This window comes from Pseudophryne corroboree, chromosome 1, assembly GCF_028390025.1.
Source record: "Pseudophryne corroboree isolate aPseCor3 chromosome 1, aPseCor3.hap2, whole genome shotgun sequence".
Taxonomy (NCBI): Eukaryota; Metazoa; Chordata; class Amphibia; order Anura; family Myobatrachidae; genus Pseudophryne; species Pseudophryne corroboree.
Genome location: NC_086444.1, coordinates 888,718,609 through 888,790,697, shown reverse-complemented (window position 1 = coordinate 888,790,697; position 72,089 = coordinate 888,718,609). Strand labels below are relative to the sequence as shown.

Here is a 72,089-nt window from a genome sequence, read left to right as displayed (position 1 = left end):
CTTTGTTCTGTTTGGTCTTCACAAACGTGGCTGGTCTTCTATCTAGCAGGCCCTGGCCTGATGGATTAGAATGGTGATTGCACATGCTTCTGTACAGGCTGGCCTTCCAGCTCCTTTTACTATTAAGGCCCATTCTACTCAGTCTGTTGGACCTTCTTGGGCGGCCTGCCGTGGTGTGACCCTTGTCAAATTGTGCAAGGCAGTAAAGTGGTCCTCGGGGAACACGTTTATAAGGTTCTATGCCTTCGATACTGCCGCTTCCCAGGATGTTTCCTTTGGACGCTGGGTTCTTGTGCCCGCTACAGTGCGTCCCCTCCCATAAGGAACTGCTTTAGGACATCCCCTATGTCATTCCTTGTGGAGCCCAGTGTACCCCGCAGCAGAAAATGAGATTTATGGTAAGGACTTACCTTTGTTAAATCTCTTTCTGCGAGGTATACTGGGCTCCACAAGACGCCCACCCTGACACACTCATACCCCTTTTCCACCTACGTACCGTGTCCGATCCGGGATGTTTAACACGGCTACAACCCGTGTCGGCTCCCCCGTTTCCACTACACTTCGACACGGGTTATTCCCGTGTCTGATCTGTTTCCACCTAACCCGGGTAAGCTCTGTAAAAGCCTATTGCTGTCATTACAAATGGACTTTTTACTAGAGATGAGCGCCTGAAATTTTTCGGGTTTTGTGTTTTGGTTTTGGGTTCGGTTCCGCGGCCGTGTTTTGGGTTCGACCGCGTTTTGGCAAAACCTCACCGAATTTTTTTTGTCGGATTCGGGTGTGTTTTGGATTCGGGTGTTTTTTTTCAAAAAACCCTAAAAAACAGCTTAAATCATAGAATTTGGGGGTCATTTTGATCCCAAAGTATTATTAACCTCAAAAACCATAATTTCCACTCATTTTCAGTCTATTCTGAATACCTCACACCTCACAATATTATTTTTAGTCCTAAAATTTGCACCTAGGTCGCTGGATGACTAAGCTAAGCGACCCTAGTGGCCGACACAAACACCGTGCCCATCTAGGAGTGGCACTGCAGTGTCACGCAGGATGGCCCTTCCAAAAAACCCTCCCCAAACAGCACATGACGCAAAGAAAAAAAGAGGCGCAATGAGGTAGCTGTGTGACTAAGATAAGCGACCCTAGTGGCCGACACAAACACCGTGCCCATCTAGGAGTGGCACTGCAGTGTCACGCAGGATGGCCCTTCCAAAAAACCCTCCCCAAACAGCACATGACGCAAAGAAAAAAAGAGGCGCAATGAGGTAGCTGTGTGAGTAAGATAAGCGACCCTAGTGGCCGACACAAACACCGGGCCCATCTAGGAGTGGCACTGCAGTGTCACGCAGGATGTCCCTTCCAAAAAACCCTCCCCAAACAGCACATGACGCAAAGAAAAAAAGAGGCGCAATGAGGTAGCTGACTGTGTGAGTAAGATAAGCGACCCTAGTGGCCGACACAAACACCGGGCCCATCTAGGAGTGGCACTGCAGTGTCACGCAGGATGTCCCTTCCAAAAAACCCTCCCCAAACAGCACATGACGCAAAGAAAAAAAGAGGCGCAATGAGGTAGCTGTGTGAGTAAGATAAGCGACCCTAGTGGCCGACACAAACACCGGGCCCATCTAGGAGTGGCACTGCAGTGTCACGCAGGATGTCCCTTCCAAAAAACCCTCCCCAAACAGCACATGACGCAAAGAAAAAAAGAGGCGCAATGAGGTAGCTGACTGTGTGAGTAAGATAAGCGACCCTAGTGGCCGACACACACACCGGGCCCATCTAGGAGTGGCACTGCAGTGTCACGCAGGATGTCCCTTCCAAAAAACCCTCCCCAAACAGCACATGACGCAAAGAAAAAAAGAGGCGCAATGAGGTAGCTGACTGTGTGAGTAAGATAAGCGACCCTAGTGGCCGACACAAACACCGGGCCCATCTAGGAGTGGCACTGCAGTGTCACGCAGGATGTCCCTTCCAAAAAACCCTCCCCAAACAGCACATGACGCAAAGAAAAAAGAGGCGCAATGAGGTAGCTGACTGTGTGAGTAAGATAAGCGACCCTAGTGGCCGACACAAACACCGGGCCCATCTAGGAGTGGCACTGCAGTGTCACGCAGGATGTCCCTTCCAAAAAACCCTCCCCAAACAGCACATGACGCAAAGAAAAAAAGAGGCGCAATGAGGTAGCTGACTGTGTGAGTAAGATAAGCGACCCTAGTGGCCGACACAAACACCGGGCCCATCTAGGAGTGGCACTGCAGTGTCACGCAGGATGGCCCTTCCAAAAAACCCTCCCCAAACAGCACATGACGCAAAGAAAAAGAAAAGAAAAAAGAGGTGCAAGATGGAATTGTCCTTGGGCCCTCCCACCCACCCTTATGTTGTATAAACAGGACATGCACACTTTAACCAACCCATCATTTCAGTGACAGGGTCTGCCACACGACTGTGACTGATATGACGGGTTGGTTTGGACCCCCCCCAAAAAAGAAGCAATTAATCTCTCCTTGCACAAACTGGCTCTACAGAGGCAAGATGTCCACCTCATCATCATCCTCCGATATATCACCGTGTACATCCCCCTCCTCACAGATTATCAATTCGTCCCCACTGGAATCCACCATCTCAGCACCCTGTGTACTTTGTGGAGGCAATTGCTGCTGGTGAATGTCTCCACGGAGGAATTGATTATAATTCATTTTAATGAACATCATCTTCTCCACATTTTCTGGATGTAACCTCGTACGCCGATTGCTGACAAGGTGAGCGGCGGCACTAAACACTCTTTCGGAGTACACACTTGTGGGAGGGCAACTTAGGTAGAATAAAGCCAGTTTGTGCAAGGGCCTCCAAATTTCCTCTTTTTCCTGCCAGTATAAGTACGGACTGTGTGACGTGCCTACTTGGATGCGGTCACTCATATAATCCTCCACCATTCTTTCAATGGTGAGAGAATCATATGCAGTGACAGTAGACGACATGTCCGTAATCGTTGTCAGGTCCTTCAGTCCGGACCAGATGTCAGCATCAGCAGTCGCTCCAGACTGCCCTGCATCACCGCCAGCGGGTGGGCTCGGAATTCTGAGCCTTTTCCTCGCACCCCCAGTTGCGGGAGAATGTGAAGGAGGAGATGTTGTTGACAGGTCGCGTTCCGCTTGACTTGACAATTTTCTCACCAGCAGGTCTTTCAACCCCAGCAGACTTGTGTCTGCCGGAAAGAGAGATCCAAGGTAGGCTTTAAATCTAGGATCGAGCACGGTGGCCAAAATGTAGTGCTCTGATTTCAACAGATTGACCACCCGTGAATCCTTGTTAAGCGAATTAAGGGCTCCATCCACAAGTCCCACATGCCTAGCGGAATTGCTCCGTGTTAGCTCCTCCTTCAATGTCTCCAGCTTCTTCTGCAAAAGCCTGATGAGGGGAATGACCTGACTCAGGCTGGCAGTGTCTGAACTGACTTCACGTGTGGCAAGTTCAAAGGGCATCAGAACCTTGCACAACGTTGAAATCATTCTCCACTGCGCTTGAGACAGGTGCATTCCACCTCCTATATCGTGCTCAATTGTATAGGCTTGAATGGCCTTTTGCTGCTCCTCCAACCTCTGAAGCATATAGAGGGTTGAATTCCACCTCGTTACCACTTCTTGCTTCAGATGATGGCAGGGCAGGTTCAGTAGTTTTTGGTGGTGCTCCAGTTTTCTGTACGTGGTGCCTGTACGCCGAAAGTGTCCCGCAATTCTTCTGGCCACCGACAGCATCTCTTGCACGCCCCTGTCGTTTTTTAAAAAATTCTGCACCACCAAATTCAAGGTATGTGCAAAACATGGGACGTGCTGGAATTTGCCCAGATTTAATGCACACACAATATTGCTGGCGTTGTCCGATGCCACAAATCCACAGGAGAGTCCAATTGGGGTAAGCCATTCCGCGATGATCTTCCTCAGTTGCCGTAAGAGGTTTTCAGCTGTGTGTGTATTCTGGAAACCGGTGATACAAAGCGTAGCCTGCCTAGGAAAGAGTTGGCGTTTGCGAGATGCTGCTACTGGTGCCGCCGCTGCTGTTCTTGCGGCGGGAGTCCATACATCTACCCAGTGGGCTGTCACAGTCATATAGTCCTGACCCTGCCCTGCTCCACTTGTCCACATGTCCGTGGTTAAGTGGACATTGGGTACAGCTGCATTTTTTAGGACACTGGTGACTCTTTTTCTGAGGTCTGTGTACATTTTCGGTATCGCCTGCCTAGAGAAATGGAACCTAGATGGTATTTGGTACCGGGGACACAGTACCTCCAACAAGTCTCTAGTTGGCTCTGCAGTAATGATGGATACCGGAACCACGTTTCTCACCACCCAGGATGTCAAGGCCTCAGTTATCCGCTTTGCAGTAGGATGACTGCTGTGATATTTCATCTTCCTCGCAAAGGACTGTTGGACAGTCAATTGCTTGGTGGAAGTAGTACAAGTGGTCTTACGACTTCCCCTCTGGGATGACCATCGACTCCTAGCAGCAACAACAGCAGCGCCAGCAGCAGTAGGCGTTACACGCAAGGATGCATCGGAGGAATCCCAGGCAGGAGAGGAATCATCAGAATTGCCAGTGACATGGCCTGCAGGACTATTGGCATTCCTGGGGAAGGAGGAAATTGACACTGAGGGAGTTGGTGGGGTGGTTTGCGTGAGCTTGGTTACAAGAGGAAGGGATTTACTGGTCAGTGGACTGCTTCCGCTGTCGGCCCAAGTTTTTGAACTTGTCACTGACTTATTATGAATGCGCTGCAGGTGACGTATAAGGGAGGATGTTCCGAGGTGGTTAACGTCCTTACCCCTACTTATTACAGCTTGACAAAGGGAACACACGGCTTGACACCTGTTGTCCGCATTTCTGGTGAAATACTTCCACACCGAAGAGCTGATTTTTTTGGTATTTTCACCAGGCATGTCAACGGCCATATTCCTCCCACGGACAACAGGTGTCTCCCCGGGTGCCTGACTTAAACAAACCACCTCACCATCAGAATCCTCCTGGTCAATTTCCTCCCCAGCGCCAGCAACACCCATATCCTCCTCATCCTGGTGTACTTCAACACTGACATCTTCAATCTGACTATCAGGAACTGGACTGCGGGTGCTCCTTCCATCACTTGCAGGGGGCGTGCAAATGGTGGAAGGCGCATGCTCTTCACGTCCAGTGTTGGGAAGGTCAGGCATCGCAACCGACACAATTGGAGTCGGACTCTCCTTGTGGATTTGGGATTTCGAAGAACGCACAGTTCTTTGCGGTGCTACTGCTTTTGCCAGCTTGAGTCTTTTCATTTTTCTAGCGAGAGGCTGAGTGCTTCCATCCTCATGTGAAGCTGAACCACTAGCCATGAACATAGGCCAGGGCCTCAGCCATTCCTTGCCACTCCGTGTGGTAAATGGCATATTGGCAAGTTTACGCTTCTCCTCCGACAATTTTATTTTAGGTTTTGGAGTCCTTTTTTTACTGATATTTGGTGTTTTGGATTTGACATGCTCTGTACTATGACATTGGGCATCGGCCTTGGCAGACGACGTTGCTGGCATTTCATCGTCTCGGCCATGACTAGTGGCAGCAGCTTCAGCACGAGGTGGAAGTGGATCTTGATCTTTCCCTAATTTTGGAACCTCAACATTTTTGTTCTCCATATTTTAATAGGCACAACTAAAAGGCACCTCAGGTAAACAATGGAGATGGATGGATACTAGTATACAATTATGGATGGACTGCCGAGTGCCGACACAGAGGTAGCTACAGCCGTGGACTACTGTACTGTGTCTGCTGCTAATATAGACTGGTTAATAAAGAGATGTAGTATGTATGTATAAAGAAGAAAGAAAAAAAAACCACGGGTAGGTGGTATACAATTATGGACGGACTGCCGAGTGCCGACACAGAGGTAGCTACAGCCGTGGACTACTGTACTGTGTCTGCTGCTAATATAGACTGGTTGATAAAGAGATGTAGTATGTATGTATAAAGAAGAAAGAAAAAAAAACCACGGGTAGGTGGTATACAATTATGGATGGACTGCCGAGTGCCGACACAGAGGTAGCTACAGCCGTGGACTACTGTACTGTGTCTGCTGCTAATATAGACTGGTTGATAAAGAGATGTAGTATGTATGTATAAAGAAGAAAGAAAAAAAAACCACGGGTAGGTGGTATACAATTATGGATGGACTGCCGAGTGCCGACACAGAGGTAGCTACAGCCGTGGACTACTGTACTGTGTCTGCTGCTAATATAGACTGGTTGATAAAGAGATGTAGTATGTATGTATAAAGAAGAAAGAAAAAAAAAACACGGGTAGGTGGTATACAATTATGGACGGACTGCCGAGTGCCGACACAGAGGTAGCTACAGCCGTGGACTACTGTACTGTGTCTGCTGCTAATATAGACTGGTTGATAAAGAGATGTAGTATGTATGTATAAAGAAGAAAGAAAAAAAAACCACGGGTAGGTGGTATACAATTATGGATGGACTGCCGAGTGCCGACACAGAGGTAGCTACAGCCGTGGACTACTGTACTGTGTCTGCTGCTAATATAGACTGGTTGATAAAGAGATGTAGTATGTATGTATAAAGAAGAAAGAAAAAAAAACCACGGGTAGGTGGTATACAATTATGGACGGACTGCTGAGTGCCGACACAGAGGTAGCTACAGCCGTGGACTACCGTACTGTACTGTGTCTGCTGCTAATATAGACTGGTTGATAATGAGATTTAGTATGTATTTATAAAGAAGAAAGAAAAAAAAACCACGGGTAGGTGGTATACAATTATGGACAGACTGCCGAGTGCCGACACAGAGGTAGCTACAGCCGTGGACTACTGTACTGTGTCTGCTGCTAATATAGACTGGTTGATAAAGAGATGTAGTATGTATGTATAAAGAAGAAAAAAAAAAAACCCACGGGTAGGTGGTATACAATTATGGATGGACTGCCGAGTGCCGACACAGAGGTAGCTACAGCCGTGGACAACTGTACTGTGTCTGCTGCTAATATAGACTGGTTGATAAAGAGATGTAGTATGTATGTATAAAGAAGAAAGAAAAAAAAACCACGGGTAGGTGGTATACAATTATGGACGGACTGCCGAGTGCCGACACAGAGGTAGCTACAGCCGTGGACTACCGTACTGTACTGTGTCTGCTGCTAATATAGACTGGTTGATAATGAGATGTAGTATGTATGTATAAAGAAGAAAGAAAAAAAAACCACGGGTAGGTGGTATACAATTATGGATGGACTGCCGAGTGCCGACACAGAGGTAGCTACAGCCGTGGACTACTGTACTGTGTCTGCTGCTAATATAGACTGGTTGATAAAGAGATGTAGTATGTATGTATAAAGAAGAAAGGAAAAAAAACCACGGGTAGGTGGTATACAATTATGGACGGACTGCCGAGTGCCGACACAGAGGTAGCTACAGCCGTGGACTACTGTACTGTGTCTGCTGCTAATATAGACTGGTTGATAATGAGATGTAGTATGTATGTATAAAGAAGAAAGAAAAAAAAACCACGGGTAGGTGGTATACAATTATGGATGGACTGCCGAGTGCCGACACAGAGGTAGCTACAGCCGTGAACTACCGTACTGTGTCTGCTGCGACTGGATGATAAATAATGATATAAAAAATATATATATATCACTACTGCAGCCGGACAGGTATATATTATATAATGACGGACCTGCTGGACACTGTCTGTCAGCAGAATGAGTTTTTTATAGAATAAAAAAAAAAACACCACACAAGTCACACGACGAGTGTTTAACTTTTTCAGGCAATCACAATATAGTATACTACTAACTATACTGGTGGTCAGTGTGGTCAGGTCACTGGTCAGTCACACTGGCAGTGGCACTCCTGCAGCAAAAGTGTGCACTGTTTAATTTTAATAATATGTACTCCTGGCTCCTGCTATAACCTATAACTGGCACTGCTCCCCAGTCTCCCCCACAATTATAAGCTGTGTGAGCACAGTCAGATATATACATAGATGATGCAGCACACTGGGCTGAGCAGTGCACACAGATATGGTATGTGACTGAGTCACTGTGTATCATTTTTTTCAGGCAGAGAACGGATTATATTAAATAAAACTGCACTGTCTGGTGGTCACTGTGGTCAGTCACTACTAAACTCTGCACTCTCTACAGTACTCCTAAGCTCCAGTAAATCAAGTGTCTCTGTTTAAAATCAATCTCACTCTCTCTCTTCTAATCTAAATGGAGAGGACGCCAGCCACGTCCTCTCCCTATGAATCTCAATGCACGTGTGAAAATGGCGGCGACGCGCGGCTCCTTATATAGAATCCGAGTCTCGCGATAGAATCCGAGCCTCGCGAGAATCCGACAGCGTCATGATGACGTTCGGGCGCGCTCGGGTTAACCGAGCAAGGCGGGAAGATCCGAGTCGCTCGGACCCGTGAAAAAAAACATGAAGTTCGGGCGGGTTCGGATTCCGAGGAACCGAACCCGCTCATCTCTACTTTTTACTGTCTCATCAAGATGATGTCATCAAAAGGACCAAAACAGAGGGGTGGGGCCTGCTCACAGCATTGCAGCAATGGACGCCGGTGCAGTAGCTGTGTCTAGCATGGAGTCGCAGACTGTTTGCAGTTTACTGCTGCTTTCTGCTACAGACAGCTTGATGCAGCTTTTCACCTTGTGCTACCTACTGCAGAGCTGGAGAAGGAGAGCTCAATTCTTTGCAGAGAGGGCTACCTATCGACGCAAATATTTGAAAAGGAGGAGAGCGCGTATATCATCCACTGTTGTTATTTCTCTCATAACAATGAACTCTACACCAAGCCGAAGAATGTGGATGAGAGATCGCAGACATGGGGAAGCATTCATGCAGACTATTCTAGCATATCAGGAGGAGCAGTGGATGGCAAACTTCAGGATGTCTCGCGCTACATTCGAGTATGTTTTGGAACTACTGTCCCCCGCAATAACCATGCAGACCACCAGGTTCCGTAAGCCCATTGAGCCAGCCAGGAGATTAGCGATTGCTCTCTGGTGGTATGCTACCCCTGGAGAGTATCGCACAGTTTCCAGTTTATTTGGAGTATGGATTGGCACGGTCTGCAAGATTGTCTACCAGGTCACGCGGGCATTGCTGGATACCATGTACCATCGCTTTATTTCCTTGCCACAAGGACAGCGGCTAGATGAGACTATAAAAGGGTTTAAGAAGCGTGGCTACCCACAGTGTGCTGGTGCCATAGATGGGACCCACATCCCCATCATCGCCCCCCGTGACAACCCAGCAGACTATTATAATCGTAAGGGTTGGCATTCCATTGTTCTGCAAGCGGTAGTGGACCACAAATACTGGTAAGCACTGTTTCACTAATGTGTTTGAAATAGGCTTGGCCTGTTTTATGATAATGCATAAACCTTTATTTTTAGTTTCACAGATGTCTTCATAGGGTGGCCCAGACGGTCACATGATGCAAGGGTTCTCGCCAACTCCGATCTTTACAGTATTGCTGAGGACAAGCTTGGTGGATGGCTTTTCCCTCGAGAGGTAAGATTATTTACTACTTAAACTGAAATGTTTGCCCATAAACCAATAGTCAAGTTTTACCCCTGTAATAATATTAATGTTTTATTAACAGAAATCGGTGATCGTACATGGTGTGGACATCCCGGTCCATCTCATTGGTGATGCAGCATACCCATTACAGCGCTGGCTAATGAAGGGCTACACCCAGCATGTTCACTTATCCCCCGAACAGACATCATATACCCATGCCCTAAGTTCGGCCCGTATGGCAGTGGAGAATGCGTTTGGGCGTTTAAAAGGACGCTGGCGCTGCCTCATGAAGAGGAATGATGTGGACTTGAAAATAATGCCAGATATAGTAGCGGCCTGCTGCATTCTCCGTAACATATGTGAGATTCAAAAGGAAAACTTTCTTCCCGAGTGGAATATACATGATCATGGGGCGGGGGTCGCTGTACATGATGCACCAGGCTTGGTGGGGGGGCATGACGCTGCCAGCGAGTGCATAAGGGCCACCATTGCAGCTAATCTTCAAACAATGTTGCAGTAGAGAAGACAGACAAGTTTTTGTGTGCAAACAATTTTTGTTTATTTCGATTTTCAGTTATAAAAATTTGGTTCAAAAGTTGTTATTATATTTTTTCTTTTAAACAGTTGGCACACATTTTCTGAGGTAACAATATAAAATATTTAAGTGCAAACATGTCACTGTAAAATTCCATATAACGCAAGGGGTCTTCAACATGTGTCCCTCCAGCTGTTGTGGAACAACATGTACCAGCATGTGTTGCTATGTGTTTCCACAACAGCTAGAGGGCCACATGGTGAAGACACCTGCCCTGAGGTAAAAGAGTAAAGTGCAAACAGGGCACTCTGTAAAAAAAAAAACCCTAATGTTTGGTTTGGCAGGTATCGGGTTACCCCCAATATTTGGATCACACTGCCGCACATTTTCTGAGGTAACAATATAAAATATTTAAGTGCAAACATGTCACTGTAAAATTCCACATAACGCAAGGGGTCTTCAACATGTGTCCCTCCAGCTGTTGTGGAACAACATGTACCAGCATGTGTTGCTATGTGTTTCCACAACAGCTAGAGGGCCACATGGTGAAGACACCTGCCCTGAGGTAAAAGAGTAAAGTGCAAACAGGGCACTCTGTAAAAAAAAAAACCTAATGTTTGGTTTGGCAGGTATCGGGTTACCCCCAATATTTGGATCACACTGCCGCACATTTCCTGAGGTAACAATATAAAAAGGTAGCCCCAATATCTGGATCCCACTGCCCATTTTCTGAGGTAACAATATAAAAGTTTAAAGTGCTAACAGGGCACTCTGTAAAATCAAAATAATGTTTGCATTTGTATGTATCAGGGTTGAGGATACAGTGCAAACAGAACCTTAAAACACAAACATTGTTTTATAACCCGCTGCTCTAAGGCAGTTGTCTATATACCCGAAATTCTGAGGATTGCAGGATTTGTGTTGGGGGATTTGAGGAAGGTTCATAGTTGTATGGACCATATGGGTGCTGTGGGTAGGCTGTGTCTTGCTGTTGTGTTTGTGTGGTATTTCCTATGGTACGTGCAAACGTGCGTTCAAAAAATGTCATCTGCCTATCATGCATGGTCATTAACTGACTCATAAAAGTTTGATGCATTTCTTTTTCTGACGCAAGAAATCTCTCAAGCCGTGCATCTTCCTGGGCATTGAGCTCACTATCTGCCTCACGCAGGTGATCCACGATAATGGACTTCATTGCTTTGACCGTTTGTTCTGTTTTGTTCAGTTTCTTTTTCCGCTGTGGAACGTTGAAGACTGTGAAGGAGATGAAACAGAATGTAAGCAACAATATAAAAATAGCAGTGGTAGCATATACGTGTTTGTGGCCTTCTCCCACCTGCACACTAGCTATACTCTGCAACATTACCATGATTCTATAAAAAAATAGCAGTGGTAGCATATACGTGTTTGTGGCCTTCTCCCACCTGCACACTAGCTATACTCTGCAACATTACCATGCCTTTACATATAGGGACTGCTGCAACTGTATTTGTAATGGTAATACTTACTATTTGAGCGCAAAGTCGTGGTCTTGGGGGGTTGCGACGTCTCCGCCTGAGACTGTGGTACGTCCTCAATAGTGGCACTGATGGAATCATCATTGACGGTCGAGTCTTCGAAACTGCTGTCCGATATAAGCAGCGGGGATGATGGGCTGCATTGTGAGCTGGGAAGGCTGTGCTGTGTTTCGTCACAGTCCTCGTCGACTGACATCTGGCGACTGGCAGAGCTGGATGACGATAGTGCCATGGGATTTGTTATCGCAGTTTTGCCGAAGATGTTGAAATATGGACAACAGACTATGGTTTCGTTTATATGCATGTAGTTACCGTACAGGGGCAGCAGATGGCGCTGTATAGTTACAGAGATGTAGTGTTTGTCTGTTGCATATGTTATGTACTTGTTTGTTTTACCTCACATGTGTGTCTTTCTAGAAGAGTCTCTGAGGGAGAAGGAGATAAGCTGATGATACTGAAACCTGTTGTATTGATCCTGCTATTTCAGTACTATATAAAGGAGATATACATCTCAAGTCTCGTTCTGTCTGTATACAAGGTAACTCCTGAGGTAATACTTTATCTAAGGCTCCCCACTGCACACCTATGGTATCGATCCATCGCACTATACCAACAGGTTATGGGCCCAGACTGGAGTCTGTACAAGATAAAGTTTTCAGGAGTGCATCCCAAGCAGCATCCAGATCACTAGTCGCACTGCAAGTCCCAGCAGGCGCAGACAGCAGACTGTGTAACGCACAAGAAACAACCCAGGAGAACCTTGGAAAGAAAACTGTGAGTAAAACAAGTTTAATACCACAGAAGAATAGAGAGATCTATACAAGGAAGGGTTATGGCAAATTACACAGATCTCAGACTAGCTGCAAGCAAGCTTTCTAATGAGAACTATCAAACATGGAAGTTTAAAGTAGAAATGCTATTAACCAGAGATGATTTATGGGATGTTATAAATGCAGACAGACCTGAAGGAGAGGATCAGCAGTGGATTAAGAAGGACAGACAGGCAAGAGCCACTATAAGTTTACTAGTGGAAGATGAACAGCTTATACACATAAGACAAGAGAGTACAGCTAAAGGCATGTGGTGTGCTTTGCAGAGAGTGCATGAAGGAGCAAGTTTGAACAGCAAACTATTCCTATTAAGAAAATTATATCAAATGAGATTTAATAAAGGCAAGACAATGCAAGAACACATCAGTGCACTACTAGAGATAACCATACAGCTCAGGTCAATGGGAGAAGAAATCAAAAGCAACCACATAGTAGCCATCCTCCTTTGCAGTTTACCAGATACATACAGTGCACTAATAAACGCACTAGAAATGAGACCTGAAGCAGAAATCACACCAGACTTTGTGAAGAACAGGCTCATAGAGGAGTATCAACGCAGAAAGGAGCTTACAGAGTGCAATACTGAAAGTGACACAGAGAAAGCACTTAAAATGGCGGACACTAAGCCACACACCAGGGAAACAAGAGCATGTTTCAGATGCAAGAAAGTGGGTCACCTGAAAAGAGATTGCACCATATGGAAGACAGAGCAGCACAAACCACCAGAAAGATTACACAAACAAAGAGCCAAAGCCACACTTACAGATACAGGAGCACACAATTGGAATGGAACATTTAAAGCGACAGTAAACCAATTATCAGAAAAGTGGTATGTAGACTCAGGAGCGACTAGTCACATGACAAATAACAAGGACTTCTTTACTGAACTTGATTTGAACCATAAAGAAACAATCTACCTAGCAGATGGAACAAATATCATTGCAGAAGGGAAAGGGAATGGTCAATTCCTATGTTCCAAGGCTAATGGCAGCTATGCAGAAATACCCGTAACAGATGTGCTATATGTTCCCAAGCTTGAGGGAGCACTGCTATCAGTAAAGAATCTAGTAGAAAAAGGACTTACTGTAAAGTTTCAGAATAATAAGTGTTTTATCCAAAACGGAAGAGAAACACTAGCTACAGCCAGAATAAAAGAACATTTATACTGTCTGGATATCGCAGCACAGCAGGCAAAGCTGAGTACACAGAAACACGCTGACTGTATTCACAAGTGGCATAGAAGATTAGGACACAGACACCCAGATTGCATAAAGGAAATGCAGAAGAGAGACCTAGCCAGGGATCTCAAAGTGTCAGACTGTTCAGAAATGATGAAGTGTCAATGCTGCATAAAAGCGAAAGCGACAAGGATAACAATTCCTAAGAAAAGTGAAAACAGAGCTTCCAGACCACTAGACCTGGTACATAGTGATGTATGCGGACCTATGAAAACGCGAACCGTAGGAGACAAAAGGTATATGCTGACATTCATTGATGACTACTCCAGGTTCACAGTCACTTATCTAATAAAAAGTAAAGATGAAGTCTTAGAAAAGCTGCAAGACTATGTGAACATGACCAGAAACAGATTCAAGAGGAATATGCTAACTCTACGCAGCGACAATGGAGGCGAGTTCACAGGACAGAAAATAGAACGGTACTTAAGAGGACTCGGTATTGAGCATCAGAAGACAGTACCATATACACCAGAGCAAAATGGCGTATCTGAGAGGAAAAACAGATCACTAACAGAAATGATAAGGTGCATGCTTACAGATTCAGGACTACCTGATAAATATTGGGGTGAAGCAGCAGCAACAGCCACCTATCTTCAAAACAGACTACTTTCCAAAGCAGTAAGGAAGACACCATATGAGCTGTGGCACGGTAAGAAACCCAGCTTAAAGCACATTAGAGTTTTTGGATGCAGAGCCTTCGTTTACATTCCTGCTGAAAAACGAAGCAAGTTGCAGAACCGAGCAGAAGAGGGAGTTCTAGTCGGTTATAGTGAACATTCAAAAGGCTACAGAATCTTAAATCCAAGAACTGGAAAAGTAGTTATAAGCAACAGTGTGACATTCATAGAAGAAACACGAGATGATGTCATAACTCCAGTAGACTCTACTGAAGAAGAAGAAAGCACCAAATCCAAAGAAACAGATGATGTAGAGATCACTCAAGAAGTTGAAGTACAACACAAGACAAATACCAGCGACACTCATGAGAGTGCATCCGAGGGGGTGAGACGCTCTTCAAGAGAAAACAAGGGAAAAGCACCTACACGTTTATCTTACAAAGCAAAAGCCATTAACATACAAGAACCTGCATCATGGGAAGAAATTGCAAATTTTTCTGAAAGAGAAGCACAGAAATGGCTAGGAGCCGCAAAAGAAGAAATGGAATCAATGGAAGACAATCAGACATGGACATTGACCAGACTACCATTAGACAAAAAGGCCATAGGATGTAAATGGACTTTTAAGGTCAAGTATGATTCTGAAGGAAAAATAGAAAGATACAAGGCAAGACTGGTTGCTAAAGGATATTCACAGAAATTTGGAGAAGATTATGATGAAACGTTTGCTCCAGTTGTGAAGCACACTACCATTAGAACCTTACTCCTAACAGCAGCCATAAAGGGTATGAAAGTGAAACATTTCGATGTAAAGACGGCTTTCCTACATGGTGAACTAAAGGAAGATATATACATGGAACAACCACCAGGCTTCGTGAATTCTCAGAACCCAGATCACGTATGTAAACTGAACAAGAGTATATATGGTCTTAAACAAGCAGCAAGAGCATGGAATACAAAGATAAATGGAGTTCTGACAGAAAAGGGATTCATCAGAAGCAAAGCAGACCCATGTCTCTATACAAAGTTGATAGAGGAAAGATGGTTCTATGTATTAATTTACGTGGACGATTTGCTAGTTTGTTTCGAACAAGAAGGGGACGAAGTTGAATTGTTACAAGAACTAAACCGTCAGTTTGAAACAAAAGACCTCGGCCACATAACGCATTACTTGGGAATGCAAATCTCAAGAGAAGGTGATGGAACATTCACACTAAGTCAGAAATACAAAATTCAGGAAACCATTGAGGAATTTGGTATGCAAGATGCAAAGACAGCAAGTACTCCTATGGAGACAAGTTATGAAAGGGAACCAAATGATCAGAGCAACCTGTTAGAGGATAACCATCTATACAGAAAAGCTATAGGAAAATTGCTATACATTGCAACCGTCACCAGACCAGATATCTCCACAGCAGTCGGGATTTTAAGCAGAAAAGTCTCTAAACCAACAAAGATGGATTGGAACGCAGTTAAGAGGGTAATTCGTTACTTAAAGGGAACGATTAACAAGAAGCTTAAGCTCTCAGCAAACACAAGTCACAAGTTAACAGGATACGTTGACGCAGATTGGGCTGGAGACACAAGTGACAGAAAATCCACAAGTGGATATCTATTCTCTATTGGAGAAGGATTAATCAGCTGGACAAGCAAGAAGCAGTCTACCGTAGCACTATCTTCTACAGAAGCTGAATATATTGCAGCAGCTCACGCCAGTCAAGAAGTGGTATGGTTAATGCAACTACTATCAGACCTAGGAATGCCTCAAGAAGAACCTATCAAAATATATGAGGATAATCAAGGATGCATTGCATTAGCGCAAACAGAAAGAGTGAACCCAAGAACCAAGCACATTGATGTCAAGCATCACTTCCTGAGGGATCTACAGGAACAAGGTCTTATAGAGTTGAACTATTGCCCAACAGAAGATATGACAGCTGATATCATGACTAAGCCTCTTACCAGAGAGAGACATTGGAGACTTACGTCAAAGATGGGTCTAACTGAAGAAACCCAGTCTGTTGAGAAGGGGTGTTGAAATATGGACAACAGACTATGGTTTCGTTTATATGCATGTAGTTACCGTACAGGGGCAGCAGATGGCGCTGTATAGTTACAGAGATGTAGTGTTTGTCTGTTGCATATGTTATGTACTTGTTTGTTTTACCTCACATGTGTGTCTTTCTAGAAGAGTCTCTGAGGGAGAAGGAGATAAGCTGATGATACTGAAACCTGTTGTATTGATCCTGCTATTTCAGTACTATATAAAGGAGATATACATCTCAAGTCTCGTTCTGTCTGTATACAAGGTAACTCCTGAGGTAATACTTTATCTAAGGCTCCCCACTGCACACCTATGGTATCGATCCATCGCACTATACCAACAGAAGACACTATAGCATAGGTCATAATATGGCCATTCCATACGCCCAGCACCACTTTTCTTGCGGTTATGGTCGTGTACTTTGGTGAATTGTCTGCGTAGTGCCTTCAATTTGTTAACGACTTGTTGCTGGGTTTTTTGGATGCCCCTTTCTGCCAGCATAAGGGATATGTTCTTGTAGACGATAGCATCCTTAACTGTTCCAGTCACCTGCCTTCTTATTTCTTCCTCTCCCCGAATATTAAGCAGCTCTTTGATCTCTGTGTCTGACCAGGTATGGCTAGCCATGTTGCTGTGCTGGAGCTTCTGCTGCTGTATATTGTCTGTTTGTTTGGAAGCTGCTGCAATAAAAATATCTGTATGTACCCAGCGCGACTTCAGAGTGTTTTGTTTGCTGCCTCAATGCCTGCATGTGCCCAGCGTAGTGTTGTTTGCTGCTGCGGTGCCTGCATGTGCCCAGCGTGTCTCCCAGGGATGACATCATCTTCCAGTGCCCCAGAAGCAGCCAATCAGCGTCTCAGAGCGTTACTCGGGTCTGAAAACACGTGTAATGACCGTTTCCACTGCACCGCTATCCGTGTCATTACCGTATTCTACCCAGGTAAATAGCCGGGTTGGATTCCCGGGTCACTCAACCCGTGTTGACCCGTTTCCACCTACTAAAAATCCGTGTCGATGCGCGCCCCCGTGCAAAAACACGGGTAAAAACAGCTAGTGGAAAAGGGGTATTAGCTTCTTTGGGTTGGTGTGGCTATAGCCGCTGACACTTTCTCCTGTCGGGAGAGTGTGGTGTTTGTACTTTGTAGCAACTTGCAGTTGTCGTCTCTTTCACTTGCTACTGCATTGGGCTGGTTAACAAAACTGAGCTCCTGTGCACGGAGGCGGGGTGATATAGGAGGCGGCGCCATGCATCTTGGGAGGAAGGTCAAAGCTTTGAGTCTGTTGGTGCTTCGGATCAAGTGTACCTTGCAGAAAGAGATTTAACAAAGGTAAGTTCTTACCATAAATCTCATTATCTAGGTTTGGTCGCATTGATGCATACAATTCACCATTCATGGGAATATCTGCATGTTTCTTTGTGCACACAACATGGCTATTATTATTGGCCCCTACCAGCATATTAAGTTGTTTTCTCTTACGTCCCAGAGGATGCTGGGGTCCACAATAGTACCATGGGGTATAGACGGGTCCACCAGGAGCCATTGGCACTTTAAGAGTTTGAGAGTGTGGGCTGGCTCCTCCCTTTATGCCCCTCCTACCAGACTCAGTTTAGAAAATGTGCCCGGAGGAGCCGATCAAAGCTAGGGGAGCTCTACTAAGCTTTTCTAATTAAAATTATTTTTAGAGTTTATTTTTTTACAGGAGGCTGTTGGCAACAGCCTGACTGCAATGAGGGACTAAGGGGGGAATCAGTGTCCGCCCTGCGGGGTCTGAGCCACTGTCTCCGCTGTCTGGACACTGGGCTCCAGAGAGGTCGGATCGTTCTCCGCCACAGGGGACCGCTCGCCCCAGCAGCGTGCCGCCAACCCCTGAGTGAGACACCAACCCCCCTAGCAAGTGGGTAGCCGGTGTGAAGATGGCGGCAACGGGGAGGGAGTGCAGTAGTAACTGCGCTCCTGTGAAGGTTCAGAGGCACATGGTGCGGCGCTGTGAGAGGCGACATTCTGGGAGTAGACAACTGGGAAGCAGACTTCTTCAGCAGACACGATCTCCATCCAGGAGAGTGTGGACTCCATCCGGAGGTGTTCAAGGAAATAACAGATCTTTGGGGCTTACCCCAAATAGACATGATGGCCTCTTGTCTCTACAAGAAGCTTCTGCGTTATTGTTCCAGGTCGAGGGACCCACAGGCAGTGGCAGTGGACAGTGGACACCCTGGTGTCTCCGTGGGTGTTCCAGTCAGTGTACGTGTTTCCACCACTCCCACTCATCCTAAGAATCCTAAAGCTCATAAGAAGAACAAGGGTTCAAGCGATCCTCATTGCCCCAGACTGGCCAAGAAGGGCCTGGTACGCGGACCTTCTGAATCTACTGCAAGAAGTGCCGAGGCCTCTTCCTCTTCGGGAGGACCTGCTGCAGCAGGGGCCATTCGCCTATCAAGACTTACTGCGGCTACGTTTGATGGCATGGAAGTTCAGCGCCTGATTCTTGCTCGGAAAGGCATTCTGAAGAAAGTTATTCCTACCCTCATACAGGCTAGGAAAGGTGTAATGTCGAAACATTACCATCGTATTTGAAAGAAATATGTCTCTTGGTGTGAGTCCAAGAAGTTTCCTGCTGTGGAGTTTCAACTGGGACGTTTCCTCCTCTTCCTGCAAGCAGGAGTGGATATGGGCCTGAGGTTGGGATCTGTGAAGGTCCAGATTTCAGCCCTATTCATTTTCTTTCAGAAACAATTGGCTGCCCTCCCTGAGATTCAGACCTTTTTGAAGGGAGTTCTGCACATCCAACCTCCCTTTGTACCGCCTACGGCGCCTTGGGACCTTAACATGGTATTGCAGTTCCTCCAGTCGGATTGGTTTGAACCTCTACAGGAGGTAAAGGTCAAATTTTTTACATGGAAGGCTGTCACTTTGTTGGCCTTAGCTTCTGCTAGATGTGTGTCCGAGCTGGGGGTTTTATCCTGTAAAAGCCCTTACTTGATCTTTCACGAAGATACAGCTGAGCTCCGGACTCGTCAGCAGTTTCTTCCGAAGGTTGTGTCTGCATTTCATATCAACCAAACTATTGTGGTGCCAGTGGCTACTGACTCCTCAATTACTTCAAAGTCCTTGGATGTCGTAAGGGCTCTGAAGATATATGTGAAGAGAACTTCTCGTCACAGAAAGTCGGACTCTCTGTTTGTCCTATATGATCCCAAGAAAATTGGGTGTCCTGCTTCTAAGCAGATGATCTCTCGCTGGATCAGGTTCACTATCCAGCACGCTTATTCTACTGCAGGACTGCCGTGTCCAAAAATCTGTTAAGGCCCACTACTTGTAAGGTGGGGTCTTCCTGGGCGGCTGCCCGGGGTGTCTCGGCAGTGCAACTTTGCCAAGCTGCAACTTGGTCTGGGTCAAACACGTTTGCAAAGTTTTACAAGTTCGATACTTTGGCCTCTGATGATCTGCAATTCAGTCAATCAGTTCTGCAGGAGCCTCAGTGCTCTCCCTCCCGTTCTGGGAGCTTGAGTACATCCCCATGGTACTAATGTGGACCCCAGCATCCTCTAGGACGAAAGAGAAAATAGGATTTTGGTACCTACCGATAAATCCTTTTCTCGTAGTCCGTAGAGCATGCTGGGCGCCCGCCCATCACTTCGTTTTTCTGCAAATGTTATTTGGTTCAGTACAACTTAGTTTTGGTTGAGTACTGCATTGTTACTTGGTAAGTAATGTTTCAGCTGTTGCTGAGTAGTTCAAGCTAGTTGTCTTGACGTGCCTTGTATGTGTGAGCTGGTATGAATCTCACCACTATCTGTGTATAATCCTTCTCTCGAAGTATGTTGTCTCCTCGGTCACAGTTTCTAGACTGAGTCTGGTAGGAGGGGCATAGAGGGAAGAGCCAGCCCACACTCTCAAACTCTTAAAGTGCCAATGGCTCCTGGTGGACCCGTCTATACCCCATGGTACTAATGTGGACCCCAGCATCCTCTACGGACTACGAGAAAAGGATTTACCGGTAGCTACCAAAATCCTATTTTTAGGAATCATTGATATACTGCATTGAGGCATGATTAACACTCACTGTGTTTATCCCACTGTGTACACACAATACTGCATACTTTTCTTATGGGAGGATTTCTAGATTTGATAAATGGCCACTGTTGGCAGGACACCATGCTATTCACCGGCAACACTACGGTTACTGGCCTGAGTCAGAGTCCTAATACTGAGCTGCTCACCTGCAGCATCTTGCGTGCGATAGTGCATTTCAATCTTTGTGCTTCTTTAGACACACCATCAAATGCACCATCAAAACATGCACCAGCCATATGGCACATGCAGTTTCTCCGTCTACCTATGGTTTCCTGTGTGAGCAGCTGAGCGTCTTTGGATGCAGTTGCTTATGGAAACACACCCATTACATCCCCTACGTCCAAATATTTGCTGCACCTCCATGCGGCAACAATTGGGATGCACTCTGCGACTCCAACATAAGCGCAGAAAAAGAAACATCATCTGGTTGCATGAAAAATGGCAACATATCATTATTATGGAAACAGGTACAGATGTAGCAGCCCTCAGCTTTGCCGCAATGCTTATGCATCTCAGTAGGGACTTAGGGGGTAATTCAAACCTGATCCTCGCTAGCGTTTTTTGAAGCGCTGCGATCAGCTCAGAACTGCGCATGCGTAAGCACCGCAATGCGAAGGCACGTCGCATAGGTACAAAGCGGATAACTGCTCAGCTATGGGTTTGTGCGAAAAATCAATTTGCACGGGCGATCGCAAGGAGATTGACAGGAAGAAGCCATTTGTGGGTGGTAACTGACCGTTTTCTGGGAGTGGTTGGAAAAACGCAGGTGTGTCCTGACTTCAATTCCGGTCCCGGACAGGCTGACGTGTTCGCAGCGGCTGAGTAAGTCCTGGGCTACTCAGAGACTGCACAAGATCTGTTCGTACAGCTCTGCTACACATGCGTTCGCACACTTGCAAAGCAAAAATACACTCCCCTATGGGCAGCGACTATCTTTTCGCAGCAGTGCAAAAAAACCCTAGCGAGTGATCAGGTCTGAATTAGGCCCTTAGTGCACCTGGGTGCAAATAGTCGCAACTGCAATCGCACCATTCATCCACTGTTTCGCGAGCACACTCACCCATTTGCGAGCACACTTTTAGTGATCAATTTGCATGCCTGTTCCCAAGATAATGAATCTGTTGCGGTTATGCATGCAACCAGCCAATCTTTCTACCTCTGCACTTTTGTTGGAGCCGCAGCGAGCGCTTCTTTGAATGTAGCTTCTGTATGAAAATATCCAAATGCTACAGAAGGCGTCTTATGTAAATAGACACCTCCTGCCGGCTTCTGTGATCCGCTACTGTGTCCAAGAATGCAGCATCGGATCACTCCGCAAAAACATTGCCTATCTGAATGACCCTCAGGTTACTCTGGACTTTCACTCAGGAAATCTGCGTCAGGAGATCACGGCCTCACCACTGCCAGAAAATTGGGCTAATGCTGCCACCACCTCCCTATCCCGCAATGCCTGTGGCCTGCCAACTGAAACAGGCCCATCGTCAGTAATTCTATAGATTGGGAAGAAACATATGTGTTACATAATGATCTGCAGTCAAGTGTCTAGCTTTCCCCAAACATTTCTACTGTATCTTCACAGAAATATCCCACTGCACAATAGAATGGAAATTCCTCATACTGCAGCGCTAGAGCCCCTGTGGCTTTGAAATGCCTAATTATAATAAACTCCCTAACGGTTGATATCCTCCCACTCCCATTAATATATAACCACTCACAGCAGAAAGAACAGTAGTAAACTGTATTAAGTAGAGATAGACATATAGCTTACATTATTACATTTGGATTAGAATTTTTGCAGTGGTGGCAACAACCAGTACTGCAAGATGCCAGCACCAGCAATAAATCTAAACATTGGACTTGGACATCCAAACACCTTTTCTGGCTTCAAGAGAATCCTGCTGCAAGGGTGATATCATCATGTAATTGGGTGCTTGGTTAATTTCTGTGGAAACTACACCAAGCTTAGCCATCCTGCCATTCCAATGGGCAATCTTGTCCCTGTCCCCTTCTTTAACAAGGTCCCTGTGTCACAGCGCACCAGGTTCCGGGGTTCTCTTTCCAAGTCCGGTAGCACTGACTTCCTGCAGCTGCTGTGGTCTTGCAGCAGTAGTAGTCAGTTGGCGCTGATCTATCAGTGGCCGGTGATTTTTCTCTGCTAGTGTCTCTGTAGTATCAGATGGCCACAGCTTCTATAGGGACGCGTGTGCCAAATGTGTTGTCACGTTTAGTGCAAAATTTTACTCTTCTCTGTATAAAAGGGTGTCTCTGTGCAGAGTATAGGCTCACATATCATACTCCAGCATTATAGCCTTAGTGCTTCCAAGTTCTGTACACATGAGTCCCGCTCCTGGATTCTGCCTTCCCTGTGCCCCGTTCCTGCTTCCTTCCATCCATGTGTCTGCTCCCTGTTCCAGTTCCTGACTCCCTGTCAAACTTTTACCAAGTCTGTCATCTTTGTGCCTATATACCTTGCAGGGAATCTCTACCAAGTACCATCTCCAGTGCATACCAGCCCTTTACTAGGGAACCCTGCATGTCTTGTGCAGTGAAACCCATTCCCTGGTAAGCACCACTGGCATGTTAGATTCTGCACCCTTGTTCTGGGTCTCAGTCAGTCCTGTAGTACTGGTTACCATCCATTTAGTCCATCTGTGAGTTGTGACACCCTGGGGCAGATGTATTAACCTGGAGAAGGCATAAGGAAGTGATAAACCAGTGATATGTGCAAGGTGATAAAGGCACCAGCCAATCAGATCCTAACTATTAATTTACAGCTGATTGGCTGGTGCCTTTATCACCTTGCACATATCACTAGTTTATCACTTCCTTATGCCTTCTCCAGGTTAATACATCTGCCCCCCTGTTCTTTGCAGGCTACAGTATGTCCTTTCTCACGTTTGGTCAAATCACTCTCTCTGGTTGTTGACCACACCCCCTCTGGTGGATGGCCAACACCTTAAGCCTGGTCACCTACCACTGAATTCCCCTGTGGACCTTTCATGCCGCAGTTCGACACTAGTCACCCACAGCTTCAGGCTACAATGCTTTTCTGCCCCAGCTGTGACCAATATACAACAATTACACATTAGCAAGTAAAAAATTGTGTGTGGTTGGGTGGGAATTCTGAAATCCAGTAATAGTTCTCAGCCAGACTTCTAGTTTCCCTTCCCAATAAAATCTACTATTGAAGGTCAGGCTAACCCTGGCCAATCTTTCTGTTGTCCACCCAATTTCATGGAGCCACTCGACAGCCAAATCCTCACCTCTCCTATTAACCTCTTCTTATATCATTGGTTGGGATTATTTGGTCCTCTGTACTTTTAAAATGAAAATATGTATCAGAGTATTCAATAGCAAAGCAAGTAAAAACATGTAACAGAAAAAGTACATGAATAAAAGTACAGAAAGTATGCAAATTTTCTTGTACAAGATTATATATACCCAAAACAATGCAATATATTAGTTTAGTGGTTTGAAAATGTTTATGCAAATATCTGTGCATCAAAAATATCTATGCAACTCAAAAAACAAGTACAGTATGAAACAATAAACACAAAGACATTTGCATTATATATAAATGACGAAGGTGCCGTTTGGGCACCGAAACGGCTGTTGACTGTTCAACTACACGCTGGAGGCATGTTGTATTGGTATGAATTGGCCACTCATTTCTGGCATCTATGTTGTTGTAATTTTTAAATGGCTTTTTGCAATTACGTTTTTTTATGCCTCTGATAATCTTCCTGTATGTCACTTACTAAAAATCTTGTTTTTCTGATGGAGATCTATTCTGGATAAAGAATTATTTTTGCATAAAATGGAGGTGCTGGATCTTTTTTACTGGATTATTATAATTTTGTATGTACCGGGCACTCCTTTCAGTTATTCTACTGTGTTCCATGGGTTTGGACTTTCTAAACACATACCCTCCAACAATTTACTCATAAAAATCTGTATAAATTCGAAAAGGGGGCGTGACCATGGGTAAAGTGGCGTGGGCACGCCCCTTTTCCTATACTTTCAATGGAAGTTTGGAGAGCCAAAAATCAGTACAGACCATAAAAAAGTACTGTACCTGCCAAAAAGGTACAGTTGGAGGGTGTGTAAACATTATACATATTATTTAGTTTAATGTCTTTTTTATAGACAAAAACTATAAAGTGTTCCCAGCGCTGTTAATAGCGGGACAAAAGTAGATGTAAGAATATTAGTAAAGAAATGCAAATGGAGTATGGTTGTCATGCCCGAAGATAACAAATCTCTGGCGAGTGGTCACCTCTTATCACACACTCTCTATCCCCATCCCTAATGATCCCAGTGTTCACGTTAGGCTGTTTTAGCAGGGCGCCGCGCCCTGCCCGATTTTATAAGGGCAAAATCCTGCCCTTTCTGCGGTGCCCTGCTAAAACAGCTGCCCGCTTCCTGCCCTCCCAGCGTATAAAGATGCAGTCCGCATGCGCACGGCATCCATTTACGCTTTGGGAGAGAGCTTGGGTTAAGCCCGCACGCCCCCATCAGTCACGCCGCCGGCCGCCCACGTCCCCTATAATAACGTCTGTGGGATGCACCGCCCACTTAAATGATGTTTAATGACCACGCCCCCTGGTTTGCATGGCCACACACCCTTTTCACACATGTGCCCCCGCTGTCCGGCCCCCTGCCCTCTACATTTTCTAGAGGGAACACTATGATCCTTATTACTTCCTCCTCCCCTTAGGGATCCGCGCACTATTTCGCCACCAAAATAAACTAGTACATCATACTGTTTCCGCTATAGCGGTGGATTGGAAGCAGTCATCTCCCTCACTCTTGCAATCTATTCTATCCAGCATCTGGTACAGTATGTATACAAGATGGAATACATGACTGCTATTATAAACAATGCCTCCAAATCATTTGATAAGGTATGTGGACCTTGGCTGGCCTCTCAAAATGTCCCTTCTCTGTTTGCTCTACAATTGCCCACTACACCTTTATTCCTCTACTGTACATACGTGATTTGAGATCCCACCCCAGTGGTTCTTTTCTATCTTCTTTCCCTTCTTCTTTCTCTCTCCTTTCTTTCCTCTTCTTTTCTACACGCTCCCCGGTATCCTATACTGGCTACGGGAGAAGACTTCTCTTCTTCATTCATAATACTTTTTCATAAAATTGCGATCACCAACGTGCATATATTCTGTTATCTCCAGAACTTAATTTATATGCCACGTTTGTGTTTTTGCAATCAGTTTGTTCTGCTCGCTGTAATTTTAAGCGATCTCTTTAATAAATGATAATAAAATAAAAAAATGCAAATAGAACATTTCAGACATGTGGATAAAGCTTCTGTGACAACAGGTCTAAGCAGTAGACTTTTTGATTCCTTGTCATAGAAATGTGCAGGTCTTGTAGAAGGCAAGTATTCACATGCATATGTGGACTGTGAAGTATACAGCACTGTAGTTTCATTGATTGGAAATCTGAAGGTCTTGGTATATACTGTGGTCACGTTTAATAAGATCCTGAAGTAAGGAAAATTAAAATTGTTATCCTGGCCAAGATCATGTATAGCACTATTGCAAACTGGCAATTAAAATAAGATTTTACTCACCGGTAAATCTATTTCTCGTAGTCTGTAGTGGATGCTGGGACTCCGTAAGGACCATGGGGAATAGCGGCTCCGCAGGAGACTGGGCACAACTAAAAGAAAGCTTTTGGTCTAACTGGTGTGCACTGGCTCCTCCCTCTATGACCCTCCTCTAGACTTCAGTTAGGATACTGTGCCCGGAAGAGCTGACACAATAAGGAAGGATTTTGAATCCCGGGTAAGACTCATACCAGCCACACCAATCACACCGTATAACTCGTGATACAATACCCAGTTAACAGTATGACAATAACTGAGCCTCTCAACAGATGGCTCAACAATAACCCTTTAGTTAAACAATAACTATATACAAGTATTGCAGACAATCCGCATTTGGGATGGGCGCCCAGCATCCACTACGGACTACGAGAAATAGATTTACCGGTGAGTAAAATCTTATTTTCTCTGACGTCCTAGGTGGATGCTGGGACTCCGTAAGGACCATGGGGATTATACCAAAGCTCCCAAACGGGCGGGAGAGTGCGCATGACTCTGCAGCACCGAATGGGCAAACTCTAGGTCCTCCTCAGCCAGGGTGTCAAACTTGTAGAATTTAGCAAATGTGTTTGACCCCGACCAAGTAGCTGCTCGGCAAAGTTGTAGAGCCGAGACCCCTCGGGCAGCCGCCCAAGAAGAGCCCACCTTCCTCGTGGAATGGGCTTTCACTGATTTAGGATGCGGCAGTCCAGCCGCAGAATGTGCAAGCTGAATCGTACTACAGATCCAGCGAGCAATAGTCTGCTTTGAAGCAGGTGCACCCAACTTGTTGGGCGCATGCAGGATAAATAGCGAGTCAGTCTTTCTGACTCCAGCTGTCCTGGAAATTTTCAGGGCCCTGACTACGTCCAACAACTTGGAAGCCTCCAAGTCTTTAGTAGCCGCAGGCACCACGATAGGTTGGTTCAGATGAAAGGCTGATACCACCTTAGGGAGAAACTGGGGACGAGTCCTCAATTCTGCCCTATCCATATGGAAAATCAGATAAGGGCTTTTACATGACAAAGCCGCCAATTCTGATACACGCCTGGCCGAAGCCAAGGCCAACAACATGACCACTTTCCACGTGAGATATTTCAATTCCACAGTTTTAAGTGGCTCAAACCAATGTGACTTTAGGAAATCCAACACCACGTTGAGATCCCAAGGTGCCACTGGAGGCACAAAAGGGGGCTGAATATGCAGCACTCCCTTAACAAAAGTCTGAACTTCAGGTAGTGAAGCCAGTTCTCTCTGGAAGAAAATCGATAGAGCCGAAATCTGGACCTTAATGGAACCTAATTTTAGGCCCATAGTCACCCCTGACTGTAAGAAGTGCAGAAAACGGCCCAGCTGAAATTCCTCCGTTGGGGCCTTTCTGGCCTCACACCACGCAACATATTTTCGCCAAATGCGGTGATAATGGTTTGCGGTCACTTCTTTCCTAGCTTTAATCAGCGTAGGAATGACTTCCTCCGGAATGCCCTTTTCCTTCAGGATCCGGTGTTCAACCGCCATGCCGTCAAACGCAGCCGCGGTAAGTCTTGGAACAGACAGGGCCCCTGCTGCAGCAGGTCCTGTCTGAGCGGCAGAGGCCATGGGTCCTCTGAGATCATTTCTTGAAGTTCCGGGTACCAAGCTCTTCTTGGCCAATCCGGAACAATGAGTATGGTTCTTACTCCTCTTCTCCTTATTATCCTCAGTACCTTTGGTATGAGAGGAAGAGGAGGGAACACATAAACCAAAAGGTACACCCACGGTGTCACTAGAGCGTCCACAGCTATCGCCTGAGGGTCTCTTGACCTGGCGCAATATCTTTCTAGCTTTTTGTTTAGGCGGGACGCCATCATGTCCACCTGTGGCCTTTCCCAATGGTTTACAATCAGTTGGAAGACTTCTGGATGAAGTCCCCACTCTCCCGGGTGGAGGTCGTGCCTGCTGAGGAAGTCTGCTTCCCAGTTGTCCACTCCCGGAATGAACACTGCTGACAGTGCTAACACGTGATTTTCCGCCCATCGGAGAATCCTTGTGGCTTCTGCCATCGCCGTCCTGCTTCTTGTGCCGCCCTGTCGGTTTACATGGGCGACTGCCGTGATGTTCTCTGACTGGATCAGTACCGGCTGGTTTTGAAGCAGGGGTTTTGCCTGACTTAGGGCATTGAAAATGGCCCTCAGTTCCAGAATATTTATGTGTAGGGAAGTCTCCTGACTTGACCATAGTCCTTGGAAGTTTCTTCCCTGTGTGACTGCCCCCCAGCCTCGAAGGCTGGCATCCGTGGTCACCAGGACCCAGTCTTGTATGCCGAATCTGCGGCCCTCTTGAAGATGAGCACTTTGCAGCCACCACAGCAGAGACACCCTGGTCCTTGGAGACAGGGTTATCAGCCGATGCATCTGAAGATGCGATCCGGACCACTTGTCCAACAGGTCCCACTGAAAGGTTCTTGCATGGAACCTGCCGAATGGAATTGCTTCGTAGAAAGCTACCATTTTTCCCAGGATTCGCGTGCAGTGATGCACCGACACCTGTTTTGGTTTTAGGAGGCCTCTGACTAGAGATGACAGCTCCTTGGCCTTCTCCTTCGGGAGACACACTTTTTTCTGTTCTGTGTCCAGAACCATCCCCAGGAACAGTAGACGTGTCGTAGGGACCAGCTGTGACTTTGGAATATTTAGAATCCAGCCGTGCTGTTGTAGCACCTCCCGAGATAGTGCTACCCCGACCAACAACTGCTCCCTGGACCTCGCCTTTATCAGGAGATCGTCCAAGTACGGGACAATTAAAACTCCCTTCTTTCTAAGGAGTATCATCATTTCGGCCATTACATTGGTAAATACCCTCGGAGCCGTGGATAGACCAAACGGCAACGTCTGGAATTGGTAATGACAATCCTGTACCACAAATCTGAGGTACTCCTGGTGAGGATGGTAAATGGGGACATGCAGGTAAGCATCCTTGATGTCCAGTGATACCATGTAATCCCCCTCGTCCAGGCTTGCAATAACCGCCCTTTGTGGAATAGTAACCCCGTCCTTGTTGAAGTAGGGGCACCTTGACTATCACCTGCTGGGAATACAGCTTGTGAATTGCCTCTAGCACTGCCTCCCTGCCTGAGGGAGTTGTTGGCAAGGCAGATTTGAGGAAACGGCGGGGGGGAGACGTCTCGAATTCCAGCTTGTACCCCTGAGATACTACTTGAAGGATCCAGGGATCCACCCGTGAGCGAGCCCACTGATCGCTGAAGTTTTTGAGACGGGCCCCCACCGTACCTGGCTCCGCCTGTGGAGCCCCAGCGTCATGCGGTGGACTTGGAGGAAGCGGGGGAGGACTTTTGCTCCTGGGAACTGGCTGTATGCTGCAGCTTTTTCCCTCTACCTCTGCCTCTGGGCAGAAAGGACGTGCCTTTAACCCGCTTGCCCTTATAGGGCCGAAAGGACTGTACCTGATAATACGGTGCTTTCTTTGGCTGTGAGGGAACATGGGGTAAAAATGCTGACTTCCCAGCTGTCGCTGTGGAAACGAGGTCCGAGAGACCATCCCCGAACAACTCCTCACCCTTATAAGGCAAAACTTCCATGTGCCTTTTAGAATCTGCATCACCTGTCCACTGCCGAGTCCATAACCCTCTCCTGGCAGAAATGGACATTGCACTTATTTTAGATGCCAGCCGGCAAATATCCCTCTGTGCATCTCTCATGTATAAGACTGCGTCTTTAATATGCTCTACGGTTAGCAATATAGTGTCCCTGTCTAGGGTATAAATATTTTCCGACAGGGAATCTGGCCACGCAGCTGCAGCACTGCACATCCATGCTGAAGCAATAGCTGGTCTCAGTATAATACCTGTGTGTGTGTGTATATACAGACTTCAGGATAGCCTCCTGCTTTCTATCAGCAGGCTCCTTTAGGGCGGCCGTATCCGGAGACGGTAGTGCCACCTTCTTTGACAAGCGTGTGAGCGCTTTATCCACCCTAGGGGATGTTTCCCAACGTGATCTATCCTCTGGCGGGAAAGGGTACGTCATTAGTAACCTTTTAGAAATTACCAGTTTCTTATCGGGGGAAGCCCACGCTTCTTCACACACTTCATTTAATTCCTCAGATGGAGGAAAAACTACTGGTAGTTTTTTCTCTCCAAACATAATACCCTTTTTTGTGGTACCTGGAGTAACATCAGAAATGTGCAACACATTTTTCATAGCCTCAATCATGTAACGTGTGGCCCTATTGGAAGTTACATTAGTCTCATCGTCGTCGACACTGGAGTCAGTATCCGTGTCGACATCTGTGTCTGCCATCTGAGGTAGCGGGCGTTTTAGAGCCCCTGATGGCTTTTGAGACGCCTGGGCAGGCACAGGCTGAGAAGCCGGCTGTCCCATATTTGGTATGTCGTCAAACCTTTTATGTAAGGAGTCGACACTGTCACGTAATTCCTTCCACATAACCATCCACTCAGGTGTCGGCCCCGCAGGGGGTGACATCACATTTATCGGCATCTGCTCCGCCTCCACATAAGCCTCCTCATCAAACATGTCGACACAGCCGTACCGACACACCGCACACACACAGGGAATGCTCTGACAGAGGACAGGACCCCACAAAGCCCTTTGGGGAGACAGAGAGAGAGTATGCCAGCACACACCAGAGCGCTATATAACACAGGGATGAACACTATAACTGAGTGATTTTCCCTTATAGCTGCTTAAATATATATATTGCTGCGCCTAAATTTAGTGCCCCCCCTCTCTTTTTTACCCTTTGTAGCTTGAAACTGCAGGGGAGAGCCTGGGAGCGATCCTTCCAGCGGAGCTGTGAGGGAAAAATGGCGCCAGTGTGCTGAGGGAGATAGCCCCGCCCCTTTTTCGGCGGACTTTCTCCCGCTTTTTTATGGATTCTGGCAGGAGTATTTTTCACATATATAGCCTCTGGGACTATATATTGTGATTATTTGCCAGCCAAGGTATTAATATTGCTGCTCAGGGCGCCCCCCCCAGCGCCCTGCACCCATCAGTGACCGGAGTGTGAGGTGTGCATGAGGAGCAATGGCGCACAGCTGCAGTGCTGTGCGCTACCTTGTTGAAGACCGAAGTCTTCTGCCGCCGATTTTCAGGACCATCTTCATGCTTCTGGCTCTGTAAGGGGGACGGCGGCGCGGCTCCGGGACCGGACGATCGAGGTCGGGCCCTGTGTTCGATCCCTCTAGAGCTAATGGTGTCCAGTAGCCTAAGAAGCCCAAGCTAGCTGCAAGCAGGTAGGTTCGCTTCTTCTCCCCTTAGTCCCTCGTAGCAGTGAGTCTGTTGCTAGCAGATCTCACTGAAAATAAAAAACCTAAAATATACTTTCTTTTCTAGGAGCTCAGGAGAGCCCCTAGTGTGCATCCAGCTCAGCCGGGCACAAGATTCTAACTGAAGTCTGGAGGAGGGGCATAGAGGGAGGAGCCAGTGCACACCAGTTAGACCAAAAGCTTTCTTTTAGTTGTGCCCAGTCTCCTGCGGAGCCGCTATTCCCCATGGTCCTTACGGAGTCCCAGCATCCACTTAGGACGTCAGAAAAATTACATTGCATGGACATTTTACTATAGCTTACCCAAATACTATGTCACTGATACATACAGTAGGATAACCAGAGCTGTACGAGATGACTTTCAATATGATTGCCACAGTTAATTTCCCCTGTCCCTAATTACCATCAGCCAGCGTTGGGAGGTAGGGTCTGTGACCACTTCTACTCAGAAGTACATTGTGTTTTTGTGGTCAGTATATCACTATATATTGCATTAATATTGATGTGATTTATAGTAAGGTTTTGTAGCCATTCATGTAAACTTATACCTTCCTCAGGTGAACCCCTATTAAAATCCTGACTATTGGAAGGTATATGGTTGTGAATGCAATGGTGGGGAAGGAGATGCATGTGTGTGCATGGGGTATAGCAATGTGGCGCCCCCTCACCCCTTTACACTAAAATGTATCATATTATAAAATATTTAGAAAAAATAAGAATTTACTCACCGGTAATTCTATTTCTCGTAGTCCGTAGTGGATGCTGGGAACTCCGAAAGGACCATGGGGAATAGCGGCTCCGCAGGAGACTGGGCACAACTAAAAGAAAGCTTTTAGACTACCTGGTGTGCACTGGCTCCTCCCACTATGACCCTCCTCCAAGCCTCAGTTAGGATACTGTGCCCGGAAGAGCTGACACAATAAGGAAGGATTTTGAATCCCGGGTAAGACTCATACCAGCCACACCAATCACACCGTATAACTCGTGATATTAAACCCAGTTAACAGTATGAATAACAACTGAGCCTCTCAGCAGATGGCTCAACAATAACCCTTTGTGAACAACAACTATGTACAAGTATTGCAGACAATCCGCACTTGGGACGGGCGCCCAGCATCCACTACGGACTACGAGAAATAGAATTACCGGTGAGTAAATTCTTATTTTCTCTGACGTCCTAGTGGATGCTGGGAACTCTGAAAGGACCATGGGGATTATACCAAAGCTCCCAAACGGGCGGGAGAGTGCGGATGACTCTGCAGCACCGAATGAGAGAACTCAAGGTCCTCCTCAGCCAGGGTATCAAATTTGTAGAATTTTGCAAACGTGTTTGCCCCTGACCAAGTAGCAGCTCGGCAAAGTTGTAAAGCCGAGACCCCTCGGGCAGCCGCCCAAGATGAGCCCACCTTCCTCGTGGAATGGGCTTTCACTGATTTAGGATGCGGCAGTCCAGCCGCAGAATGCGCCAGCTGAATTGTGCTACAAATTCAGCGAGCAATAGTCTGCTTAGAAGCAGGAGCACCCAGTTTGTTGGGTGCATACAGGATAAATAGCGAGTCAGTTTTCCTGACTCCAGCCGTCCTGGAAACATAAATTTTCAAGGCCCTGACTACGTCCAGTAACTTGGAATCCTCCAAGTCGCTAGTAGCCGCAGGCACTACAATAGGTTGGTTCAAGTGAAAAGCAGATACCACCTTAGGGAGAAACTGGGGACGAGTCCTCAATTCTGCCCTATCCATATGGAAAATCAGATAAGGACTTTTAAATGACAAAGCCGCCAATTCTGATACACGCCTGGCCGAAGCCAAGGCCAATAACATGACCACTTTCCACGTGAGATATTTTAGATCCACGGTCTTTAGTGGCTCAAACCAATGTGATTTTAGGAAATTCAACACCACGTTGAGATCCCAGGGTGCCACTGGAGGCACAAAGGGGGGCTGAATATGCAGCACTCCTTTTACAAATGTCTGAACTTCAGGTAGTGAAGCTAGTTCTTTTTGGAAAAAAATCGACAGAGCCGATATCTGTACCTTAATAGAGCCTAATTTTAGGCCCATAGTCACTCCTGCCTGTAGGAAGTGCAGAAATCGACCCAGCTGAAATTCCTCTGTTGGAGCCTTATTGGCCTCACACCAAGCAACATATTTCCGCCATATGCGGTGATGATGTTTTACCGTTACATCTTTCCTGGCTTTAATCAGCGTAGGAATGACATCCTCCGGAATGCCCTTTTCCTTTAGGATCCGGCGTTCAACCGCCATGCCGTCAAACGCAGCCGCGGTAAGTCTTGGAACAGACAGGGCCCCTGCTGCAACAGGTCCTGTCTGAGCGGCAGAGGCCATGGGTCCTCTGAGATCATCTCTTGAAGTTCCGGGTACCAAGCTCTTCTTGGCCAATCCGGGACCACGAGTATTGTCCATACTCCTCGTTTTCTTATTATTCTCAGTACCTTTGGTATGAGAGGCAGAGGAGGGAACACATAAACTGACTGGTACACCCACGGTGTCACTAGAGCGTCCACCGCTATCGCCTGAGGGTCCCTTGACCTGGCGCAATATCTCTCCAGTTTTTTGTTTAGGCGGGACGCCATCATGTCCACCTGTGGCCGTTCCCAACGATTTACAATCAGTGTGAAGACTTCTGGATGAAGTCCCCACTCTCCCGGGTGGAGGTCGTGCCTGCTGAGGAAGTCTGCTTCCCAGTTGTCCACTCCCGGAATGAACACTGCTGACAGTGCTAGCACGTGATTTTCCGCCCATCGGATAATCCTTGTGGCTTCTGCCATTGCCGTCCTGCTTCTTGTGCCGCCCTGTCGGTTTACATGGGCGACCGCCGTGATGTTGTCTGACTGGATCAGTACCGGCTGGTGTAGAAGCAGGGGTTTTGCCTGACTTAGGGCATTGTTAATGGCCCTTAGTTCTAGAATATTTATGTGCCAGGAAGTCTCCTGACTCGACCATAGTCCTTGGAAGTTTCTTCCCTGTGTGACTGCCCCCCAGCCTCGAAGGCTGGCATCCGTGGTCACCAGGACCCAGTCCTGTATGCCGAATCTGCGGCCCTCTAGGAGATGAACACTCTGCAGCCACCACAGCAGAGACTCCCTGGTTCTTGGAGACAGGGTTATTAGCCGATGCATCTGAAGATGCGATCCGGACCATTGGTCCAACAGGTCCCACTGAAAGATTCTGGCATGGAACCTGCCGAAAGGAATTGCTTCGTAAGAAGCCACCATCTTTCCCAGGACTCGCGTGCAGTGATGCACCGACACCTGTTTTGGTTTCAGGAGGTCTCTGACTAGAGATGACAGCTCCTGGGCTTTCTCCTCCGGGAGAAACACTTTTTTCTGGACTGTGTCCAAAATCATTCCCAGGAACAGTAGACGTGTCGTCGGAACCAGCTGTGACTTTGGAATATTCAGAATCCAACCGTGCTGGTGTAGCACCTCCTGAGATAGTGCTACTCCTACCAACAAATGCTCCCTGGATCTCGCCTTTATTAGGAGATCGTCCAAGTACGGGATAATTAAAACTCCCTTTTTTCGAAGGAGTATCATCATTTCCGCCATTACCTTGGTAAACACCCTCGGTGCCGTGGACAGTCCAAACGGCAGCGTCTGGAATTGGTAATGGCAATTTTGTACTGCAAATCTGAGGTACTCCTGGTGAGGATGATAAATGGGGACATGCAGGTAAGCATCCTTGATGTCCAGGGATACCATGTAATCCCCCTCGTCCAGGCTTGCAATAACCGCCCTGAGCGATTCCATCTTGAACTTGAACTTTTTTATGTATGTGTTCAAGGATTTCAAATTTAAAATGGGTCTCACCGAACCGTCCGGTTTCGGTACCACAAACAGTGTGGAATAGTAACCCCGTCCTTGTTGAAGTAGGGGCACCTTGACTATCACCTGCTGGGAATACAGCTTGTGAATTGCCTCTAGCACAGCCTCCCTGCCTGAGGGAGTCGTTGGCAAGGCAGATTTGAGGAAACGGCGGGGGGGAGACGCCTCGAATTCCAGTTTGTACCCCTGAGATACTACTTGCAAGATCCAGGGATCCACCTGTGAGCGAGCCCACTGATCACTGAAATTTTTGAGGCGGCCCCCCACCATACCTGGCTCCGCCTGTGGAGCCCCACCGTCATGCGGCGGACTTGGAAGAAGCGGGGGAGGACTTTTGCTCCTGGGAACCTGCTGTTTGTTGCAGCCTTTTTCCTCTACCTCTGCCTCTGGACAGAAAGGACCGCCTTTCCTCGCCTGTTTCTCTGGGTCCGAAAGGACTGTACTTGATAAAACGGCGCTTTTTTAGGCTGTGAGGGAACCTGGGGTAAAAATGCTGATTTCCCAGCTGTCGCTGTGGAAACTAGGTCTGAGAGACCATCCCCGAATAACTCCTCACCCTTATAAGGCAAAACTTCCATGTGCCTTTTGGAATCTGCATCCCCTGTCCACTGCCGAGTCCATAAGCCTCTCCTAGCAGAAATGGCCAATGCACTTATTTTAGATGCCAGCCGGCAGATCTCCCTCTGTGCATCTCTCATGTATAAGACTGAGTCTTTTATATGCTCTATGGTTAGGAGAATAGTGTCCCTGTCTAGGGTGTCAATATTTTCTGACAGGGAATCTGACCATGCAGCGGCAGCACTGCACATCCATGCTGACGCAATAGCTGGTCTAAGTATAATGCCTGAGTGTGTATATACAGACTTCAAGATCGCCTCCTGCTTTCTATCCGCAGGCTCCTTTAGGGCGGCCGTATCCGGAGACGGAAGTGCCACCCTTTTAGACAAACGTGTGAGCGCTTTATCCACCCTAGGAGGTGTTTCCCAACGTGCCCTATCCTCTGGCGGGAAAGGGAACGCCATTAGTAATTTTTTAGGGATTACCAATCTTTTATCGGGGAAAGCCCACGCTTCTTCACACACTTCATTTAATTCTTCAGATGGGGGAAAAACTACGGGTAGTTTTTTCTCCCCAAACATAATACCCTTTTTAGTGGTACCTGGGTTTATATCCGAAATGTGTAATACCTCCTTCATTGCCTCAATCATGCAACGAATGGCCCTAGTGGACATTAGATTTGACTCATCGTCGTCGACACTGGTATCAGTATCCGTGTCGACATCTGCGTCTGCCCTCTGAGGTAGCGGGCGTTTTAGAGCCCCTGATGGCCTTTGAGACACCTGGGCAGGCACGAGCTGAGAAGCCGGCTGTCCCGCATTTGGCATGTCGTCAAATTTTTTGTGTAAGGAGTCGACACTTGCACGTAATTCTTTCCATAAAACCATCCACTCAGGTGTCTGCCCCGCAGGGGGTGACATCACTTCTATGGGCATCTGCTCCGCCTCCACATAATTTTCCTCATCAAACATGTCGACACAGCCGTACCGACACACCGCACACACACTGGGAATGTTCTAATAGAGGACAGGACCCCACAGAAGCCCTTTGGGGAGACAGAGAGAGAGTATGCCAGCACACACCAGAGCGCTATATAATGCAGGGACTAACTGAATTATGTCTCTATAGCTGCTATAATATTTACTGCGCCTAAATTTAGTGCCCCCTCTCTCTTTTTTACCCTTTTCTGTAGTGTAGACTGCAGGGGAGAGCCAGGGAGCTTCCTTCCAGCGGAACTGTGAGGGAGAAATGGCGCCAGTGTGCTGAGAGAGATAGCGCCGCCCCTTTTTCGCTGACTTTTCTCCCGCTTTTTTAAGGATTCTGGCAGGGGTAATTATCACATATATAGCCTCTGGGGCTATATATTGTGATTGTTTTGCCAGCCAAGGTGTTTTTATTGCTGCTCAGGGCGCCCCCCCCAGCGCCCTGCACCCTCAGTGACCGGAGTGTGAAGTATGTATGAGGAGCAATGGCGCACAGCTGCAGTGCTGTGCGCTACCTTGGTGAAGACAGAAGTCTTCATGCCGCCGATTTTCCGAACTTCTTCTTGCTTCTGGCTCTGTAAGGGGGACGGTGGCGCGGCTCCGGGACCGAACACCAAGGCCAGTTCCATGCGGTCGATCCCTCTGGAGCTAATGGTGTCCAGTAGCCTAAGAAGCCCAAGCTAGCTGCAAGCAGGTAGGTTCGCTTCTTCTCCCCTTAGTCCCTCGTTGCAGTGAGCCTGTTGCCAGCAGGTCTCACTGTAAAATAAAAAACCTAAATTATACTTTCTTTCTAAGAGCTCAGGAGAGCCCCTAGTGTGCATCCAGCTCGGCCGGGCACAAAAATCTAACTGAGGCTTGGAGGAGGGTCATAGTGGGAGGAGCCAGTACACACCAGGTAGTCTAAAAGCTTTCTTTTAGTTGTGCCCAGACTCCTGCGGAGCCGCTATTCCCCATGGTCCTTTCGGAGTTCCCAGCATCCACTAGGACGTCAGAGAAAGGACAATATTGGACAATATTGTCCCCCCCATGTGCCCCAAGCATTTGTCACATGGCCCCCGAGCAGAATGTTCCCCAATTGCTCCACTGTGTTTCTCCATACATTGCACTACATCACTGCACTACATCAGTACACTACATGCCCCTATATATGCTGCACTACATCACTAAACAACATTCCCCTATACCCTGCACTACATCACTATACTATGTGCCCCTATAGGCTGCACTGCATCACTAAACAACATCCTCCTATATGCTGTGCTACATCACTACACTCAGTGCCAGATTAAGGTCTACATGGGCCTGGAGCTGAGAGTTAGGAAGGGCCTATGGTGGTCATTCCGAGTTGATAGCACGTAGAAGCTTTTTGCTGCTCGTGTGATCAATTAGACGCCGCCTATGGGGGAGGAGTGGATTTCTGCATAGCAAGGCTGCGATCGCTTGTGCAGCCCTGCTATGCTAAAAAAGTTTCCTGCAAAACAAGACCAGGGTCAGACTTACTTACCCTGTGCGACGGATCCAGCGATAAAGGTCCCGGGACTGACGTCAGACATCCGCCCTCCAAACGCCTGAACACGCCCGTGTTCGCCTCACCACACCTGGAAAATGGTCAGTTGACGCCCCGGAATGCCTCCCACCTGTCAGTCTTCTTACGATTGCCGCTGCGATCACTTTTTCTGCTGGCGGCGTCGCTGCCCGGCACGCAACGAAGCGCGTGCGCATTGCGGATGCCGCGCAGACACAGTCCCGACCCGTTTGCACCGCAGCGATGAACCGCTGCATGTGATGGGTTGGAACGACCCCCAATTACTGTATGTGCTGTCGCAGGTAGTGTAATCAGTGCCGTAGAGAAGTTCTCCCAAGTGGGTAGGGGAGCGTGGATACTATATCACTGCACTACCTCCCCACATTACATTACTGTGCTACTTCCCCATACTACATCCCCACACTGCACTACATCCCCACACTATATCACTATGATGGGTTGATATTGGGAGACCGGCATATGGGATTCCGCAGGTCACCATAACGACCCCACCTCCAGAATGCTGGCAGGGGGGGTAAATGCATCAAAGCCCCTTGTGGGCTTGCTGCGCTCGCCACGCAGTGGGCTGGGTGGCTCGCTGCGCTCTCCCCAGGTTCTATTCACACTCTATGGGTGACGTGGACACCCGTGAATAGGAATAGTCCCTGTTAGTCGGCATGCCGACTGTCGGTGCTGTCCGGCGTCAGTATAGTGACTGGCATTCACATAACTACATCCCCACTATGATACTTATTCACACTACATCACTGCACTACATCCCTACAGTTTATCACTACGCTACCTCCCCACACTACTTCTCCACACTATTTCACTGCACTACCTCTCAGACCTACATTCCCGTACTATACCTGCCTCCCCAGATTACTGTGTTACCTTCCCACACCACCGTACTATACTACTTTCCCACACCACCATACTGCACTACTTTCCCAAACCACCGTATTGTGCTATCTTCCCACACTACCGTATTGCGCTACCTCCCCACACCACATTACTGCACTACCTTCCCACACCACCATACTGCGCTACCTCCCCACATCACATTACTGCGCTACCTTCCCACACCACATTACTGCGCTACCTCCCCACACTCCATTACTGCGCTACCTTACCGCACCATCATACTGCGCTACCTCCCCACACCACATTACTGCGCTACCTCCCCACATCACATTACTGCGCTACCTTCCCACACTCCATTACTGCGCTACCTTCCCGAACAACCATACTGCGCTACTTCCCCACATCACATTACTGTGCTACCTTCCCACACCACATTACTGCGCTACCTTCCCACACTCCATTACTGCGCTACCTTCCCACACTCCATTACTGCGCTACCTTCCCACACGTTACTGCACTACCTTCCCACACCACCATACTGCGCTACCTCCCCACACCACATTACTGCGCTACCTTCCCACACCACATTACTGCGCTACCTTCCCGCACCACCATACTGCGCTACCTTCTTGCACCACCATACTGCGCTACATCCCCACACCACATTACTGCACTACGTTCCCGCACCACCATACAGCGCTACCTTCCCGCACCACATTACTGCGCTACCTTCCCACACCACATTACTGCGCTATCTTCCCGCACCACCATACTGCGCTACCTTCCTAGACCACCATACTGCGCTACCTTCCCACGCCACCATACTGCACTACCTTCCCGCACCACATTACCGCGCTACCTTACCACACCACAATACTGCGCTACCTTCCCGCACCACCATACTGCGCTACCTCCTCGCAACACATTACTGCGCTACCTTCCCACACATTACTGCGCTACCTTCCCGCACCCCATTACTGCGCTACCTTCCCGCACCACTATACTGCGCTACCTTCCCAGACCACCATACTGCGCTACCTTCCCACGCCACCATACTATGCTACCTTCCCACACCACATTACTGCGCTACCTCCCCGCAACACATTACTGCGCTACCTTCCCACACATTACTGCGCTACCTTCCCGCACCACATTACTGCGCTACCTTCCCGCACCACCATACTGCGCTACCTCCCCGCACCACATTACTGCGCTACCTTCCCGCACCACATTACTGTGATCCCTTCCCGCACCACTGTACTGCGCAAGTTTGGCGTGCATGGCACGCCCCTACCCATTAAGCCCGGCTCTGGCATCAGACCACATCCACTATGCAGACACTAGTATGCAGCTTCCCTGGGGTCTGCCTGCTCACCCAATATGAAGTCACCTGGCTTCTATTGGCTAGGAGGGGGCTACATCCTGCCTGCTTATGGAAGTCCCTACCCCTACTGGTCCAGTGGCGTCTTTCCATACCCCACAGGCAAGCTCAGATGCTTGTGAGCACTGGGTGGCGGAGTAAATAGTACATTATGAAAACAAATACCCTGCAGAATCCCACTCTGCCATATTTACACTGCTCTGGCCGGCTGTGCCGTACTCCCTCTGCCAAGTCTGTCACGGGCCCAGGATATGAGCCCTGCCCTTGTTATGCCTCTGCCTCTAAAGGCCCGTACACACTGGCCGATATATCGGCCGTTCTCTTGAACGGCCGATATATCGCGGGTCCGTCGCCCAGTGTGTACGGCCGATACGTCTGTGAACTCCGTCGTTCACAGACGTATCGCGTCGGCCCCGCAGCACAGCTGATGGCCAATATATCTACCGATATATTGGCGCGCCGCTGTGTGTGTACCCGTACACATGCTGTGGCGGCCGGCGGTGATTGACAGCTGAACTGGGCGGGCGTGTACATCAGTACCCGACGGATCGGGCAGTGTGTATGCACAACACACTGCCCGATCCGTCCATAGATATATCTGCAAATCAATTGATGAGCAGATATATCTTCCAGTGTGTACCCACCTTAACAGTGCCTCTGTAGTGCCCACTACTAGACATTGTCACTAGGTACCACTCTCTGTAGAGCCACAGCAGCCAATGACAGGCAACAGCTGCAGAACACTTCATAAACTTCACAACACTGGGGTATATTTACTAAGGTCCCGATTTTGACCGAGATGCCGTTTTTTCATCAAAGTGTCATCTCTGTAATTTACTAAGCAAAAATCACGGCAGTGATGAGGGCATTCATAATATTTTGGAAGTCCTAGGAAAAAATCACGAATCAATACACCATCGGTCAAATACGCCTGCAATTTGCTAGAAATCAGGAATTTACTAAAAAGTGCAAAACACAAACACTGCTGACAATAGCCAAACACTGCCGTGATAAAATACAAATCGTGAAATCGCAATTTTTTTTTTACATTTAAACTTTATTTATTTTTTAAACAAAGTGCACAATGAAGCCCAGCACGGATCTCTCAGATCCGGCTCCATTGTAACCAATGGTGGGAACTTTCAGGTCAGTGGTTGACCGAAAGTGACCTCACCGCTGACCTGAAAGTTCCCACCATTGGTTACAATGGAGCGCATAGGCGCTACATTGTAACACTGCCGTGTGCCGCCTGTCATACAGTACAGGAGCACACAGCCGATCAGGAGGGTGCCACAACGTGGCGCTCCCTGATTGGCTGAAGAAACCCACTTAGACATCAGTCAGAGTGGGTTTCTGGCATTCGGGGAAAGGGGGCCCATGTGAAAACATGGGTCCCCTTTCAGTTCGTGGTCGGGTATCCGTTTTTTTCTTTTTTCAAGTACGTGGATTACAAAAGGATTTACAGAGGAGCCGAAAACACTGGATTATGTGAGTATAATTTTTTCAACAGGTACACCATGGATTCTACTGGAGAAGAGGACCGACCTGCGTGGGAACATAAGGTAAGTATGTGTATATGGAGGTGTGGATGGATGTATTAAAGTTATACTTTCAAGGTGTGTGTGTAATGTCTTTAATGGGGTATTTTTTTAGTAGTAGTACTACAGGTACCAGCGGGCCCATTTTTCCGCCGCATGCTGGTACTTGTGGTTCTCCAAGTACCAGCTTGCGGGGGAGGCTTGCTGGGCCTTGTAGTACTGCTACTAAAAACAATATCAATCACTTTTCTCAAAGGCTATCAGCCCCCCATCTGCAGCCCATTGGATGGGGGGGACAGCCTCGGGCTTCACCCCTGGCCCTTGGGTGGCTGGGGGGGGGACCCCTTGATTGAAGGGGTCCCCACTCCCCCAGGGTACCCCGGCCAGGGGTGACTAGTTGGATATTTGATGCCACGGCCGCAAGGCACTGTATAAAAGTGACCCCCGGCTGTGGCATTATCTGTCCAGCTAGTGGAGCCCGGTGCTGGTTTCAAAAATACGGGGGACCCCTACTCTTTTTGTTCCCCGTATTTTTGGAACCAGGACCAGGCGCAGAGCCCGATACTGGTTGCTTAAATATGGGGGAACCCCTGTCCATTTTTTTCCCATATTTCTGCAAACAGGATCGGCTCAAAGAGCCCGAGGCTGGTTTGCCTTAGGAGGGGGGACCCCACGCAATATTTTTTTTACATTTAAACATTTTTTTTTTTTTTTTACAAGCTGCACAATGAAGCCCAGCACGGATCTCTCAGATCCGGCCGAGATTCATTGTATTAAAGTCGGCAGTGTTTTACAAGTCACTCACGTAAAACACTGCCAAAAAAACCGAATGACATCGACATCGGAAAACCCGAAAATGCAGAATACGGCATCTTAGTAAATTAGTCGTAATCAATTCAAAAAGTTGCATATTTACACTTTCGATGTCATTCGTGATTGAACTTTGACCTCAAACGGGAAAATACGAATCTTAGTAAATTTACCCCACTGTTTGGTAGCAATGGAGAAGGAGAGGACCAGGACTGACAGCAGCTGAACGAGCAGGACTTCTGATGACCTTAAGGGGACACGCTGCTATCTTCCAGGGGGCGGAGCTATTCAGGCTTATGGGCGGAGCTTCGGGCTTCCCAGGGGAAGGGAGGGGTGGATCCAGCCTCAGTGTGGAAGGAGTGGAGCAGCTGGGGACTGGGCTTTAGATAGGATGGGGGCGGGGCTTCAGGCAGTGTGAGAAAGCACAGCTGCATACCGTCCAGGGGGCGGGGCTTATCGCCGTTTTGGGCGGAGCTTATGACATCCCGGGGTCTGACTCTGATCTGCCTTGTTCACTCAGGCAAGTTAAGCAACCCAGGTGAGGGGACCCGCTGTGCACGGCTGCGGGGTGCGGGCAGTTCGGAGGTGATAGGGGGAGATTTGGCCGGGAGGGAGGCATTTCCTGTTGCTGAGTGATCAGTGATGACAGGAGAAAAGGAAAAGTAGTTTCTCCTGTCAACACTGGCTGGCTTCACTGCAGAGATCATGTGGGCCTATTTTCAATGGGGGGCCTGGAGCTGCAGCTCCATCCGCCCCATTGTTAATCCGGCCCTGACTACACTACATTTTCCTTATAGTATTTGGGGGAATGGGTGGCATGTATAGGTGGTCTGATGGCATCTGGAGGAGGTTTGATAGCATTTGATGGCATGTTTCAATGTCTGATGGGCATGTAAGGGGCATGTGGGTTGGTCTCATGGACATATAAAGATTATATGGGTTGCTCTGATAGCATGAGAGGGATATGCAGGTTGGCCTGTTGGGTATATTAGGGGTCTGATGGCATGTTTAGGGCATCTAGTACTATGTGGAGGGTGTCTGGTGGTATGTTTGGAGGGTTTTAATGGTATGTGTGGGTGGTCTGATTCGCATGTAAGGGATACGTGGTAAGGCGTGATTGCATGTTAGAAGGCTGATGGAATGTGGGGTGGGATAATGTTATGGGAAGGCTGATGGCATGTGAATAGATGTGAGGGCTTGGAAGTTGCATATTGGGAGGTTTTACATCAGTTGTGGTAGTAGTGTGAGCAAACATGGAAGGTCTGTTGAGGACTTTTTGTACTCAAAACACAACTGTGAAGTAAGAGCTGTGCTGATGATATTTGGTGAGGTCTGATGGCATGTAAAGAGGGATGGGGCATATGGAAAGGTCTTTGCCATGGATGAAAGAAAGTCCAGCTCCACCACTGTGAGCTAGAACAGTGCGTGTGTGTGTGTGTGTGTGTGTGTGTGTGTGGTAGGGGTGCGACAGAGAGAGCGAGACCAAAGGAGAGAAGAGGGAGAGAACGGGAGGAGGGGTGGGGAGGGACGGCTTGAGAGAAAGTCTGGGTAGAAGAAAGGTAGAGGAAATAAACCAAGGACAGCAGCTAATAAGTGTAGGATACATAGGTGTGCGCAGGGGGGGTGCACCCCCTAATGTCTGGCACCCCGATCTCACATGCCTGATGCAGCGATCGCCGAGCAGGCCGATTACTGTCCACTCTGTGCTGCACCCTGTCAGGACTGCATTACTGACCGGACGCCTGGGTTAATCAAGAATGCCACCACCCACCCGTCACACCCGCCACATGCCCACATCTCTCCTTCGATGCTATGCCAACGCCAGACACTGATGAGGATCAGCATGCAGCCAGTGTTCCTCTTAGGAAGACAAATTCAATACTGGCAGGCGGCCGGCAGCAGCATTGACACGTCACTCATTTTTCCAGCAGCAGCAGTACTAGTCTGCGACTGTCAGTGAGTGACTGACTTGTAAGTAAGCTGCTGCAGCTTGTGGGGGAAAGAGAGGAGCAGCCAGACCAGGCTGAGGAGGAGCACTGTAATTGCAGTGAGTGCCATCAGGGGTGTTTGTTTGGTGCACACCACAACATCTGACAATGTATCTGCTTTATTAGGATTGGCACAAGGGTGGATATTTTATATTGCGTTGACGTCAATAGATGGTGCTAGACACGCCCAAAAGGCAGTGCTAGACCCACCCCTCTGACGGGGCACCCCCTAATTAAATATGCTGCGCACGCCTATGGTAGGATACTGCTTTTGGTTTCTTAATGTTTCTAATAAGTTACATACCGTATAAACAGAAGAATTGTTGTAGACTGGGAGATCAGGTACATATGATACAGAGTATGGCAGCTTTCCAAAAGTTTCCGTGTCTATAAAGTCAAATACACATAAATATTTTTTATTATTATTTCCTTACTTTGTTATCGTCATTGTTATTCTCTAAATGTCAGTCACAGGGCCTTATTCATGTTTGTTAATGGAGCGAAAAAGCATGCAACTGGGCAAAACCATGTTGCACTGCAGGTGGGGCAGATATAACATGTGCAGAGAGAGTTAGATTTGGGTGGGGTGTGTTCAAACTGACATCTAAATTGCAGTGTAAAAAAAAAGCAGCCAATATTTACCATGCACAGAAACAATATAACCCACCCAAATCTAACTCTCTCTGCACATGTTACATATGCCACACCTGCAGTGCACATGGTTTTGCCCAGTTGCTTCTTATGTTGCTTTGCTAACAAACCTGAAAACCCCCAACAGTTCTCAGTTAGGGGCCTAATTCAGACCTGATCGCTGCTGTGCAGGTCTGAACTGCGCATGAGCTGGCACCGTAGTGCGCCGGCGCATGCCAGACAGCTGACGGCCATCTCAGCCCTGATTGACAGGCAGAGGCGGTCGCTGGGCGGGCTGGCGACATTTTCTGCCATTTTAGGGGCGCAGTCTGGGCAACACAGGCGCGCGCAGGAGGCGGGCAGCGGTGGCTGCGTCACGTAACACGCAGCTGCTGCAACTCGGACAGCGGCGAGTAGCTCCCTGCCAGTGCGCAGGAACTGCGCTGGTAGGGAGCTTCTTGTCAAGTATGATGCAATGCTTTTGTACTTGTGCGGTGGGGCAGAGCCAGACATGCGGGACGGTCTAGCCTGTGCTGGGCGTCCCCCCGCATGTCTGAGTAACTGATCGTAGCTTTGCATGGCTACGATCAAGTCTGAATTAGGCCCTAAGCCCTCATGAAAAGTCCCTCTTTCCAACACAATACTCTTTACTCAGATGAAAAAGGATAACCGTTACTTAGGGTCCTATTCATTTATGGGCCCATTACATATGAGGGAACAGTCATGAAAGTATGGGCCCATTCATTATTAGGGGCCCAGTGTGCCCCCCATGGATTGAGCATGGATGGTGGGAACTCACACCATTTTCAGAGGGCCTGTTCCTTTCTAATGGAAGGAGTTCCAAAGTGCGAAGAGGCATCTCCGGTGACTTTTTCTGTGAGCAGGCATGTGCACTTACTTTCTCCAGCAGGGTTACCCTGATAATGAATAGGCCCCATAAAGTGGAACCAAGGAGACATAATTGGAACTGCATGCATGTCAACATTCATATTGTCAACACCAGAATGCTGAATGTTATTATGTCGACATGGTTAAAATGATTTTGCCATTAGGGTTACGGTTAGATTTACTTTAAAAATTGTCCGTCAGCATTGTCACCAGTGTCAACACTTTTATCATTCAATTCACAACTCGACATTATGAATTTGAACATGGTGACTGTCAACCTAATATAATGAAGCCAATTGGAATATTAAGGTAATAATCCACAAGTGTTATAAACTATAGCTATGTACTGATATACTGTTGCACTTTTTCACCTTCTGATTTTGCTGTAACAACCACATCTATCATGGTGGGTGACATTGCTATATGCATTTTTAGTTACCCATTATTATTGTCAAGTAAATGAGATAGGATAGGAACCAACATGAGATACACGTAACTTTGATTGCCATAATATCCCTTTAATCCAGGACACCTATAATTTACACAGGTTCTGTGGCTGGCTAAATTGAAGCCTGAATTTAAACTGGTTTTCATTAGCCACGGAACCTATGTAAATCATAGGTGCCCTAGATTAAAGGGATATAGGCCCTCATTCCGAGTTGATCGCTCACTAGCTACTTTTAGCAGCCGTGCAAACGCATTGTCGCCACCCACGGGGGAGTGTATTTTCGCTTTGCAAGTGTGCGATCGCATGTGCAGCCGAGCAGTACAAAAACATTTTGTGCAAAACAAGACTAGCCCTGTAGTTACTTAACCTGTGCGATGAATCCAGCGACGGAGGTCCCGGAATTAACTTCAGATACCTGCCCTGCAAACACCTGGACACGCCTGCATTTTCCCAACCACTCCCAGAAAACGGTCAGTTGACACCCATAAAACGCCTTCTTCCTGTCAATCTCCTTGCGATCGGCTGTGCGAATTGATTCTTCGCTAGAGTCATTGCACAGCAACGATGCTTTTTGTACCCGTACGACGTGCGTGCGCATTGCGGTGCATATGCATGCGCAGTTTTGTCTTTTTTTTCCTGATCGCTGCACTGTGAAAATCGGCAGCGAGCGATCAACTCGGAATGACCCCCATTTTGTCAAGCCTACGTTTACTAATAATGATTATGAAAAATCTTTCCACTACTAGTGATGATTGAGCTCCTACCAGAATTAGATATATTCTTTAGCTTAGATTGGCACTTAGACTTATCAGATCACTGACCATTATACTCAAACCTACAGCAAATATATTGCATATTTAATACAAGAATTAATAAATCACATGTTTGGCCTTTAGTATATTACTAAATAATTCATCAAATATGGCAGCATTGTACATCATAGTGAATTTTTGGTATGTGTTAGTGGATTTACAGATAACCCATGAATTCTCTAGTCCAGAACCACGGGTGTAACACTGGGTTACCAATGCAGGTTCTAAGACAGGAACTATAATTTCCGCATATGCATTCACTGTTCCTTCACCTTCCCTCTTATCTATCACAGGAGCACTATGAAGAACTACAGGGTTGCTGAAACCTTGGGTGGACCCAGGTGATGGGGGTCATGGCTTCTTGAAAGGAAATGGCTATGCCCCTTAATAGTGCTTAATCCTATGGAGCAACGCCGCAGAGGTTCAGGGCTGGGTAATTTGTACCAGCTCACCCTTCCACTTGCTGTCTCTACAAGTGCAACAACCCTTTATAGAACTGAAGCACTTTCTGATTTGAAAATAATTATGTATGTAGAACTACAAGCGCCAGCATTCCATAGCAGTCAGTCCACTGGTTCCTGCAGTTCCACACACTGAACTAAATAAAGTGAATAAAACATACACTATTAAAAAAAATACTTTCTTAGAAATACTGACTAATTCCCTGGTTCCTATGTTTAGGGAACGGGCTCAGTAAGTTTGACCGGCAGACGGGATGCTAGCAGACACAATACCGATGCCAGCATCCCGATCTTTGAAATCCTCATGGGGGAGAGGTAACTATATTATCCCCTCTCCCATAACCCTAATCCTTCCTTCCCGCAGCCTAACCCTATCCTCCCCCCTTAGTGCCTAACTCTAACCTCTTCCTGGTGGTATGTAAACCTAACCCTCCCTTCCCCGCAGCCTAACCCTAACCCTCCTTCCTTAATGCCTAAACCTAACCTCCCCCTTGTGGTACCTAACCCTAACCTCATACCCGCCATCACCTTCCGCAGCCTAACCCTAGTCCCCCCCTTCGCCAGGGGGTGCCTAAACCTGCCCCCCAGCCAGCGGTCGGGATTCCGGCATTGGACTCCTGACCCTGTCGGGATTCTGCAGTCGGCATTCTGATAGGCGTCAAGATTCCGGCAATGGCATTCTGACTGCCAGCATTACGACAGCTGGCATCTTAACCACATCCCTATTGAACGTCTAACCCTACAGTGATCTTCCTTTCTTCTTTCCTGTAGGGATTAAAATTGCTCAGACAAGGCAAATTCATTTATGTTCCTAAAGGAGCCACAATGGGACCGATAGGAAGGGGTCTATAATTCGGAGAAGTATGCCTGTGTATGGAGTGTGAGGTCTTGGACTATGAATAAACTACATTATTTTTATTTCTAATAAATGGTATATTACAACAGTATGTAAGTTTTACTTACTGTTAGGGCAATGTGCGGAAGCAAGGGGCTTGGCTGTTATGGCATGCTGGCACTTGAATAATGTCTTTTTGACTTTTAATAATAAACCCATTAGCTGAGAAAGTACCTAATGCTGCATTCAGATCGCAAATGCCGGATCCTACCCGGTAAGAGAAACATGTACTTACCGGGTGGGATCCGGCATTTGCGCTCCGTTGCTGGCTTTCCGACTCGGCAATATACCGGGTCGGTTGCCATAGCAGCGGAGGGCGCAGCAGCAGCAGGGGCGGGGGTGGAGGCGGCGCCGGGAGATGAGCTCATCTCCTGCGCCGCCTCTGCCTATGCTGTGAATGGGAGCCGTGTCGCATCGGAACGGCTCCCATTCACACTGCGCCTGACCCGGTAATCAACCCGGTATAACCCTTCTTTTTTACCGGGTTGAATTACCGGGTCAGGCGACCCGCTAATTCTGAAAAGGACCTTTCACATCGCACACTGACCCGTTTCGACACGGCAATATGCCGTGTCGATACCGGGTTTTTAGTGCGATGTGAAAGGTAGTGCTAAGTAGCACAGGGTTAATTTTGTGCAAGGGGGCTTCCAAGAATTCCATTTCCCCTCTGGAATTGGACCCTGTGGTGACCAGTCTGGGACTGATTCACATGAATATAAGAAGTGTACCCCATGCAGCAGATCTCCCTGTGACTAGTCCAGCAAGGTGCTGGTTACTGATACTGCACACAGTTTGCTACATTGGGAACAGTAGTGATGTGTATATGTCTGGAGGTGGCCAAAGGGTTTTTTCATTAATTGATTAAGCTTTTTTACTTAAACATTAGAAATCATAATGAAACTAATGCTGGTAACTGGAGTATCTGTATCTGTGCTGTATCACGTACTCAGAATCTTTAAATCCTACCTTGATGCGGCCCTATGTTATATATTTGACCATATGTGGTGTTTTATGCTGCATGATTTGTCTTAAGATATTCAATGTTAATGACAATGTTTTCATACTTTCGTAAATGGGTTCTTGTGAGCGTTTTCTGCATTTTGTCATCCAAACCAACAGCCCTGCAATAATACATCCAATTACTCCTCCACCAATGGCGCCGATCACAATGCCCAGAGTTATAGTATTTGTAGAGGCTGAAAGGCAAAGATAGAGGAGATTAGTCTGTGCAGTGTGTGATTTCAGGAGAAGCCCCACTACCCTGCTTATAGAGTCATAGCCTTCTCTGTTTCCCACAGCCAAAGCCTTCTCTGTTCCCCACAGCCAAAGCCTGTCTCTGTTCCCCACAGCCATAGCCTGTCTCTGTTCCCCACAGCCAAAGCCTGTCTCTGTTCCCCACAGCCAAAGCCTGTCTCTGTTCCCCACAGCCATAGCCTGTCTCTGATCCCTACAGCCATAGCCTGTCTCTGTTCCCCACAGCCATAGCCTGTCTCTGTTTCCCACAGCCATAGCCTGTCTCTGTTCCCCACAGCCACAGTCTGTCTCTGTTCCCCACAGCCATAGCCTGTCTCTGTTCCCCACAGCCAAAGCCTGTCTCTGTTCCCCACAGCCATAGCCTGTCTCTGTTCCCCACAGCCAAAGCCTGTCTCTGTTCCCCACAGCCAAAGCCTGTCTCTGATCCCCACAGCCATAGCCTGTCTCTGATCCCTACAGCCATAGCCTGTCTCTGTTCCCCACAGCCAAAGCCTGTCTCTGTTCCCCACAGCCAAAGCCTGTCTCTGATCCCCACAGCCAAAGCCTGTCTCTGATCCCTACAGCCATAGCCTGTCTCTGTTCCCCACAGCCAAAGCCTGTCTCTGTTCCCCACAGCCAAAGCCTGTCTCTGTTCCCCACAGCCATAGCCTGTCTCTGATCCCTACAGCCATAGCCTGTCTCTGTTCCCCACAGCCAAAGCCTGTCTCTGTTCCCCACAGCCATAGCCTGTCTCTGTTCCCCACAGCCAAAGCCTGTCTCTGTTCCCCACAGCCATAGCCTGTCTCTGTTCCCCACAGCCAAAGCCTGTCTCTGATCCCCACAGCCATAGCCTGTCTCTGATCCCTACAGCCATAGCCTGTCTCTGTTCCCCACAGCCAAAGCCTGTCTCTGTTCCCCACAGCCAAAGCCTGTCTCTGATCCCCACAGCCAAAGCCTGTCTCTGATCCCTACAGCCATAGCCTGTCTCTGTTCCCCACAGCCAAAGCCTGTCTCTGTTCCCCACAGCCAAAGCCTGTCTCTGTTCCCCACAGCCATAGCCTGTCTCTGATCCCTACAGCCATAGCCTGTCTCTGTTCCCCACAGCCAAAGCCTGTCTCTGTTCCCCACAGCCATAGCCTGTCTCTGTTCCCCACAGCCAAAGCCTGTCTCTGTTCCCCACAGCCATAGCCTGTCTCTGTTCCCCACAGCCAAAGCCTGTCTCTGATCCCTACAGCCATAGCCTGTCTCTGATCCCTACAGCCATAGCCTGTCTCTGTTCCCCACAGCCAAAGCCTGTCTCTGTTCCCCACAGCCAAAGCCTGTCTCTGATCCCCACAGCCAAAGCCTGTCTCTGATCCCTACAGCCATAGCCTGTCTCTGTTCCCCACAGCCAAAGCCTGTCTCTGTTCCCCACAGCCAAAGCCTGTCTCTGTTCCCCACAGCCAAAGCCTGTCTCTGTTCCCCACAGCCATAGCCTGTCTCTGTTCCCCACAGCCAAAGCCTGTCTCTGTTCCCCACAGCCAAAGCCTGTCTCTGTTCCCCACAGCCAAAGCCTGTCTCTGTTCCCCACAGCCATAGCCTGTCTCTGATCCCTACAGCCATAGCCTGTCTCTGTTCCCCACAGCCAAAGCCTGTCTCTGTTCCCCACAGCCAAAGCCTGTCTCTGTTCCCCACAGCCAAAGCCTGTCTCTGTTCCCCACAGCCATAGCCTGTCTCTGATCCCTACAGCCATAGCCTGTCTCTGTTCCCCACAGCCAAAGCCTGTCTCTGTTCCCCACAGCCAAAGCCTGTCTCTGTTCCCCACAGCCAAAGCCTGTCTCTGTTCCCCACAGCCATAGCCTGTCTCTGTTCCCCACAGCCAAAGCCTGTCTCTGTTCCCCACAGCCAAAGCCTGTCTCTGTTCCCCACAGCCATAGCCTATCTCTGATCCCCACAGCCATAGCCTGTCTCTGTTCCCCACAGCCAAAGCCTGTCTCTGTTCCCCACAGCCAAAGCCTGTCTCTGTTCCCCACAGCCATAGCCTGTCTCTGTTCCCCACAGCCAAAGCCTGTCTCTGTTCCCCACAGCCAAAGCCTGTCTCTGTTCCCCACAGCCATAGCCTGTCTCTGATCCCCACAGCCATAGCCTGTCTCTGATCCCCACAGCCATAGCCTGTCTCTGTTCCCCACAGCCAAAGCCTGTCTCTGTTCCCCACAGCCAAAGCCTGTCTCTGATCCCCACAGCCATAGCCTATCTCGGTTCCCCACAGCCATAGCCTGTCTCTGTTTCCCACAGCCATAGCCTATCTCTGATCCCCACAGTCATAGCCTGTCTCTGATCCCCACAGCAAAAGCCTGTCTCTGTTCCCCACAGCCAAAGCCTGTCTCTGTTCCCCACAGCCAAAGCCTGTCTCTGTTCCCCACAGCCATAGCCTGTCTCTGTTCCCCACAGCCATAGCCTGTCTCTGATCCCCACAGCCATAGCCTGTCTCTGTTCCCCACAGCCATAGCCTGTCTCTGTTACCCACAGCCATAGCCTGTCTGTTCCCCACAGCCATAGCCTGTCTCTTTTCCCTACAGCCAAAGCCTGTCTCTGTTCCCCACAGCCATAGCCTGTCTCTGTTCCCCACAGCCATAGCCTGTCTCTGATCCCCACAGCCATAGCCTGTCTCTGTTCCCCACAGCCATAGCCTGTCTCTGTTCCCTACAGCCATAGCCTGTCTGTTCCCCACAGCCATAGCCTGTCTCTTTTCCCTACAGCCATAGCCTGTCTCTGTTCCCCACAGCCATAGTCTGTCTCTGTTCCCCACAGCCAGAGCCTGTCTCTTTTCCCTACAGCCATAGCCTGTCTCTGTTCCCCACAGCCATAGCCTGTCTCTGTTCCCCACAGCCATAGCTCTGCTACACAACAGTGTAAGCATTGAGTTCCTATCTGTGTTTCTTTTTCTATGAGATCTACAATCCCTTATGGCCACTTTGAGGCTGATTCTGAGTCGCACGCTGCTGCAATAATTTTATCGTCTTTTGTCGCAGTCACGCCTGCAACTTTCTGCTAATGCTAGTAAAAATCTTCCCCCGGGTGTACAAGTGTGCGTCTGACTGTGCCAGGGCCCCCGACACCCACCTAAGCACCATGTTAGATGCACAATCTCCATCAGAGTATGGCCTCCAATGTACGTGATTAAGCATCTGCATCCGAAAACCACTCCCACGTGGAATATATCTTTGTATTTGTTTAGCCATCTCTTAAGAGGGGTACTCATGGAGCGATATTCTAAGCAATCTGACCAGATTGCTTAGAATTTAAGCATTATCGCTCCGTGTGTACCCCCTACAGCGATCGCGATGCGCAGCCCCGCGCATCGCTATCGCTGGTGCTAGATTGGCCTGCATGCAGGCCAATCTAGCTGGTCGCTCACTTCACCCGCTGGGTGAAATGAGCGGCCCCCCGTCTCCCCCCACACGCTCAGCACACAACACATCACATTGTGCTAAGCGGGGGAAGAGATGTGTGCTGAGCGGTTCGCTCAGCACACATTTCTCCCACATCGGCCCGTCTATATGGGCCTTTAGTTACCGCTCAGGAATGCTCAATACAATTCCATTGTCAGTACTGCTCATTCGGTCCTGGGGTTCACACACCATGCGTCATTGGACTGCTTAGAGATTTAGATGAATATGCAGTTACAAAAAAACACTAATTTTGTGAAGATTGCCATGGCTTGTGACTCAGAATCTGTTCCTTTATATGCCTGATCGGGATTCTGCAGCTGTGGGCCTGATTCCAATATGTACGGTAATGCACATCCACAGGGAAGCAGCTGTGCAATACCATACAACTAATATGGTAACGCTGCACAAGGTGTCTGTAGGAAAAAGACGCCTCCTGCCAGCATCTGTGATCCAAGTGGTGCATCTGAAGATGAAGCATTGGATCCCCATCGCGACCATCGGTTGAAGCTTACTTAGATTGACCGCCGGAACTCCTTGGCTGAATCCAAGAGTTTCGTGTCCAATGATGCAGGCCCTGGGCTCGGCACGCATACAAAATGCCCCTATTTTTAAGAACAGTCCCCATTACCACCCAAAAATGCTGCAGCATGGGCCTAATTATTTTTTGGAAGTAAAGCAACAAAAACCCAAGTAACTGTGCACCCAGACAAAACTATGTTGCACTACAGGTGGAGCAGATGTAACATGTGCAGAAAGAGTTAGATTTGGGTGGAGAGTGTGCAAATTAAAATATAAATTGCAGCGTAAAAATAAAGTTGCCTAACATTTATGGGCTACATGTAAAAGCAACCAGTAATTACCGTGCACAGAAACAATATAAATGTATTTTCTCCCCTTGCATGGCAACATGGTTTGTTCCAGACACAAAGTTACTTGCTTTTTTTTTGCTTTACTTCCAAATCCGAATGAAGCCCCAAGTCAATCATGCTGCAGCTAATGGTGACTGTGAGTTATCATGTAGGACATGCGCTGTTCCCCCACCATCAGATTTGTATATAAACCATTGGACTTACATACAAATCTGAATCAGGCCCAGTACCAAAAATAGTGATGTGGGGCCCCTGCTCTTCACTGAATTTAATTGCAACTTTTATGCCATCTGTGCCCTGTCAGATTGTGGTGCATGCCAGCTACATCACTCATATGGCTAAATTGTACCCATATTGAATTTATAATAGAGGAAGGTGCCATGTTATTTTGCATTACCTACTGGTAATGTGGCATTAGCCACATGATACGTGGAATCTGTGGTATGATGACTAGAAGTTTGGTCTTTTTCCAGTGTAAATGTTGCACTAGGTGCCAGAGTTATTTCATCTGCAGCTGCAGAAAAAGAGAAATAAATAAACCTGAGATAAAATTACACATGTGTCACATTCACAGGTAATTGTTTAATGATAACTTCTACATTCAGTTAGGGAATGTGCGATCAACTGACCTCCTAGAATAAGAATTATATATTTGTGTAGTGTAAAAGTTATACACCATCAGTTACAGCAAATGAAAGGGGTGGGGCATCAGAAAAGGTTTAAATACCCACAGGTTCAAATGATGTCACTGATTTTGTACTGCTACACCTCTATAGTCACTCCATTGCACTTCAGAGTGCACACCTACATATTGGCCATATTAAGCTGTATTATGGGCCTAATTCAGACCTGATCGTAGCCGTTGCCTGGGCCGCGCCACCAAAACGGCGGCCAAACGCCAAATGTCAGTCAGGCAGAGGCGATCGCTGGGCTGAGATTGCCATCGGCTGTCTGGCATGCGCCGGCACACTGCGGCACCGGCGCATGCGCAGTTCAGACCTGATTGGCTGCTGTGCAAAAACGTAGCTGCCCTTTTTTTTAACTACTAATAAACAAGTAGACTAAGGGCCTGATTGCATTTGCAGTCTATAGCAAAGCAAATACAGGAGGAGGTGCATACCACCGTCTACCTACATTTACCATGCGATCACATCTGTGATGTTCATTTGTGACGGCAGTCTGAGTAAGCTTCAGCTTGCCATCGCAGTGCAGCTTGTGGGGCCAAGGAAACTGCATCTAGCGACACAGTCCTTGGCCTCGCCACTCCTGGAAAGCAGGGGGGCGACACGCCCTGTTTTCCCGAGCGCCGGCTACCCCCGCCACCCGCGAATGCCTCTGCCTGTCAATCAGGCAGAGGCATTCGCATTTTTATTGATGTGATCGCAGGACCCGTTCTGCACATGCTCAGAACGGGTCCTGTGCGTGCGCAGTCCCCGAACATCGGGAAACTGCGCTGATGGTCAGATTAGTGATCCTTAATGAATCAGGCCCTAACATAGGTGCATGGTGCTCAGTTCAGAATCCACTACTGTGCTTTGAAATTGCTACAATCAGAATATAATAGTGCAAATATAAATGAATGTTTTATTTTTCTTATGTACTTTCATATTTGGTATCTGGAATACCAGGTTATAAAGCACATTTTACATAGAGATTAGAACATGGCAATAAAATATTTGCAGCTGCTACTTTTACTTCTGCTAAAATAACCCTGTATACTGAAAATCCAAAGCAATTCCAAAGTTTGTCTACCAACCTCTACCTATCTCCTGCATATCCCATCAGGTTTTAGCACTTTCATTGTGAACATGTCAATGGGTAGTCAAAGTTTTCCTATTTCTTAACCATCATGTTTACAATGAATTGCAAAATTTCAGCGCTATGAATTTAATTTTTCAGAAATGTTTGAGAATAATACTTACGGTAGACAGTAAGTTCCACTGTTTTATCAGGTAAAGAATTAGGTAAAGTTAACTGCACTGTATATAATCCACTGTAATTCATTGCCAGATTTGATATAACTAGTGTCCCATCGTTTTGTAAATCCTCTCTCCATGTATACCGTGGGCCAGTTGTTGGTTTGTCCTGAGATCCAGGACTATGTGTTAGAATGTTATCATCGTCATAGGTTTTAGAACCTCTGTACCAGTTAATGTTATAGATCTCCCCTATAGTTCTGACAAGAAATGTAACGTTTCCTCCTACAGTTGGTCTCTGTGGTATCGTGGTGATATATATTTGGCACCAGTTCTGCTCCACCTGAATGCACAAGAAAACTTGGAGAAGAGACAATACAGTTATTTATAACAATTATCATATACCTAATAAATAATATTTTGCTGAAAGTCAGTCACTTGTTTTGCTTGACCAAAATATTATACAGGGAGTTCAAAAAGTCCCTCCACAGTGCCTGAGTGCAAACCAAGCCAAAAACATAGAATTTGACAGCAGATAAGAACCTCTTGGCCCATCTATATTTGGCCCCTTTTTCTTTTGTATTTTTGGAAATTTCAACCTGTTCCTAAAGCTGGGTTCACACTTGGATGACATTTCAGTCATGGTATTATTTTTTAATTTTTAATTAGCAATGCACATTCCTAAATGGATTTACGATTATCAACTCAGGGATATTATCACTAATAAAGAATGACTTATTGGATAAATGGTTTTATATTTATAAACTCAGATTTTCAACATTATGGGGTAAATTTACTAAGATGGGAGTTCTATTTAAGATGGGATGTTGCCAATAGCAACCAATCAGATTTCAGATATTATCTTGTAGAAGGTGCTAGATAAATGAGAAGTAGAATCTGATTGGTTGCGATCGGCAACATCCCATCTTAAATAGAACTCCCATCTTAGTAAATTTACCCCTGTGTGAGGCTAGAAAACACTTGGCAATATATGTCATAAAAGAATAATAATTTTTGCTGTATCTCCCCATGCCATATCTATGTACTTTCTCTCTTGTTTATTAAAAAAATTCATAGTGATACAAAAAATTAAAATGACACAAAATGGGGCATAGTTCCGTTTCCGGCCTGTCAGAAATGTGTCAACTTGGTTACCGACGTAGAATCATACAGCACAGTACATTTGATCTGATCGTCTTATGGTCAATAACCATAGGGAACACTCACTGTTTGTACCAAAGGGAGGCATTCACTACTGAGTATCCAGTTCTAATGAGTGCCCCTAATTTCCATTAAAAACATATGCTCCCCCCAAGATTTAATTAGTTTTACTTTAAATGAAACAGAATGACACATTTCAGTTCATATACTTGTGTCCAGTAGTACAACCTAATAAAATTGTAATTAAAAATGTTTTTAAGGGATATCAGCTCAGTTCACCTCACCTGCCATGAAGCATAGCCTTTGCCATTTGTTCCTGTTGCAAGTCATGTCGGAAAATGTGTCTTCGACAAATTTGAGTCTTGAATGCAGTTATATAAATTTTATATCATGAAACACATGAAATAATAGAAAGAGGAACGAATGCAGCGGATGTTGTTTGCATGTGGTGGGATTATTCTGTGACGCCAACAATTTATCCAAGTGTCTGTCACATACCACCCTGAAAAGTTCTGCTTTTGTGGAGAAGGTATTGAGAAACATGAATTGGGATGTTGAAACCCCTAGCTTACAGCTGTGAACTGATGTAAAACATTAAATGCATGTATGGTAAATGAGTCCTAATTAGCTTAGTAGAGATAAAGCAAATATATGTTTGACCGGCAGGAATACAACAGTATTTTCTCATTAAATACAGCACAATCCAGTTGTTACATGGTAGGTGTTTATTTCTTAAGATGCCTCTTGTTTCCTCTTCTTTTTGTGTCATTGCAATGTGACTCTCAGGTATACTGTGCTTCATGCTGGTGCCCAGTCCTGTCTATTACCTGTGTATCTGTGATGGTGCCGTTTTTGATTGCGGTTGGGAAGTCGATTTTCAGACTACAGGACTGCTACGCTATGACAGGAAAAATATGCTAGCCATTGCCCACAAACATGTCAAGTTATACTATATTTAAGGCACCATTGCTTGCTATTCTCTGACTCAAAAATGTATAACACCCCAAAAAACATAAAAACATAGGTGATCTAGCCCAAGCCTTGTTCCGCATATGTGAGGAAATAACAGTACAGTACAGGTCAGTGTGGTGCCCATATCCTCCACCTGGCCACCGGTCTGAAGAAGTGATGTGTAACTGATTCAAAACTGTACTGCACTGTCTGTCTGATACATTTAAGTTGTCTGCTAATAACCTTATTTTCAGGTATATGATAGATGGGTCATATCTTCTAAGTTCTAAGTGTTTGGACGATTCCTCAGAGTTGATTGCAGATATGATTACCTCATTTGTGTTTGTGACAATTAACTCTGTACTGTCCCAATAATAAACCCATGCTCTTTCCTTGGCGGAGCTTATTTTTTAGTAAAAATCATGGCAGCCACCTACATTTATCGTCTGTTATCAGTGCTAAGCAAGACGGGCTTTTTCTTTGTGATAACTGTATTTTTCGTAAGTGAACCTCTTGGATTTTCCTCAGACATGATTATTGCCTGTGCCCTCTCTTGTTTGGATACCTGCTGCCAGACTTGGATTTGCCCCATACCTGATTATTGCCTGTGCCCTGTTCTGTGTGTATACCTGTTGCCAGACTCGGATAATCTCTGACCTGCTATTATCAACCCCTGAGATTGTTGAATACCTGCGGCTGTTTTCTGGGCTGTATCTAACCTCCTATATCAACTGTCAACTGCCTCCACTGCAGTCCTTGGGCAATTACCCTGAAGCCATCTGAGTAAATGATAAACACAATTGGTTTATTTTTCTCTATTATTTTTCATATTATTGTGACACTCTTCCACTGGAATACAGTCTGATAATTAATGAGCAGTTCTTTAGCACCCAGTGCCGGATATAGCTTTGGTGGGGGGTATGTACTTAAGACAGGGAAGTCCTGGGGAAGGGGGGTGTATATATATATATATATATATATATATATATTACATACCTCCCAGCATGACCCTCTGCAGGAGGGACACAATGCTCTGCTTCTGGACTTCCCTCTTAATTTATGATTGCCATCACCTGTAGTAAAACACCTTTCTCTGACGTCCTAAGTGGATGCTGGGACTCCGTAAGGACCATGGGGATTAGCGGCTCCGCAGGAGACTGGGCACAACTAAAGAAAGCTTTAGGACTACCTGGTGTGCACTGGCTCCTCCCACTAAGACCCTCCTCCAGACCTCAGTTAGATTCTTGTGCCCGGCTGAGCTGGATGCACACTAGGGGCTCTCCTGAGCTCCTAGAAAGAAAGTATATTTTAGGTTTTTTATTTTACAGTGAGATCTGCTGGCAACAGACTCACTGCAGCGAGGGACTAAGGGGAGAAGAAGCGAACCTACCTAACTGGTGGTAGCTTGGGCTTCTTAGGCTACTGGACACCATTAGCTCCAGAGGGATCGACCGCATGGAACCGGCCATTGATGTTCGGTCCCGGAGCCGCGCCGCCGGCCCCCTTACAGAGCCAGAAGCAAGAAGTGTTCCGGAAAATCGGCGGCAGAAGACTTCAGTCTTCAACAAGGTAGCGCACAGCACTGCAGCTGTGCGCCATTGCTCCTCATGCACACCTCACACTCCGGTCACTGATGGGTGCAGGGCGCTGGGGGGGGGGGGGGGGGCGCCCTGAGCAGCAATATAAACACCTTGCCTGGCAAAATCATCACAATATATAGCCCCAGAGGCTATATATGTGATAAATACCCCTGCCAGAATCCATAAAAAAGCGGGAGAAAAGTCCGCAAAAAAAGGGCGGAGCTATCTCCCTCAGCACACTGGCGCCATTTTCTCTTCACAGTGCAGCTGGAAGACAGCTCCCCAGGCTCTCCCCTGTAGTTTTCAGGCTCAAAGGGTTAAAAAGAGAGGGGGGGGCACTAAATTTAGGCGCAATATTGTTTATACAAGCAGCTATTGGGGGAAAAATCACTCAGTTATAGTGTTAATCCCTGCATTATATAGCGCTCTGGTGTGTGCTGGCATACTCTCTCTCTGTCTCCCCAAAGGACTTTGTGGGGTCCTGTCCTCAGTCAGAGCATTCCCTGTGTGTGTGCTGTGTGTCGGTACGGCTGTGTCGACATGTGGGATGAGGAAGGTTACGTGGAGGTGGAGCAGAGGCCGATAAATGGGATGTCGCCCCCTGTGGGGCCGACACCAGAGTGGATGGATAGGTGGAAGGTATTAACCGACAATGTCAACTCCTTACATAGAAGGCTGGATGACGTAAAACAGCTGTGGGACAGCCGGCTTTTCAGCCCGCGCCTGCCCAGGAGTCTCAAAGGCCATCAGGGGCTCAAAAAAGTGCCCGTTACCTCAGATGGCAGACACAGATGTCAACACGGAGTCTGACTCCAGTGTCGACGAGGTTGAGACATATACACAATCCACTAGGAACATCCGTTACATGATCTCGGCAATGAAAAATGTGTTACGCATTTCTGACATGAACCCAAGTACCACATAAAAGGGGTTTTATTTTTGGGGAGAAAAAGCAGCCAGTGTTTTGTTCCCCCATCAGATGAATGAATGAAGTGTGTAAAGTAGCGTGGGTTCCCCCGATAAGAAACTGGTAATTTCTTTTTTTTTTTTTTCCAAATATTTTTATTGAGGTCAAATGACATATCAAATCACAACAGGTAATGACATGTGATAACATATAGTTCGATTGCATCTGGGGCCACATTGACCGCCCGGAACAGTCGTGTATAAGAAGAGCAATAAAGTATGGTCCAAAACATAGAGTAGAGAACCTCATATTTTCATGTTTTATCTAATAGCATTTAGGTATAGTATATTTTTTTTGTTTTAACATTACATAACCAAGTAGCAAAGTTAGTACACATAGGAAATGCTGGAACAACTAATGCGTTCCTGTTATTTAGCGCTTCTTTGCCTAACAGTCGAACATATTAATACGTCTCCCCCTTTGGGGAACGCTAAAACCTAAATTAAAACGTAACTTATAGAAAAATATCTCAAAGGAGATAAAAAATAAAAACTCTAACTATATCAATAATTATAACATCATTAACATTAATAATATCAACAACATTAACATCATTAATAATAATAACCGTACCCGCCAGGGTCAGGGAGCCGCCGACCCATCCACGGAGATATCAATAGTGCAAGAAGAAAGTATAGACGATAGGTATCCAGTGTTAGGGAGTGTGGGGAGAAAGATGATAGGGTTTAAGAGTCCCAGATGGGCTATCAGAGTTAAGTTAATAAGAGGGAGTGGGAGGCCAGAGGGTGTGGCGAGCAGGATAACAGGAGAAAAGAAGAGAGAGAGGGAAAAAAAAAAAAAAAAAAAAAGGGGAAGGTGGAGGTGAAAAAGGAGATCTGGTGTGGTTATTGGAGAACGATAGGGGGATCATCTGCTAGGACTTGATGTCCGTACCATGTAGTGCAGTGAAAGCTCTGTTTAATGGCTGTTTTTGTCGTAGTAGGAAGTGTGTTGATGAATCGTCGCCAGCAGTGGAACAGGGTAGGGGTTAATATTTCTTTGTTGAGAGTAGTCTCTAGCCAATCCATCGTGAATAAGAATAGCAGTCTAGAAGTGGCTAAAGGCAGTGTGGGGGGGGCGTCTGAAATCCATTGTTGTAAGATGGCCTTCCTGCCTACCGCCGAGAGGATCGTGATTAGTTTTGTGTCTTGGGAGGGGATGTCATGTTGATCACGTATGTAGCCGAACAACGCCCATGGGGCAGTGCATTGAAAGCGTAAGCCCAGCTCGGCAACTCCGTAGGTATGTATTTCCGCCCAGAATTTTTGTATGTGACGACAGTGCCAGAAACAGTGCATGAAGTCTGCTATTTCTGAAGAGCATTTTAGACATTTTGCCGACTCGGATAAGCCCATCAAGTGGCTCCTTTTTGGTGATATATATGCTCTATGTAATATTTTGTATGTCATTTCTTGATAGAGGCTGGCAGGGATAAGTTTGAGGGAGTTCGCAAAGCTGTCCATTATATTCTCTGGGGATAAGGACGGGATTTGGGTGGACCATGTTCGTATTTGAGCAAGATCCGTAGTGGGCGTGTGTTCTATGCGTATGCGGGCGTATACTGCTGAGATGGAGCAGGTCCCTGAGCGTAAAAGTGTGTCCAGGGAGTTGACTAGGTCTGTGGTGGTAAGATGTGTGAGGGTTGATCTTATGTAGTGTGATGCCTGGTGAAAATAGAAGTGGTGACGGAGGCTAACTCCATATTTGGTTGATACCTCTGTGAAGGTGAGTGGTTTTTTGTTGGAGTTGAGGAGGTTTCCTATGCATGTTATGCCTGAAGTGTGCCAACTAGTGAAGGGGACGTGGGCCTGGCCTTTTTGAAATTGTGCGTTTCCAACTAGAGGGAGAAAGAGTGAGTGGGTGTGTTGTAATTTGAGAGATTTGCGGGAGAGTCTCCAGGCTGTGATAGTTGAAGTCAATAGAGGGTTATCTAACTGAAGGGTAGACATTTCGGATTTGTTTGCGTGGAGGATGTAGCTGAGGGATAGGGGGGCACAGAATTGGGAGTCAACTTGCGAGTCAGTGAATGTGGATGTTTCGTGGATCCAGTCCATAGCGAATCGGAGGAGACAAGCACGGTTATATTGCTCTACATTCGGCAGATTCACCACTCCGTTTTGTATTGTTTGGTTTAGTTTAAAAATACTTATCCTGGGCCGTTTATTGGCCCAGATAAATTTCGAAATCGAGGAGTTAAGATGAGATACGTCAGCTTTTGAGAGTAAGATGGGCAACATCTGCAGCACGTAGAGCAGTCTGGGGAAACTAACCATCTTAACTAAATTGCAGCGTCCCAGGAGATTTAGAGGTAATGTTTGCCATAGCGTGAGTTCCGTCTGGATCTTACTAAGAACGGGGTGTATGTTGTTAGTGTATAGCTGGGTGGGGTTAGCAGGGAGTATGATACCTAGATATGTAATATGGGTGTTGGCCCACCGAAATGGGAAGGGGGTATCCCATCCTTTGGTGATCTGGGGGAATATGGCTAATGCTTCTGACTTGTCGAAGTTTACGGTGAAGCCCGCAAAGGCGGAGAAGCGGTCAATGGCTTCTTGTAATGCCGTTACTGACTGTCGTGGGTTAGAGGTGAGTAAAAGGATGTCGTCTGCAAACGCCATGAGTTTAATTTCCCTGTTGCCAATTTTTATACCATGAAAGGTAGGTAGGTTGGCGATATATCGCAAAAGGGGTTCTAGGGCGATGTTAAAGAGGAGGGGGGACAGGGGGCAGCCTTGTCTAGTGCCCCTTTCAAGGAGGAAGGGTGAAGAGGGGATGTTATTGACTATCACCTGCGCAGACGGGTTGGTGTAGAGGGAGTCGATCAGTCCTCGGAATGTCTCACCAAATTGCTGATAGTGTAGGACTCTTGTGAGGTGTGGCCAGGCAATCTTGTCGAAAGCTTTTTCTGCGTCTAGGTTAATTAGAATGTTGTCTATGATATTATTGGTGTGGGAGTGGGTGATGGCTGCTATCGCAGCTCTGATGCCTCGTACTGATTGTCTGTGTTTAAGAAAGCCCATCTGTGCTGGCGATATGATACGTGAGAGGCATATCTGTAGTCTATTGGCCATCAATTTAGTGAGTATTTTAAAGTCTTGGTTAAGGAGTGAGATCGGTCTGTAGGATCCAGGCAGGGAGGGGTCCTTGCCTGGTTTTGGTATAACAATAATTGTGGCTTCGTTAAATCTAATGGGGGTTTGTTTGGAGGTGAGGATATGATTATAAAGCGATGTGAGGGTGGGGGCGATTTCGTCTCTTAGCATTTTGTAGAATTCCGCTCCGTATCCATCTGGTCCTGGACTTTTGTTATTTGGTAGAGACTTAATGACCTCTATCACTTCCTCTATCGTAATTGGTTTGTCTAGGGAGTCTCTCTCCTCTTGGGTCAAGATAGGGAGGTTCGCCTCCTTCAAAAATGAGTGGTTAATCGCGGGGTCATCGGGGCCTTTGGTGTATAGGGATTGATAAAAGTTCCTAAATTCCGAACAGATGAGATCAGGGTTAGTGGTCAGTTTATCTGCGTGGATTATTGCGTTGACCCAGTTACGGGATTTGGGTCCCTTAATTAGGTTTGACAATAATTTGCCTGCTTTATTGCCCCACCTGTGGAGTCTATTGCGTTGGTAGTCGCAGGAAAGTTGAGCCCGTTCCGTGAGGAACGTGTCATATACCAGCTTGGCTGAGAGGTATGCTTCTTTGTGGGCTAGGGTGTCTTGTTGTGTGTAGTTGCGGTATGTGTGAGTGAGGGTGGAGCTCAGTGCATGTAGTTGTGAGGAAAAATTTTTTCGTTTGGCATGTGTGTAGGACATAATGTGTCCCCTGAGGACTGCCTTTGCCGCTCCCCAGAAAACTGGTGGGTTCAGTTGTTGGTCGCTATTATCTGAGGTATAGTTATGCCAGGTCTGCTTGAGGTGGAGCATAAAATCAGTGGATTGGCGGAGGTAAGCTGGGAATCGCCATTTCAAGACGGTGTGTTGTGGTGAGCCTAGGTGAAGATGTAGGGATATAGGGGCGTGGTCCGAGATAATGATGTTCCCAATAGATGTATTAGTGATTTTGGGTAAAAGATTGGTGTTGGTGAAAATATAGTCAATTCTGGAGTGGGAGGAATGTGGGTGGGAGTAAAATGAGTAGTCTTTTTGGGTCGGGTGGAGTACTCTCCATGGGTCTAGAAGGTTTAGTTGGGAACAGAAGGAGGAGAGCAGGTGGGTGTGAGGTGTGGAGGTAGTGGCACTTACCTTGGATCTGTCCATGGATGGGTCGACGACTGTATTAAAATCCCCGCCTACTATCAGGTTTTGGCTTCCCCACGTGATGAGGGACGATAGCAGATCTGCGAAAAAAGAGTCAGATGAGGTATTTGGGGCATATACATTGAGTAGAGTGTAGGTTGTGTTTTGTATATTTACATCTATTAGCAAAAATCTACCCTCTGGGTCAAGTTGTTTTCTAAGGATGGAGCATTGTAGATTGGCATGGAGTAGGATTGCTACTCCTCTAGATTTCGTGTGATAGGGTGAAGATATACAGTTCCCTATCCAGGGGGCATGGAGGGTGTGTCTAGGGTCATCCAACCAGTGTGTCTCTTGTAGGAATACTACTTGGGGAGACATGCGTTTCAAATGGGCAAGCACTTTTTTTCGTTTGACTGGATGGTTGAGGCCCTCTACGTTCCAAGATACTATATGGAGTGGTGCGGCTACTGGATCTACGTCTATGGGAGTTTGTGAGTGGGAGTCAGAAGGCATCTTATCCCACTCCTATCGGAAAAAATATCATCAGAAAGGGTGAGAAGGTGAGATGGGGTCCCACCCCGGCCCAGCGAACGGGGAGGGAGTTTCCCAGTGGGGGGAGGGGGCTCCGGCCCAGGCAGGTACAGCCAACAAAACAGGAAATCAATAACATAAGTAGTCTCCAACTATGGAGACCTAAATAACAGGAAGTATACATGGGTGTGGGGTGTTTGTACTCTATACACCCTGCACTAGAGACCCGAAAAGGAAAAAAGAGGGTTCGGGCAGTGTTTAGCCATAATCAGAGAGAGTCACGTGGCCATCAAGTGGAAGGAAGGGCGAAGTGTAGCCTGGCTTCATCTGGGTCTTCAAAAAACTTCGGGCGTCCGTCTTCAAAGACTCTGAGGCGCGCTGGGTAAAGCAGTGCGAATTTGATTTTTGCCTCGAAGAGGTATTTGCATATGGGGGCAAAGTCCTTGCGTTTCGCCGCTACTACAGCTGAGAAGTCCTGAAAAATGAGGAGGCGTTCTCCATTGATTGACAGATTAGCTGATTTTCTGTATTGGTCGAGGAGTTTTGTTTTATCCGCGTAGTTTAGGATCCTCATGATTACCGGACGTGGGCGGCTTGCTGGGTTTTTTCGTTCCGGGCCTAATCTGTGTGCTCTTTCGATGATTAGAGGAGCTCCCTTGAGATTCATGGACAGCTGTTCTGGGATGGTCAGCGAGAGGAGATCTAAGAGCTCCTGGCCTTTTATGGATTCAGGGATACCGATGACTCGTAGGTTATTTCGTCTGCTGCGATTTTCCAAGTCATCGAGCTTGTCTGAGAGATCCGCAACTTCAAGGTGTTTAGCCTGTAGTGAGCGTTGCGCCTCCGTCAGGTCATCCTCCAGGGCCGAGATCCTTTGTTCTGCCTCGTCAAGGCGAGTGGAGTGTTGGGTCAGTATTGTGGATGAGGATTCGATGGCTTCCTTTATGCCCGCGAGTTTCTCATCAAGGAGGGGGCCTAGTACCGCCAGTAGCTCTTTGTGCTTCATTTTAGGTTGTTTGGCAGGCGGTTTGGATTTGCGGGAGCTTCTGGAGAGCGAGCGTGTGGTGGAGTGGTCAGAGTCCGATGAATCTATTTCTGGGGTATCCTCTCGGGCTTGTTGGTCCGTCCCCACGGGCATTACTGGCAAGGGTATCAAGAATTTTTCCATGCAGGGTTGCCCAGGAGGGGAGGTTGCGGCTAAAAACACTGGATGTTTAAGTAGTAAATGATGTAGCGGGTCTCATGTGCTAGGCGGTTATTTATTGCTGGTCATTATTTGGTGCGTTGGGGGTGCCCATCAAATGTGGTGTCTAGCCCTATAAAGCCAAAAGCAGGGTGATGGGGGTATGAAATCCTCGATAGGGGTTGAAGAGGCTTTCAGAGGTAACCGTGAGGTTTGCAGTGGTCTCAGTCTTCGCTTCCAGCGGCCGTTGTGAGGTCACGTGTCACCGGTCAGGTGAGGCGTAGGGTATCTGTGCGTCTTCAGGGGGATGTAGTTGCCGTCGTCGTAGATCGTCTTCCGTGATCGCGGTTTCTTAACGGTGAGAAACCGGTGGTGGTGTTGGGGGTCTCGCCGCGGCCTCCTGGGGAGGCGGAGTCTCCGGGTGTCCGGTGTGATTATGACTAGATCGGGGTCTCGGTCTTTGTGTGGTGGCTTAGTTATCTAGGCGTCAAGTGCCCTCGGTCAGGCGGGTTGTAAGGCCCTTGGCTGTTGTCTGAGAGACGCTACAGCCGTCGTCACAGGTTTGTTTTCGGCCCAGCGGGGTAGTGTGTGTGTCCCCAGTTCTACTGTGGCGGTGTGTCAGTGGCGGATCCAAGGATCCGGTGGGGAGGCGGGTGATGTCGGGAGAGCCCAGGGCCCTGCGCAGCGGCGGTTGGAATCTATGCCCCGGCCCTCGCTAGCCGGTCTGGCCACAATCAGCGCCTTTATCATTTCCCGAGTCCGCGGCCCTCCTTGGTGTTGGGCCTCGACCCCTCAGTGTTGAGTCTGTCAGGGGGACGCGTATCAGCGGTGTCTGTAGGTGTTTTGGTGCGTTGGTGTCTGGAGACCGAGGCCCCGGTCTCCGGTCAGCCGCCAGGTCCCAATCTCCCTCTACCTTCGGCCCTTGGTCCTGGTATGGTTCGGTAGAGGGTCGCCGGAAGGTGTATCAGCCCCTCTATCCATCCAGCCGTGGGTGAGCCTGCTGAGGAGCAGGGGTGTTACTGGGCTTCCCAGTGTCTAAGAGTAGTTCGGGGGGGGGAGGGGAGGGGGAACCCCGTTACCTGTCGGTATTTTCCTCCTGTCTCAGGGGACACACCGGCACCGGGTCTCGGGTGCACTCGGGGGCACCAGCGCCTGCGGCCGTATTCCGACAGGGAGAGAGAGAGGGGGGCCGCGGTCGGGCCAGCGGGCTAATCTCCTCCCGTCTCCGGCACTTAAGATGGCCGCCGCTCAGGTTCCAGAGCGCGCGGCCCTGGGGTGATTCAGTCAGGTGAGCAGGGGCAGTGGCTGCAGCTCAGGCAGAGTCTCAGCGGGGACGGGATGGCTCTCCGGTGGGTGAGAGGGCTCAGCAGGAGTGGAGCGGTGAAAGCGTAGCAGCTGGGAGCCGTGGGCGCGCGGCCGGGGCCGTCTCCGACCGTCCTGCGGTCTCTCCCCGCGTTGCCAGGTTCGGCGGCACTGTGTGGTGAAGGTGTGCGGTGGGAGGTAAGGAGGGATCCTCAGCCGCGGCCAGTGGTGGTGTGGGTGTCCGGCGTCCTGGGGCTGTTCTCGGACGGATCTGTGGGTCTCCGGAGCCTCCTCCGGTATGGTGTGGAAATCGAGGCCCCGGCTTTTGGGCTTCCCCTAGGCCGCAATCCGCGGGAGTAGTTAGAACCACTCCCCGATTCCGCGGCTCCTTTAGGGGTGCTGCTGGGGTAGTAAGAGGGACAAGAGGTGTGCTGGGTGTCAATTTGGGGCCCTGTAGTGGGCTATTTGATGTATTAGGGGCTCCGTTTAGCAGGAGCTCCTGTGGTGCACCTCCGTCTCCCTCTGCAGCCAGGCCACCCCACTTTTGCTTCTTGCTTGCTACCCATTTGGCACACTCCTCCCTATACACAGGGCCTGATCAACCAATAGGCTGATCAGGCTGCAGCTTGGAGCGCTGGGTCCTGAGGGGGCGCAGCAGGTGTGGACCTCCAAACTGGTAATTTCTAAAAAGTTACTGATGGCGTACCCTTTCCCGCCAGAGGATAGGTCAGGTTGGGAGATATCCCTTAGGGTGGATAAGGCGCTCACACGTTTGTCAAAAAAGGTGGCACTGCCGTCTTAGGATACGGCCACCTTGAAGGAGCCTGCTGATAAAAAGCAGGAGGCTATCCTGAAGTCTGTATATACACACTCAGATTATATACTGAGACCTGCAATTGCCTCAGCATAAATAGTGCTGCTGCAGCGTGGTCTGATACCCAGTCAGATAATATTAATACTCTAAGACAGGGATAATAGTTTGCTAACATAGAGCATATTAAAGACGTCGTCTTAGATATAAAGGATGCACAGAGGGATATTTGCCGGCTGGCATCCAGAATTAATGCAATGTCCATTCTGCCAGGAGGGTATTAGAAACCCGGCAGTGGACAGGTGATGCTGCCTATAAAAGGCACATGGAGATTCTGCCTTATAAGGGTGAGGAATTGTTTGAGGATGGTCTCTGGGACCTCGTATCCACAGCAACAGCTGGGAAGAAATTTTTTTACCTCGGGTTTCCTCACAGCCTAAGAAAGCACTGTATTTTCAGGTACAGTCCTTTCGGCTTCAGAAAAGCAAGCGGGTCAAAGGCGCTTCCTTTCTGCACAGAGACAAGGGAAGAAGGAAAAAGCTGCACCAGCAGCCAGTTCCCAGGATCAAAAATCTTCCCCCGCTTCCTCTGAGTCCACCGCATGACGTTGGGGCTCCACAGGTGGAGACATGTGCGGTAGGGGCGCGTCTCGGGAACTTCAGGGACCAGTGGGCTTGCCCACAGGTGGATCCCTAGGTTCTGCAAATAGTATCACAGGGATACAGGCTGGAGTTCGAGGCGACTCCCCCTCGCCGTTACCTCACATCAGCCTTGCCTGCTGCCCTCGGAGAAAGGTAGTACTGGCGGCAATTCACAAGCTGTACTTCCAGCAGGTGAAATCAAGGTACCCCTCCTTCAACAAGGCCGGGGTTACTATTCCAAAATGTTGTGGTACCGAAACCAGACGGTTCGGTGAGACCCATTCTAAAATTGAAAGCCTTGAACACTTATATACGAAGGTTCAAGTTCAAAATGGAATCGCTCAGGGCGATTATTGCAAGCCTGGAGAATTTCATGGTATCACTGGACATCAAGGATGCTTACCTGCATGTCCCTATTTACCCTCTTCACCAGGAGTACCTCAAAATTGTGGTACAGGATTGTCATTACCAATTCCAGACGTTGCCGTTGGTCTGTCCCCGGCACCGAGGTATTTACCAAGGTAATGGTCGAAATAATTATCCCGTACTTGGACGATCTCCTTATAAAGGCGAGGTCCAGGGAGCAGTTGTTCGTCGGAGTAGCACTATCTCGGGAAGTGCTACAACAGCACGGCTGGATTCTGAATATTCCAAAGTCGCAGCTGGTTCCTACGACGCGTCTACTGTTCCTGGGTATGGTTCTGGACACAGAACAGGATAAAAAGGGTTTCTCCCGGAGGAGAAGTCCAAGGAGTTGTCGTCTCTAGACAGAGACCTCCTAATACGTATACAGGTGTCGGTGCATCAATGCACGCGAGCCCTGGGAAGGATGGTAGCTTCTTACGAAGAAATTCCATTCGCCAGGTCCCATGCAAGGATTTTCCAGTGGGATCTGTTGGACAAGTGGTCCGGGTCGCATCTTCAGATGCATTGGCGGATAACCCTGTCTCCAAGGGCCAGGGTGTCGCTGTTGTGGTGGCTGCAGAGTGCTCATCTTCTAGGGGGCCGCAGATTCGGCATACAGGACTGGGTCCTGGTGACCACGGATGCCAGCCTTCGAGGCTGGGGGGCAGTCACACAGGGAAGAAACTTCCAAGGCTATGGAAAAGTCAGGAGACTTCCCTACACATAAATATTCTGGAACTAAGGGCCATTTACAATGCCCTAAGTCAGGCTAGACCCCTGCTTCAACACCGGCCGGTGCTGATCCAGTCAGACAACATCACGGCGGTCGCTCATGTAAACCGACAGGGCAGCACAAGAAGCAGGATGGCGATGGCAGAAGCCACAAGGATTCTCCGATGGGCGGAAAATCATGTGTTAGCACTGTCAGCAGTGTTCATTCCCGGAGTGGACAACTGAGAAGCAGACTTTCTCAGAAGACACGACCTCCACCTGGGAGAGTGGGGACTTCATCCAGAAGTTTTCCAAATGATTGTACATCGTTGGGAAAGGCCACAGGTGGACATGATGGCGTCCCGCCTCAACAAAAAGCTACAAAGATATTGCGCCAGGTCAAGGGACCCTCAGGCGATAGCTGTGGACGCTCTGGTAACACCGTGGGTGTACCAGTCGGTGTATGTGTTCCCTTCTCTGCCTCTCTTACCCAGGGTAATGAGAATAATAAGAAGGAGAGGAGTAAGAACTATACTCATTGTTCCGGGTTGGCCAAGAAGAGCTTGGTAACCAGAACTCCAAGAAATGATCTCAGAGGACCCATGGCCTCTGCCGCTCAGACAGGACCTGCTGCAGCAGGGGGCCTGTCTGTTCCAAGACGTACCGCGGCTGCGTTTGACGGCATGGCGGTTGAACGCCGGATCCTGAAGGAAAAGGGCATTCCAGAGGAAGTTATCCCTACGCTATTTAAAGCTAGGAAAGAAGTGAACGCAAACCATTATCACCGCATATGGTGGAAATATGTTGCGTGCTGTGAGGCCAGGAAGGCCCCAAAGGAGAAATTTCAGCTAGGTCGATTTCTGCACTTCCTACAGTCAGAGGTGACTATGGGCCTAAAATTGGGTTCCATGAAGGTCCAGATTTCGGCTCTATCGATTTTCTTCCAAAATAGAACTGGCTTCACTGCCTGAAGTTCGGACTTTTGTTAAGGGAGTGCTGCATAGTCAGCCCCTGTTTGTGCCTCAAGTGGCACCGTGGGATCTCAACGTGGTGTTGGATTTCCTGAAGTCGCATTGGGTTGAGCCACTTAAATCCGTGGAGCTACAATACCTCACGTGGAAAGTGGTCATGCTGTGGGCCGTGGCGTCGGCCAGGCGTGTATCAGAATTGGCGGCTTTGTCATACAAAAGCCCTTATCTGTATTTTATATGGATAAGGCGGAATTG

General features: G+C 47.7%; 1 protein-coding gene across 1 annotated transcript; it reads right to left on the bottom strand.

Annotated features, from left to right (window-relative positions):
- Positions 1 to 23,899: 23,899 nt before the first annotated feature.
- On the bottom strand, positions 23,900 to 57,962 carry LOC134959896 (carcinoembryonic antigen-related cell adhesion molecule 18-like). The gene is made up of 6 exons (XM_063941585.1): positions 57,831 to 57,962; positions 56,392 to 56,745; positions 54,867 to 54,983; positions 50,001 to 50,132; positions 45,107 to 45,189; positions 23,900 to 25,927 (listed from the first exon to the last, which is right to left on the bottom strand). The coding sequence occupies exons 1-6, from the start codon at positions 57,874 to 57,876 to the stop codon at positions 25,871 to 25,873; spliced, it is 789 nt and encodes a 262-aa protein (XP_063797655.1). The 5' UTR covers positions 57,877 to 57,962; the 3' UTR covers positions 23,900 to 25,870.
- Between the last annotated feature and the right edge of the window lie 14,127 nt (positions 57,963 to 72,089).

Bases quoted from the DNA above. Each gene is read 5' to 3' on its own strand.
- LOC134959896 (XM_063941585.1), bottom strand. From the start codon at position 57,876: ATGACTTGCAACAGGAACAAATGGCAAAGGCTATGCTTCATGGCAG. The intron at 45,190-50,000 runs GTATGAAAACAT...TTGACTTTATAG, and splicing joins ACAAGAACCCATTTACGAAA to ACACGGAAACTTTTGGAAAG. The intron at 25,928-45,106 runs GTATGTAACTTA...TCCTTACTTCAG, and splicing joins ACAATTCTTCTGTTTATACG to GATCTTATTAAACGTGACCA.